The sequence below is a fragment of the Ylistrum balloti genome, unplaced genomic scaffold (assembly GCF_031769215.1).
Source record: "Ylistrum balloti isolate Yb309-2 unplaced genomic scaffold, AGI_CSIRO_Ybal_v1 Utg370248, whole genome shotgun sequence".
NCBI classification, from domain to species: Eukaryota; Metazoa; Mollusca; class Bivalvia; order Pectinida; family Pectinidae; genus Ylistrum; species Ylistrum balloti.
In genome coordinates this window covers 40,933-106,420 of record NW_026782199.1, presented here as the reverse complement: position 1 = coordinate 106,420, position 65,488 = coordinate 40,933, and the positions used below count along the sequence as shown (strand labels likewise).

The following is a 65,488-nucleotide window of genomic DNA, read 5'->3' as shown; positions in this document are numbered from 1 at the left end:
ACATTACTGAAAGAATTGCATCCCTATAATTTCAAGGTCCAAATACATGATTATCGTTGTAAATTCACCGATTTCTTATCCAGCCTATCAATCCATACCTTCATCCTTCGACAAATTTGTATTCATTCTACATTTAAAGTTTTACTACAGTCATATAATTTGAATCCAGTCTAATAACAATAATTATAATATACTTTGATACGGTAAAAAGTGTGTAACGGGTTTGCGTATGATTACAGTATTTTATCAGAGAAAGATAGAAAATTTATGACATTGATCTAATAATATTAAAATAAAGAATTGATTTATTTAATATAACATTCAATTATCTGTTGATTTTACCTGAGACCGTTATGTCTGAATATTTTATTCCAAATATGGAATGTCAATAACGGTAGACATAAGTAGTTTTTATCTCTTTCCTCTTATTTAACATACAGAGGGCTTCAGTTTGTAAAAAAAAATTCAGAAATATTAAATGCTTTGATGTTGTTCAATACACCAAACATTCATTCAATGTCTTCCTGACCTTTGAACTAGTTGCGTGATTATTCAACATAGACCTTTTAGAATGGTCAAATCAAAAAAGATAAATTAGCAAGGCCAAAAGATAGGATGTAAACAAAGTTCATGATAATCGGAAAAACGTACTCGGACCGGATTTGATTTAGATTTATTTTCCGAATCCAAAAGTTCGGAATAGCTGCCAGTAGGATGGCTAGATATTCTGTTAATGCGCAAATACTTGATTTGTAATAAATTGCTGTTTGATATTCAGTGAATCTAGACGATACCAAAATGACCCTTGTTATGAGTTAGAGATATAGACTTTCTACTTCCTGGTTAATAAAATGATGAGACATGTCTGGCACCTCTTGATTTCTCTAGGTTTCTTTTACCATATTTATAAATACCATTTTAAAAAATAATTCTTCAATTAAAACCAAAAATGCATTTTTCAGATGAATTCAGAGAAAATTAGATGAGTTTCAAACAGTTATCCCATACCATTCTAGCTTGTACAACAGCCTATGCAGTTCCCCGAGGTAATTTAAACATGTGATTTTGATTACCATATAACTTAAAATCAATGAAGCATGACGAAAACACATATTCAATAAAAACTTCAGATAGTGTATATATTATGCTGTACTGTAAATTTTTGTGATGAATGGGTATATCGTAATCCTACCTCCGTTAATGTAGCAGATCATTCAGGTTAGAAACAGGTAAACAGATCGACTTTTGGTTATCTCTGTACTTCACGCGCTTGACCGAGGTAGTGTTAATAGAGGCACAAGTAAAACGTATTGGGGATTATATCATTTCTCACCGCGAGGTGGCGTTAGTATAGCCATAGGGTATAAATACTCGAAAACCAGCAAGTTGCGGCAGAACTAGTGTGGAGCACGGCGTATCATTATCAATAATACCCTAGTACCGTAAGCAGTGTGTATGTAATCGGCTGTAGTTTGGTAAGATAGAAGTCACTGAATAAGTGTTCCCTTGACCCAAACACTGCTGTGTTATACATGTTAATAAAAGACAGTGTGCGGTAGTGAGCTACTCAGGTGTTGGCGATAGCTATAAGCCAACCGGGCTGTGTAGTCGCGACTAGGGCTGTATATAGTCGTTACTCGTGCTGGATGCACGTAGTAGCGACTACAGTGTTAGGTAGTCGTGGCTAGAGCTTTGTCCATGAAGTGGTGACTATAGTGTTGTATAGTCGTTACTGGTTCTGAGTAGTCGGGGCTATAGTGTTTTGTACTAGGGGTAATCGTGGTCATTAGAGTGTCGCTGCAATACTAGCACGTGTAGTCTGTTAGTGGTTATAAGGTTGTAGTACTTGGCGCGACTAGGTATAGCGACAGCTCATGGTCATAGGGCTTCTATAGTGACTATAGTTAGGGCGAGCTACGACTTGGTGGTCGAGTGGGGCTGTGCCTGGTTGGTACGATAGTGTTTGTATATAGTTAGTTGTTATATTAATTACAAAGCAGATAGCTTTGGTTATAGTTTTAGCATGTCATGTAACGTTGGTTTTGTACATGCTACGAAATAAACATTAGGAATGTTGGTTACAAGGCAGTAACACGTATTTGTATATATTTGCATCTGTAGTATAGAACTAGATAGTCAAGCTTATAACACAGGGATCCTTAGAAGTGACTAGGGTACGGACCCCGGTACGTTAGATAAATTTGGTGGCAGCGGTGGGATCCCTGTAATTGTGTTTTCTGTACTATATTTTATTTTGTAAAAAAAGAGAATAAAACTTCACTGTTCTTCAAAACCACATAATTGTTATTGGTATTAGTTCTAACAATGGCTAACTATATAGGGGATGGTGTTCTCAGTTCATTGGAGGATGATGAGGTAACCGTTACCCAGAGAAAGGACGTGCCGTACTATGGTCGTGTGAGCCCTGTTACACCAGTGATAGAAAGGTATGCTAGTTATTCAAAATCTACACCTCATAGGCCAAGGGACTCTGGTATTGCATCAATGGAGAGAACTAGAGAGGTTAATACACCACATAGGGTGCCTGTAGATGTTGATGTTGATAAGGTTGAGGAGGAAATCAGACATATGAGGGCTGAGTTAGCAAGGTTGCAGACAAAAGACCAAAATAGACTCCGAACGTCCCCCACTACAAGGCCATCTACTGATAGACAACGGGACCATTCCAGAGAGAGAGCCCGGTCAAAAACTGTGAAGCTCCCTGACTATATTGGTGATATCAATAAAGGTACTCATGAATGGATAACACATAGAAGACCTCAGAGACGGCACAGAGGGTCACTATAGGGGCAGGGTAGCTACAGTAGTGATGATGAAGAAGAAGAACAGGAGTATAACGGGTCACCACGAAACACTGCCGTGAAAGCCAGGCATGTGAAACCAGCAACATATGATGGTTCCACCTCGTGGGTTGACTACAAATCTCATTTTGAGACTTGTTCTCGTATCAACAACTGGTCCGATTACGAGAAGGGCTTATATCTGGCTGTTGCACTAAGGGGCCAAGCTCAAGGTATACTCAGGGATCTGGCCATATCCGAGAGAGAAGATTTCAAGTCTCTGTTCAGTGCATTGGAGGAACGTTTCGCGCCTCCTAACCAAACGGAATTACATCGATTTACAGCTCTTAGAGAGGCGACAGAAAGCTGCGGAAGGTCTACCAGAGTTGGGACAAGCAATCAGACGACTAGTGAATTTGGCCTACCCAACAGTACCTAGTGATGTTCGTGATACTTTGGCCAAACAGCAATTTATTGAAGCTCTAGCTGATTCAGACATGAGGATCAGGATAAAACAAGCACGACCTCAGAACCTCACAGACGCTACTCGGTTAGCTGTTGAACTGGAGGCCTACAATCGAGCTGAAAAGAAATGGAATGACGGTACAGCTCATTTGAGAGCCACAAACACAGAGGATAGTCCCACTTTAGGAAAAGAGAGAAGGCTAGTCTTAACACTGAGACGTCTGACATATTAAAGGACATACAACAGAAACTACAGTCATTACAGGACGATGTAGTGAAGTTGAAGAGAGACAAAGAGGTTGCAAGTCAGCAAACACCAAACAAAGATAATGCTGGTAAAAAGGCTTGCTACTACTGTCATGAGAAGGGTCATTTTCGCAGGAATTGTACCAAATTGAAAAATAAGTCAACCACTGACAATGAAGCAGAAAAGTTAGTGGCAAAGTGAGTAAGGACTCGCAGGAGACGAAAACGGGCTGAACACAAGACCGATATTGGGGTCTCATCATCTGTCAATGAAGCTGGTATGTATGTCCAGACTGACATACAGGGTGCCAAAGCAAAGTTATTGGTTGATACAGGGGCGACCATAACTTTGATTTCTGAAGAGCTGTATAACTGCATCTCCCCAGCAGCTAGACCAGAGTTACAGCAGGTATACAAGGAGGTCCTGACGGCAAGTGCGGACAAATTACCGATCCTTGGACAAGGAAGATTTAACATCAGGTTGGGGGACAACACCAACATATGGGTTGATGCTGGTGTCGCGAAACTCACCACAGATGGTATCCTAGGGCTTGATGTTATGATAGAAATGTAACTCGAGTATGTACAACTGAGGTCTCAGTACCAGCAAAATCAGAGGTCATAGTACCGGGGAAGGTGTATGTGCCTGAGGGTAAAGCCATGCATGGGGACACTTTAATAATGGAACGTTTTGAATCCTTTTTGAAGACCGACCGATCCATTGTTGGTCGCTGGCTGGTAGACAACATAGACATAGACCCTGTATGATGAATACCTCGGAGGAGGATAAGTTGATATATCCTGGAACTACCATTGCACAAGTCAGTGCAATTCATAGCGTGATAGGGGAAGTAGAAGGGACACAGCCTTACAAAAAGGAGAGTTTAAGGGAAGACCTGACCAGTCTACTAGAAGCGTCGAAAACCAACCTCACTGATCAACAATGTGAGGAGTTGCGAAATCTTTTGAAGAAGTATGAAGATTTGTTTGCTGCATCAGACGACGACTTAGGGAGAACAAATGTGGTGAAACACAAGATCAATACGGGTGATGCTTGTCCAATAAAGCAGCCCTTACGACGAATCCCTGGCAATGTGGGACCTGAAGTTGATAAGCAAGTGCAGAACATGCTCGACCGAGGTGTTATAAAGAAGTCGTCTAGTCCCATGAGCTCAGGCATTATTTTGGTTAAGAAAAATGATGGGACCATGCGGTTTTGCGTAGATTATAGACGACTCAACGCTGTAAGCATTCCCGATGCGTACCCTCTGCCTTGTATTGACGAGGCCCTATACCAACTAGCTGGATGTTCATGGTTTTCAACGCTAGATTTGAATTCTGGATACTGGCAGGTGGAGCTTGAAGCAGATGATAGTGCGAAAACAGCATTTGCCACTCGCATCGGACTATACGAGTTCCAGGTTATGCCTTTTGGTTTAAGTTCAGCCCCAGCAACATTCGAACGCCTAATGGAGACTGTACTGGCAGGGCTTCAGTGGAGCGTGTGTCTCATCTACCTTGATAATGTTATTATATTGGGTAGATCATTTGAGGAGATGATGGTCAATCTAAGTAAAGTGTTTGACCGGTTGTTAGCTGCTGGGCTGAAATTGAAAGCTAGGAAATGCCTGCTATGTGCAAAAGAGGTTCTTTCTGGGACATGTCATATCAGAGGCAGGCGTTTCAACAGACCCTGCAAAGACCAGGACAATCGAGAAATGGCCAGTCCCTGCCAATGTTCGGGAGCTAGGATCCTTTTTGGGATTCTGTAGCTACTATCGGAGGTTCATAAAAGATTTTGCTGAAATTTCCAAGTGCCTCCACAAACTCACAGAGAAGGGGGCGAACCTTTGAGTGGAGTTCCTCTTGCCAAGAAGCCTTTGAGACTCTTAGGAGGATGTTGGTAAAAGCACCTGTCCTTACACACCCAGACTTCACCAAAGACTTTATACTAGATACCGATGCAAGCAATGACGCTATCGGAGCAGTGTTGTCACAAGTAGTAGATGATGTTGAGAGGCCAGTAGAGTTCGCGAGTCGCACTCTAACTAAAGCCGAGCGAGTCTATTGTGTGACCAGGAAGGAACTATTAGCCGTGGTCTACTTCACCACGCCATTACCTGTACGGTAGAAATTTCACAGTACGTACCGACCATAGTTCGCTCCGTTGGTTGTTAAACTTCAAGGACCCAGAAGGACAGATGGCTAGGTGGCTGCAAGTACTTAGTTCATATGAAATGACCATCGTTCATCGACCAGGAGCCAAACACCAAAATGCTGATAGCCTTAGTCGGTTACCCTGCAGGCAATGCGGGTTTGAACCGCATTGGGAAACAAAGACTGAGACTCATGATAGGGTTATGAGTGTACAAAAGTCCAGCGAAGGCAAAGACAATAATGTCCCAGATCAAGAACCAGATAGCAAAGAAATATCTCTGGCAGAAAAACAGGAGGCAGATGAAGATATTCAGCTAGTCAGGGGTTGGGTACTTGAAAAGCAACGGCCACCATTCAAAGCCATAGCAGGCAGGAATATCACTGTGCGATCCTTATGGACACAGTTTGATACTTTGGTTGTCAGAGAAAAAACATTTTGTATCGGGAGAGCTCTAACCGACACCCACAGGTTGTTGTACCACGAACAGAACGAAGGACAGTTCTTTCTCATATGCATGACAAGACAGCTGGTCATTTGGGAATGAAGAAAACTCTAGCAAAGATCAGGCAAGAGTTTTACTGGCCAGGACTCAAAGCAGATGTCAAGCGGTATGTAGCCGGGTGTGTAACGTGTTGTCGAAGGAAGTCTCCTGTCAAAGCGAAGAGAGCACTAATGCAACTGGTTTAAGCAGGGTTTCCTAACTGGTGATATCGGACTACTACACCAAGTGGACCGAATGCTTCGCTATGAGAGACATGGAAGCCCAGACTGTTGCCAGATTTCTGGTTGAGGAAGTGATTTGTAGGTTTGGTGTACCAAGCTACATTGACTCAGACCAGGGTTCCCAATATGAAAGTGCTCATTTACAGGACGTGTGCAAGTTGTCAGATATCAAGAAAACCCGGACGACCCCCTACCATCCAAAATCAGATGACATGGTCGAGCGATTTAATAAGACCCTGGTTAATATGTTAAAAGGTTTTGTCAATGATCAACAAACTGACTGGGACCTGTATCTACCATATGTGACCATGGCTTACATGTCAGCAGAACATGAGACAACGGCCAACACTCCAAACTTCATGATGTTGGGCCGGGAGACCAGCACCCCATTGGATATTCCGTATTCCATGCCTAGAGATGTCAGAGTTATACCCCAAAATGTGTGGGCATGGCAGCTAAAAGAGAAGATGGAAGACGCCCATCAAATGGTGAGACAGCATGTGAAAGGGGCCATGTTGAGGCAAAAGAAGGCTCATGACTCCAAGCTGTCCTGGCAGAACTTCAAACCAGGCAATGAAGTTTTTGTGTTCTTTCCTAATGTAAAGGTAGGACGAAGTCACAAGTTAGCAAGTCGGTGGAGAGGACCGTTCAAGGTGCTAACGAACTTGACCTACGTACAGAGTGCGTTGCGGACGCAAGGGAAAGGCACAAGTCATCCATGCAGACCGTATGAAGTTACAAGTGGGCCAGGTCGACGAAAATTGTTTCAGTCATTTGAAAGAGGACGATGCTGTGTCATCTAGGAAAAAGAATGAGAGCATGATGGCTGATGTTGCTTTAGAGGTGGCGAATGACGTGACTGGCAGTGATTCAGTCAGAAAGGGAGAGAAAGGGTTAGAGAGCGACACTAGGCAAACACATACTCGACGACCACCTCCATGACATTCTAGTTATACTTGAGAATATTAGATACATGTAGGACAAATTATTTGTGCTAGCACTATATCAAGGAATCAGTAAAAAGAGAAGTGACAGGACTGGGTTCATTCATTCAAACATATATCAGAGTTTTGTGCCAAATCAACGTGTATACTTTAATTGATTTCATTACATCTTTGAGAGTTCTGTATTATATATCTTTTGTTTTCTTTAAAGCGGGACGCGTTGTTCTCGGAGGCTTGGGTAATGTAATGAATGGGTATATCGTAATCCTACCTCCGTTAATGTAGCAGATCATTAAGGTTAGAAACAGGTAAACAGATCGACTGGCGTTAATCATTTTTGGTTATCTCTGTACTTCACGCGCTTGACAGAGGTAGTGTTAATAGAGGCACAAGTAAAACGTATTGGGGATTATATCATTTCTCACCACGAGATGGCGTTAGTATAGCCATCCATAGGGTATAAATACCCGAAAACCAGCAAGTTGCGGCAGAACTGGTGTGGAGCTCGGCGTATCATTATCAATAATACCCTAGTACCGTAAGCAGTGTGTATGTGATCGGCTGTAGTTTGGGAAGATAGAAGTCACTGAATAAGTGTTCCCTTGACCCAAACACTGCTGTATTATACGTGTTAATAAAAGACAGTGTGCGGTAGTGAGCTACTCAGGTGTTGGCAATAGCTATAAGCCAACCGGGCTGTGTAGTCGCGACTAGGGCTGTATATAGTCGTTGCTCGTGCTGGGTGCACGTAGTAGCGGCTACAGTGTTAGGTAGTCGTGGCTAGAGCTTTGTCCATGAAGTTGTGACTATAGTGTTGTATAGTCGTTACTGGTTCTGAGTAGTCGTGGCTATAGTGTTTTGTAGTCGTGACTAGGTAGTCGCGACTAGGCTAGTCATACCTTTATAGGCGCATTGAATATAGGTAGTCGCCCAGAACTAGGGGTAATCGTGGTCATTAGAGTGTCGCTGCAAGACTAGCACGTGTAGTCTGTTAGTGGTTATAAGGTTGTAGTACTTGGCGCGACTAGGTATAGCGACAGCTCATGGTCATAGGGCTACTATAGTGACTATAGTTAGGGCGAGCTACAACTTGGTGGTCGAGTGGGGCTGTGCCTGGTTGGTACGATAGTGTTTGTATATAGTTAGTTGTTATATTAATTACAAAGCAGATAGCTTTGGTTGTAGTTTTAGCATGTCATGTAGCGTTGGTTTTGTACATGCTACAAAATAAACATTAGGAATGTTGGTTACAAGGCAGTAACACGTATTTGTATATATTTGCATCTGTAGTATAGAACTAGATAGTCAAGCTTATAACACAGGGATCCTTAGAAGTGACTAGGGTACGGACCCCGGTACGATACATTTTTAACTTTATTTCGCGGACTTACCTCTTCCGACATATTCGCGAATACGTGATTTTACGAACGTCGATCAAGAAATGACTTTAAATTCGAGTATGTTAAACACCATTTTTTTGTGACCGGTTTGAAACTGGGGTTGTAGTGTAGAACGTTATTCATTCAAACAGTTCTCAATACAATGAAAATATATATAATGTGTATAGAATGGTATTCCATTAACATAAATATGGTTATTCCTTACTATAGATGAATATAAGCCAAGAAAAGTATTTTACCATGCAGGGTGATATCGATGATAGGAAACACTGTATCCTACCTCTGTCAATCTGTTGCTCTTTAAACCACTGCAATTACGTATCATATATTACAAAGCCGACTTTACCTACCACCTGAAACTGAAGCATTTGTTTCGAAATCCATTCATGTTGCAAAAGCTTCCAGTGCTGAAGATATTTCATGTATATAGATCAATTCTCCTCAAAATCTGACGAATTTGTGTAGACATCCATCCCGCTCCAGACACGGAAGTTTAAACAGGATTTCACTTTTAATGTGAAACACCATTCAAAACCACACGGACGATGTGAATTTGCCTTTTAACTATTCGTATTTTTTTTTTATATATTTAAAATGCATGACTGATTGCTGGCAAGATTCCCTAGCCATACACTGCATACAGACCACAATAGCTCAGAAGTGTTACGTCATCCTAAGAAGTATATAATGATTTTTTATCAATTGAATGTCTGAATCCTAGACGTCCAAACGTAGAATTGTGGTTTGTACATTGACTAAAACATGTTTAATTGTTCCTGTCTTCATGATTCTTAATTTCTTATTTATTTAATTACCTTTAACTTTTAACTGGACTGTCAGCACTACATGAATACTATTTGCAAATCCCGAACATAAACTGTAAGTCGATTTGAATCAGAATTACTTTCTGGATCTACAAACAATTCCTTCTATTTTGATAAAGCAATTTGTTTGTTAACAATAAAATACACAACACATGGTTTAAAATGCTTATAAATGTACATAGATGTTTCATCTGAAAGAAGTTTATTTACTACATGGTTTAAATAATAAGTTACATGATTTATCTGCCAGCAGAGTTCGGAGTAGATTTAGAACTTCTGTAGAACAATTTTAACGTTTTTTTTTTTATGTATCATGTTGTTTTTTTTTAATTATTATTATTTTCGTGATCTCCTATCGTTGATCTCTTCGATTGATATGCCCATGGATAAATAAGTTGTTAAAAGTGGCGCAATTGTACCGCATTCGTCTTTCACCTGTCCTTCCGGGCTTCGATTCCCGGAACGGACGTGAGAAGGTAAGGGTCACCTGCCCGACTACGTAGGTTTCCCCGGGTACTCCGGTTTTCTCTCACAATAAGACCCCTCGCGCGCGCTTACATTAGTGCCAACAAGTGTGGTTAGTTGAAAGATAAAACATAACCTGTTTCGCAATAGTTGCAAAATAAATAAAGTTAATATTACATATTTTTTTCATATTTTACACCGTTCTCTTGATATCGTTTATAGTTTTCTGCTTTCTAATCGAAGACATTCTGTATAAATATCTACATTATGTCTACTTATAGAAATAAAAGATTGTATTTACAGCTTGAAGTTCTATTTTATTCGTAAACTTTCTGTAACAATAAAGACAGTTCAGTCGGATTAGAGTGGAGAGAACGTTTTAACTGTTTTTAAAGAGTTTCGTCGTTGTGAAAGATAATCTTCTTTTCTGATTCGCTGGAAACGGAATACCATTAAGTAATTATACGAGTCTTAATTACTTTCATTATCGATGGCCCGTAAGTACCTTCTTGTATGTATCTTACCCCTTCTTTCACAACATAGCATCCTTCTGAGCCAAATAGGATTTCATGATATTAATATCAATTGTAAAAAGGCACCGAGAGGTCATTTATCAGTAATATATATATATATATATATATATGTTTATTAAGAAAATTGTTGAAAAACACACAAGAAAAAGTTAAGCTAGCATTTTGCATTATATATACTAAACAAAAAAAGAAAGGTAACACTACTTTATTCTGTGATTAATTAATTAACCCCTTCATAAATCCTTACCAATCATGTACGAATAAAGTAATTGATCAATTCTGATAAAACTGCAGTCATGGTTCATTATAAAACTTTGCGTTCAGTTGATTTTATTCGACTGTAAAGGACTCTGGGGTCAATTTCAAAGGGAACACCATTAGTAATGGGTATGGCCACCGTTTGCGAAGTAAACAGCATTGCCGCGTCGTCGCATGAAACTCGTAAACCGGCTGATAATTTAAGGAGAGATGTTGTTCCATTCAGCGATCAAGGCTTGGGCCAGCTCCTGCAAGTTTGACGGCTGATTTTGATGTTCTCTCACGCGTCGCCCAAGAACGTCCCAGACATGCTCAATCGGTGACAAATAAGGTGATTTAGATGGCCAATCTAACACCTGCTGACGCGACTGGTATGCGCTGGTGCGTTATCCTGTTGAAAAATGGCGCCAACACCATGGCGTCTTAAGAATGGCAGAACCACTGGTCTTTAAAATTTCGTCCCGATATCGAATGTCGGTTAAATTGGCATTTAACACAACAAGCCTGGTACGAGTCCCCAACCCAACCTCCCCCCCCCCCCGGACAAATACCACCCCAAACCATTCCACTCCCGCCGCCAAAGCAGTCCCGTTCTGCGACGCAGCAGTTCGCAAAACGCTCCCCTTGTCGCCTCCACACTCTGCGCCTCCCGTCACCGTGTTGCAGACAAAACCTGGACTCATTTGAAAACAGAACATTGTTCCATTGTCGTAAAGCCCAACGACGGTGAACACGGGTCCAGTTACGCCGATTATTAGGGAGACGTCGCAACAAATTGGGTCCAGTGTAAGGACGCCGCGCTTTCAATTGGTAGGCCCCCAACCTGTTGCGGACTGTTTGGGGAGACACACGACGCCCAAACAATGTCCTTGTAGTCTCTACTGTGGTAACGAATCGATTGCGCAAGTGTATCAATCGTATACGACGGTCATCCCTGGCGGTGGTTTTACGGGGTCGGCCGCTTCGGGGACCATCGGATGTTGACCCAGTTTGGTTTAAACGACTTACCAACTGGCAAAATGTCTTAACACTACAACCAAAATGATGTGCAACTCGACGGCGAGACTCCCCAGCCTGGATCATGCCTGCAGCCCTTTCTATCTGTACTTGTGACAGCTGGGGCATAATGATAAGTTGATAGATAGCAAGATTCGGTGATTTCTAAGTCCTAAGGATCTAAGGAACAGTTGTCAGTTTGAATGTTTATGAAATTCAAGCGAAGCTACAAGTTAGTAGCAGAAAACCTCGTGCAGCTCTTTCGCTAATACAGACTTTCACGCTTGAATGATTTTGGTAACCCCCTTGGATTTTGTAATGTAAAACATTACCATTTTCTAATATTGCACAAACGTCATTTTGTTTTCACTCATTTACAGGTATTTGCCAAGGAAACATTTTAACCTTTCTTTTTTTGTTGAGTATATATACATGTATAGCCCAATGATGAATAACAAAATGGTATAATGTAAAAGTGTTACTGTTTGGTTAAAAACATCATCTGCCCGCAGATAAAACATTGCTTCCCTGCCGACATTTCCATGCAGCACGTGTTTCATTTCCGCCCTGTTCCATCCTAGTTATCTCCCGTTTGTTTATGCCATCGACAGACAAACAATGGGGAAATTTATGTTATTGTACAACACATAGGAATCGATGTCATTTGATAAAATAAAGACCCATAGACTATAAAGAAAAACAACCAATGTTTCACTGACCTCTTTCTGAGAACTTCTAAAAGAAACCGGCAAGAACTGAACTTCCAATCATACCAAACCGGACAAGTGAACCTTGTCACCATTACTAGATTTTCGTTACATCGTTGTTTATTAGATAATGCTAGTTTTAATTCAGGAAGTGTGTTTGATTTTGATAGAATATATAAATAATTTATAGTCCGGTTGAAAGGAAATATAAAGGTTTCTTAACCCTCAAAATTTCTTTGACGCCCTTGCTAAGTATGATACCTTGAGGAAAATCAACTTTCAAATTCCCCTTCAAATTGAGGCCATATATATCGCAGTTACGGGTCTATGGGTGTCATTTTGTGTCTTAAGGTAAAACTGAATGTTCGGGGAGAAGTTTGGATCTAAGAAGTAAAAGCAAAAAAAAAAAAAAAAAAAAATAATAATAATAATAAACAGAACATTCGAGATATAAGCTGACATTTAAAAATAAAAAAAATGAGACCTAGATCGCATTTCGAATATCGGCTGATTTGTGATGGCATCTGATAAAGTTAGTTACAGTTTCAGCTCCATATGTTAATAAGTCTGGTATTTTACTCCTTTCTCTATAGATCCAGTATAGTTATCTGTTTTCCAGACGAAGCTACTTTGTGTTCAAATCAGCGTTATATATGCTTACAAATAAGTATTATGCAATTCGCAGTTATCTCTCTTTGAAAATAAAGACAGCTCTTTAAAGATATCCTGTTAGATTATTAGTACTAAGTGGCGACTGTTTTGCCGTGTGTCTTGGAAGATGAACGAAATATCTATACTAAAACTTCCTTAGACCTCTGTACCCATGACGATATTAATAACGATTGTCACCTAAATATATTTTATGACATAGTCGAACTTGATCATGCTTATTGACATAATTACATAAAATTATGATAAAATTACTATCAACAAAGACATGGCTTTCTTAGAATGAATTGCCATAAAACAGATCCTGGATTTCCAAGTACGACAGCGCACTCCAGCAGTCGAAAGTATTTGAACAGAAAACAAAGGGTTAAGTAAACACTCTCTTTCAAGATACTATTACAAGATAAAGTAGATTAGGCTCACAGCCTGTTTCTGTACATACGACAACGAGTCTTGTATCAACACGATAGTGCGTACAACATACCAAAACCGAACGCTTAATAACAAAAAATCAATTAAAATTTAAATCTAATAGAACTAGGTATGAACAAAATAAAGATTAAAACTGATATTCCTGAAAAAGTACAAGGAGAATAAGACCAGGTTTTCCGGAAGAGTAAACGTCTTTTACTTCATCGACGACTTCCGCCATATAAATCTTGGTCATCAGATTCTTTAACTATTCAACAGTATATGTGGAATACACTTAAATGTCGAAATATTGTAAGAATATATATTCTGATTGCACCGAAACGTACGTTATAAAAATACAATAACATAGCAACAATCACGATTGGTTTATAAACCACACCTAACCAAGCAAGACTTGCCAATACGTCAACCAATGATAAACACTGGGTAATATGATTAACCCGCATTACATTTGTCAAGTATAATCAAAATACATTTGGTAAATAAAGTCATATACAACCTGAATGTGTTAATCAGACTGGCTGTGCGCCAGTTCCCACAGGCACATAGTCCATTCACCTAACCGCTTCGAGCAAAGTACGAGGTGAAATAACTCATTTCCTGAGAAATTATAGCAATTTCACATACAAGAGAAGTTTATCTGAACATTCGTTAGGAATTAATGTTGTTATAAGAGTTGCCGACGGTTATTTTCATTTGTTTTTACATACAAGAGACGCTGGATCAGAACAGAGAGAACTGGAACTCTTCTGTTGCGCGGTCGTTGCCACTATACACGTATAAATAAAGGTTTGAGCAGTTGACGGAGCTTGAGCCCGCGATCGAGAAACCAAACTAACTTAGTCGCGCAATAACTGTCATGGTTGTTTAAAAAAAAAAAAAAAAACAGAAAAAACACCAGAATGGTATGGAAATATACATTCCAAAATAATCAATTAATGTGGTTGGAACATACCAATGATGGTAGCACAGGTTAACCGGTATTGGTAACACGGGTGAACCGGTATCGGTAACCAACAGTACCAGTATTGGTACAATAAACATAACTCGAAACTCTTGGTGTTTAACCAAATGACCAAATATATTTGTTTTACTGAATAGTGGAGATTAGTCTACAAAGTAAATTGCATTAAATAGCATTAATAACTTTGGAATCCGATGTCGGTTACTGATAGCGCCGGTATTGGTTACCAGCAGAACCAGTATAGGTACCGGATAATTAAATTGGTGGTACGTTATTTCAGAAGTAAATAGAGCTGGAGCTTCCAAGAAAACAAAAATATGGCACGATTTTTACCAGAATTGAAAATTTTATAAGAGAAATGGTTCAGACAAAGACAGGGTCTATGAGTGAAAACACAATCTCCAGTAACTCATTCATATTTTAAACTTTATTAGAATACTGGAAAACCGTTGCTGAATTCGTCATCGAAATGATGCATTTGGATTGATACATTATTTGATATTGATAAGAATATATTAAGTCTGGTTTTGCTTTTGGTCACACTGCTTAGTCTGGGGTAAACCTTATCATAACGTTTTGTACAGTCAAGCGGAAGTTAAGAACACAAACTTTAAAAGAGAAAAACACCATCGCAAATGCAGACAAATACTGTCACGGAGGAATCGGGCAAACAAAGGAAACAAAAGACAACACAACCTATTTCGTAGGAATAAATTCTTTGACCATCTTCCGATCCTGTTTGGTAAAGGAACACGTAATGAACTGGGTTATCTGGTACGTATCTTCTATCATGAAATAACCCATACATAAACATGATACAAATGTAAATATGTAAGGAGCCTAACAGACTTACAACAACATTGAAGTGACGTAATACAAGGGGAAGGTGGTCATATATATGTAGATATCGTACAGGCATGAGACGATCGGCGCTGATGGAGGAGTAACATATTGCTTTACATGAAATTACCTCGTTCTCGTTATTTCAAAGAAGATACACCAGGAAACATGATAAGGTTAACCTCGGTATTGCTCGCTCTCCAAATTTTTGGTGGAGGTAGGTATATTTACTTCCATATAAGGCTTTATCAAGAACTAATTTTACAAACTAAACGTGTCATCATAACTATATTCTGAAGTGTCTTTTGACCCCGCGCTTGTTTTGTTCAGACTTTTCATTAAAAACGGAAATTTGACTGAAAAATGGCACCAGGAAATGTTTTTGTATCACTTACAAATATCTAAACATTGAGTGAGGTTAATAGTTTCAAATATCTTTATTTTCAGCTATGTCATTTACCAATAGAGCTGGTGCAAATAGGGGTCATACCTTACCGTTCTACAGAAGGGAACACGTCATAGGTATGCTTCTATAAATATAATTTTTGTTAAAAGAAATATTCACGATATAGGTAATTACGATATTGTATGTCACATGTTTAATAATTACTAGGAACAATTAGTGATAAAATCGAAATGGTTGGCATAAGTTATTAAGTCCATACGATAAAAGCCACTTATCGCTGGTCACTTCTATCTAATATTGAATATTAATAAATTTCAATACATTTTGTCTGCCTTCAGTATATTTCAGTACACTTCTCTTGTATTTCAAACATCAACAAATGAGCCATGTGGGACGTTACGTAATGAAAACAAGACATCACTTGACAAATGTTTCTCGCTGAAAAGAACAGTCTAATTTTAATAATGAGATGACCTAGGCTACGCTTTCGCTCAAACAATACGTGGACAACAACGTATATTCATTTTATGTGGGAGAACAGGAGAAATTAGCATGTATATGTTTGTCATAAAATGATATTCTTGAAAGCCAAGCCAAAGCGACTTACTCCATCATGTTACTCACGTTTTTCTGATATTGTTCTTTTCGATTATGTCAGCTATCTTTAAGTAGTGATGTGTATCTGCAGTCATGCGATGCCATCTAGATATGACGAGTGAGCCAAATCTACATAATTAATGTACCTTGTGTTTTATATTATTTTGATGTTGTGTAGATAATTGTCGTCTTCTTGTCATACTTTGAGAAAGCGAGTGTCCCTCAGATAATTCGACAATTTCTCGTATCTGTAGGTTATGTAAATCAGGAGTGACATTGTATACATAATTGTGTAGATGACACAAAGACATCTAGACATATTTACAACATACCACAAGAAGTTATTTCTTGGAACACATGAAGCTAAGTTCAGCGGAACAATTTGAAAAAAAAAGGAATTTGGCGTATGTTTGTATGTATGACTGATATAAATCATACCTTACACATTTAGCAAAAATGAACTCACTTATGGCTGAGATTATTCATTAACGTACAACATCATTTATATTTTTATGATTTGAAGTTTAAATGGTTATTCGTTTATCTTTGGTTGATATTCGATCAAACGTTTACATTTTGATACCTTTTCTCTATATCTACAAATTTTAACATTTCATGAGAACACATTTATTTGACATAGATTTAGCCGCTATCCAGACAGGATCATACCAACTTCTCAGAGCTCGTACAGATTGGAAGTGGGGTCCACGCACTAACGCCGAGGCTATACTAGGTCTAACTTTGGCTAATCCCCGTTGGTTCCAAAAGAACAATGCAGCAACCTACATTTCTATACAGGAAATGAAAATGGAACTCCTTGCGCAGTTATCCATGTAAGATTTCAAGATTCATTTGTTTCAACTGCAACGAAAAGTATTGTATATTGTGACAACAGCAATGATAAATGTTGAATTAAGTCATTCTAAAAATTGTAAGAAAAGGCCTTATTGAAGAGAGCAAAGAGTGGTAAAATATGATAACATGGAAGATTCTAATTTCAAAATGTATTTGTCAGAAAGAAATACTCCTATATTCACAGCAAGTACATGAATATTCAATTTCATGCTTTTTGGTTTGTCAGAGACAAGAGGCTTACTGATGAACGATGGTCAAAGGGAAAGTTAGCCCAGTACGTGACCGCGCTACAACTATTATGCCACAATCCATCTAAATTCTTCCGACATAATCTCCTGAGGCGTTTGACTGGGCATCTGACTATATCGGTAGACGATTTCCGAGAGAACAGATTTGCCCTTTCCTGGGTCGTTATTGCACTATGTAATAACAACAAGAAAATTGACAATACGTCATTGGAAATTATCAATGATCATCCGGGGGAGTATAAGTTCGGGGTTGGTAAGTACAAAGTATGTAAGTAACGGCTTAAAAACGTACGTATGGTTATCTAGTTCAAACGTGTAGGATTTAAAGATTTCATTTTTTTGCGAAAATCTTATATTCAAAATAACTTTAATAACATGGAATAGCATTAATCTAACGTTCTTACAATATCTTACATCTAATGTAAAAGCATATTGCTAAACTTTTCATTGTAGAAAAGTAATCATTTGGTGTTTTCTGTTATGAGGAGTGTGTCTAGATAATGCATGGGAGCAATAAATGTCTGAAAGCCATTTATCTACCGTGAAATGTTAATGTAGATGTGTTTTTAATGTGCTTTTCAGTATGCATTGGAGAAGAAAGCTAATTTTCGTGCCAACATTGTTTGGTTATCCAAGCACGTAATATATATATATATATGTATTTTTTTCTTTCTTTTTTTTTTGGCTAGAAAATTGAAATTGTAATGTTTTGCAAGCAAAGTTTGTCGCTGTTTCTCCATAGATGAGGCATCCATGCTTTTAATGGCAACAACATGTTTGAACGAAACAGACGCTAAATCGTCAGCTGAGCAATTCATAGTTGATGAAATGAGAGCGAATATGTCACAATATAACGAGTTTACAAAAGGTCTTGTAGTACAGGTAAGGTAGCCTAGGAATGAAGAGTGTGTGATAATCATATTTTATCATGAGGGGAAAAATATTTTACAAATGGAAACATGTATTAAACGAATTAATTATCTTCAAAGCAATAAATTGATAAATGGAAAATTACAAAATTTACCTTTTACGAGCTTTTCTGGCCAAAATGTATCGTATCAGCCAATCATTACGCGTTAAGACTTTAATCCTTTTATGGTTAACATATTTTGTATACACAATGGTTGTGGTGATTAATTGATGCCCTGACAGCTGAATGACATCCATGATGTTATAGAAAAAATCTACCCAAACATATAAACGCAGTTTCAGGATGGTAAATGTAAAAAAAAATTGCTTTTTTTTTTTTTTTTTTGGAAAGGAAGCATGTCCGGCTGAAACGGATAATTATTTCATTATGATATACATGATCTGGTTTGGTAGCATTGGTCTGGTGCCGGATTTTGTCCTGATCTGGTTTGGTCGCATTGGTCTGGTGCCAGATTTTGTCCTGGTCTGGTTTGGTCGCATTGGTCTGGTGCCGGATTTTGTCCTGATCTGGTTTGGTCGCATTGGTCTGGTGCCGGATTTTGTCCTGATCTGGTTTGGTAGCATTGGTCTGGTGCCAGATTTTGTCCTGGTCTGGTTTGGTAGCATTGGTCTGGTGCCGGATTTTGTCCTGGTCTGGTTTGGTCGCATTGGTCTGGTGCCAGATTTTGTCCTGGTCTGGTTTGGTCGCATTGGTCTGGTGCCGGATTTTGTCCTGATCTGGTTTGGTCGCATTGGTCTGGTGCCAGATTTTGTCCTGGTCTGGTTTGGTCGCATTGGTCTGGTGCCAGATGTTGTCCTGGTCTGGTTTGGTCGCATTGGTCTGGTGCCAGATTTTGTCCTGATCTGGTTTGGTCGCATTGGTCTGGTGCCAGATGTTGTCCTGGTCTGGTTTGGTCGCATTGGTTTGGTGCCAGATTTTGTCCTGGTCTGGTTTAGTCGCATTGGTCTGGTGCCAGATGTTGTCCTGGTCTGGTCTCGGATCTAATGCATTATATCTTACCTCTTTTTACTATTTTTTAAATAAAACATTTGACTTGCAGCTTTAGGAATTTATTATTAATCCTTCATTATGTTATGAGCGAGAGTACTCGCTCTATATTCAATGCCGATCATTAACATTTCCGAATAAAGACAGAGGATTTTTTTCTCAAACGCGCATATGCATATATTTCGTTGACGGCCTATGAGCAGACGAATTGGATTTGACTTAGTGTAAATGTCGACAGATAAACCTTGTATAACTTAAGCATAGATCAGTTGTCATTGTCATTAACATAGAAATTTGAATTGTTATATAAATACTACTTTAATCATGATAATGATATTTATAACATATGGAAGGAACTGAGCACAATGGAAGTTAGATCAACTTCAATGGACAAGTTTTGTTTACCTGGATTTTATGAAGATCATATATTTCTATTTCACAAAAATTAACTAGTTGAGATTTACTGGTTAATATCATCAGGCGTTTTACGAAATGAAATCATTCAATATCGGTAAATGGATACCATTCCACTCGTGGTATTGTTGTACGGTGTCAACGTAAGGTACCATGATAATTGGTAAGATTGTTTGTTGCTGTCCTCCACTCTTTCAACCAATGTACAAACATTTAAATTCATTACCAGCTAACTTTAAATGATTTGGACAACGGCTGCATCGATTAAAAACTTTACAATGAAGTAATTTCACTGATTGATAATATATCAAGCAACATGAAAAACATGATGTATTGATACATTGTGTAAAAAAATCAATGAACTAAGAGTACGCGATCATATCAGACCAAACTTTGGGATCCAACCAAGAAGCCCAGACCAATCAGACTAGATCTGATCAAACCAGACCATTGTTTTATTGCATAGAGAAGTAATACAAAAAAACAAAAAAAGAACAAAAAAAAAAAAAAAAAAAAAAAAAGAACCCCCAAAGTTTCATGGTGACCTAATGCGATCACCTTCATCCAGCTTCGTGCGTCGTGTGTATCTAAACAATTTAACATTTTCGACTTCCTTTTTTCTGTTTCTATGAAATTGTGCAGAAACTTTGCCAGGCCTAAGATGAAACAAAAAGTGAATTATGTGATCTACACCCCATAGCGGTCTGACGACCTAAGTACCCAGATATAGTAGAAATATAAGTTGTTCATAGATGGGGGTATATTTTATCAAAGTTTATATAGGAAAATAGATTTTTTAGTATCATTCGTTTAATTATCATTGGAAATATTCCAAACTTGGTTAGAATTATGAATGAAAGATAACGGCTTTATGGAATGAATAAACTGTTTGTGACTAATCCCAAGGGATTGTTAGGCAGGGCGAAAATGGGTCCAATTCATTAAATTTCAAAAATCTTCTCAACACCCAGATATGGTCGAATCAAATGCTCTTGTTGCCAATATGGCTCACATTTTTCCTGAAGAGGAAGTTAACTTTACTACAATTTTTATAGAAAAAAAATGACCATAACATTGTTTATTTCCTTCTGGAAATAATTTTGTAAGAAATATTAGTATATGATGATATTTTTGATGGTATGCATGGATTTACACTGGTTTACTATCATCAATATTACGATTTCTTTTTCATGACACTTAATAGCTACTTTCCTTTAACCTTTATACTCAGTAATGGCTTATCTCAGGTGACCGTCAAGGCCGCTAAAACTGTTGTTAATTTTTATATACCAAGAGAAATATCTATGAAATCTATGTTTCTGCGTGACAGTATTAGCTATCGTACAGTTTGCATTTAATATATATCGTATTACACCACCTTTATAACTCCTTCAAATGCCTAAACAATTCGATGCTACTTACCTTAGTGATGCTAGAATACATAGGTAATTCTATGTTGCTTTATCAAGTTGTGTAAGACTGTTTTGATTGTACCAGAATAGTTAGTCTCTTTAAGACTGCTTGATAAACTGTTTATTACGGACTAGTTAAGCTCTTGTTTTAATTATAAAAGACTGCTCCGATTATACCAGAATAGTTTAGCTTTGTAAGACTGCATTGATTATACCAGACTTATTAAGCTCCGTAAGGCTTATTTGATTATACCAGACAAGTTTAGCTTTGTAAGACTGCATTGATTATACCAGACAAGTTTAGCTCTGTAAGACTTATTTGATTATACCAGACAAGTTTAGCTCTGTAAGACTTATTTGATTATACCAGACAAGTTTAGCTCTGTAAGACTGCATTGATTATACCAGACAAGTTTAGCTCTGTAAGACTGCATTGATTATACCAGACAAGTTTAGCTCTGTAAGACTTATTTGATTATACCAGACAAGTTTAGCTCTGTAAGACTTATTTGATTATACGAGACTAATTAAGATTGGAAGACTGAATTACTTATACTTTTGATATCTATATTTGTATGTCTACATATTGATTTTTTAATCGATAGAGGAACGTGATTTGTATAATATTTTTGTTAACCTAGGCGCTAACAGCAGCTGAAACAGAAAAAGTGGATGACATCATAGATATCGCACGGTCGGATCTCAGAGGAGGTAATGAAAGGATTAAATACATTTATAGGTTGTCTAAAAAGTTTAACACCTCATTGGGTTTGGAAATTAATAATGTGTCATTATTTTTCTGTTTGTTTTTTGTTTTATTCCGCGCTATTCTGCGAGTATTTAAAGATATTTATGAACAAATTTTTCATATTTACAATGCAATCTCTCAGAATTAGAAAAAACTAATTATCTAAATTAACAATGATGATATCAATTCATTTTGTGTCATCGGGCGTGGGCATTAACAGAAGTCGGTTTGCACAGTTTCAAAATATAGTAACATTTAACTACTTCTACGGACAGCAGCCCTTGGTACATACGACCTTTTTTTTGTTTTCAGTTTAGATATGTAAACTGGTGTTTGCTTCTAAGTAGTCCAGGATGACAATATGACATATTAACATCAAATCAACCTGTATGCATATGATAGTAGTATTCACTTTTGTTAACCATACCAGTGACTTCGTTGCTTTAACATAGTTCTGGTGATACAACGTTCATAACATAATACTGCATTGTATGACTATATTAACGAACATATCAATTTTCAACAAGCTATAATGGGAAGTACCTTACTGGAACTCCCTGGGGCTGCCTCCATTGTCCTTCCGGCGTTAGCTAGAAAATCCTACCTAGATGCAAGTAAAGTCGTTTGCCCAAAGAAAGGTAAGTGATTATTTCTATGAATTTCTTATTCTCCTTAGGATTTACAAAAATATAAAACATTTATACAAATCATAGTATCATGTTGGTCGTGCGAAAAACTCATGAAACAAAGAAAGATCTACAGTTATACCAAACGTATAATTTGAACACTAAATGCTAATTAGATAAGAATTTACAAAAGTTTTATTGTAATGACTGTAGCGACAAATTAGATGATCTGATCACACGAGAACAATGAACATTGTTTTCATGCCGCAAAAACGCCCTATATAATCGTTTTCAAGCTGTATGGATTTATAGCCCTTCAACAAACGTTAAATAAACGTTTGATTTACAAGGAATATTATCAAATTTTTGATGATGAGTTAAGTTTGATCAATATCAATATTACCAGAATATATGAATAATATATATATGTAAAAATTCGTTTATCAGAAATCATTGGATTGTTTGTTACATTTCCACTTTATCAGTTATAAAAAATGTCGATATCTTATAAAAAGGCTGAACTTAGCTAACATGTTGTAGTGTGATTTTGTAAATCTTCAATAAACACGGATTTTTTTATTAACTAATGACTCAGTTATTCATTGTTAATGTATATACTTACTTATTACCAGTTAGCATGTAGTGATAATAATAAACATAATATAAAATCCACAATTTGAAGTGTTTGAAAACAAAATAGAGTAAAGCTTGGTATCCTTCAGAATCTTATCTTGCTCTAATACTTTCGGTTTTTCCCAATGTATTTTTTTAGGTAAACGTGTACCGAAGTCAGCAGCCAAAATTACTGTAAAGATTAAAGTGACTGATGACATTATAAGTAACACTACCGGCACATGGAAAGTTAAGGCCATGAAGGGATCGAATCTCCTCACTGCATTGCAGGACCTACAGAAACAATCTAGGAGGTTTAGGTAGATTGTTTGTAATATTGTTTTGTTAATAGGCAGAAGATGAAAATAAAACTAAACAATGCTGAGAAAAAGAATGCAATGGCTTAACATTTGGTGCTTGAATTCACTTATTAATGGAAGAGACACTTGTTAAGATTTGTTTTCATGTCAAGCTTATTACCACATACAGCATACTTCACTGCCACCGATTAGTTAACGACATGTTGGCGTGTGGTGCTTCAAGAAACGTACAAAAGTGGCAGGATAAATCGATTAAAGAACATTACGTCGTTAATGTCTCAAAAATGTCTTGCATCTGCAGGTTTAAGTCCCTACAAACCTCATTTGGACGGTCCATCACCTCAATAAACGGAATGACCCAAGACATTGCCAATAAAATATTCTGGAAGGTAGAGGACGCTTCCGGTGTACCTCTAACTGACGGTAAGTCACAGCTACAAATAAATATATATAGGGCTAGTAAGCCTCCATATCTGTATTGTGACATTATATCGATCAGTTTGATTTTCCTCGGTTGCCCACGAGATTTTAAACTTTAGTCTCTTAGTATCCCTGGCGAGGAAAAGAAGGACAGCTACATAATGCATTTTGATTCCTATCATATTCCACTGTATTAATTATAAACATTTAATGTATATTTTAACCTGTCAACGTTTATCCGGAATTTATCCGGAGTTTCTTACATAATTTATTTTATTATCAAATAAATATTTGTTACTTATAGAATCTTTATCATCTTCTGTCCAAAGTCGTCGTGGACACAAGGTTTTCTGTAATCCACTATTCCAATTTACATTTCTAAAATATTGCTTCGTTATCACACTTCTTTTAATACTAAACTTGACACTCTTTAAATGTAGGGTAACATGATTACATCTCGTACATTTTCACATCTGTCCATGTCTACTTACGACTTGAAACGTTCCCTGTAAGTTTTCACAGTCCTGCCACGATTATCATGCAAGCCAGCTTTCAATTCAGTCGATTAGTGGTATTTTTCATAACTTATACATGCATTTGACGTGCTTCTAAAATTAACAGATATATGAAAGTTACGATATTGGCTGTAGTATAGACCTTACAGTTTTTACATTTCTTTTGATCACTGACGAGTCCTAGAAGGACAAAAATATGTACGATGCAGTTTAATTCAGGAAGCAAAATATATTCTTAGCTTAATATGTGCTTTATAAGGTTTTTGATGTTACCTGTACTTAATAAAGATTGAAGAGCTACCTGCTCGGTACTTCATTAGTCACGAATACTTCAGAGATATACATCACACGAATCCATGAAAGAAGTGTAGAGTTACTTATTAGGTTTAAAGAGTGAAAAGTAAATAAAAGGTTGCAGAGTTACCATTACTTATTAGGTTAGTAGAGTCAAGAGTAAATATAAAGGTTGTAGAGTTACCATTACTTATTAGGTTAGTAGAGTCAAGAGTAAATATAAAGGTTGTAGAGTTACCATTACTTATTAGGTTTGTAGAGTCAAGAGCAAATATAAAGGTTGTAGAGTTACCAGTACTTATTTAGTTTGTAAAGTGAAGAGTAAATATAAAGGTTGTAGAGTTACCATAACTTATTAAGTTTGTAAAGTGAAGAGTAAATATAAAGGTTGTAGAGTTACCATTACTTATTTAGTTTGTAGAGTCAAGAGTAAATATAAAGGTTGTAGAGTTACCATAACTTATTAAGTTTGTAAAGTGAAGAGTAAATATAAAGGCTGTAGGATTACCAGTACTTATTCGGTTTGTAGATTGAAGAGCAAATAAAAAGGCTGTAGGATTACCAGTACTTATTAGGTTTCTAAAGTGAAGAGCAATTATAAAGGCTGTAGAGTTACCGTTACGTATTAGGTTTGTAGGGTGAAGTGTAAATAAAAAGGTTGTAGAATTACCAGTACCTGATTACTTAGAGTCACGAGTACTTTCTCACATTTTCGGGTCATCTGTATTTGATTGGATAAGTAGAGTTACGAGTACGGTAATACGCTTGTGGTGTTTCCTAGACTAATGCTTATATTTAAATATTTTCTGTAGTATAAAATATTCGCTTTATTTCATTTTTGTTATCAGCTTTGTGGCTCGAAACCTTGTACACAGTAGTTTTTTTCTTTAAATTTCATTTACTAATGTGAATGTTTTATGTAACTCCTCCGCATTAAGATTTTATCAGTTCTGTTTATCAGTTTTGGATTCCCTCCGTCTTAGTCAAAAGTTAGGTCCTTAGCATCACCAACAAGTTATAGAAGGACGAAACAACTGTATGACGCAATTTAATTAATAATTTGGCTCTGCTGTCTTATTCTAAATTGTATTGAAATATGCAATTCAGGAGTGAGTCTTGTACAATCTTTTACCGAACAAAGGGCATAATTCAAGTGTTTAATGTATTCCAACGTAATATTACATTTTATTATCTTCATCATTCACATTGGTACTTATTAACTGAACTGGGCAAGTCATTAAGACATGTTATATTTGTTTAGCCATTGGAATCCACTATGTCACTCAGTATTTGGCATTTTGATTCGTGTAATAATGTCAAAATAAATATTCTTGTTTGTTTATTGGTATGACAGGAATAAATCTAGGGGCGAAAACTACAAATGATACCGCGTCCTATCATTTTTAGAAAATGAACTCTACATTTTTTCAAATACTCCATAGAATTATTTTGTCAACTTTTATACTATTTTCCTTTTTTCTTACTACACGTTGCATATAAGAAAGCTGGCCTGTTATTAAAGAACGTCCTTTTTTCAGGAGTCAGTCGGACGGTTCCCAAAAACGGAGATACCTTCATCTTTCGTTTGACGAAATTTTGAATTTTCTTGTGAATTTGTTATATTTACAATCATATTTCTTGAAGGAAGAAATATTATGTATAATAAACATTTATCTCTTCGTTTTTTCTGCTGTTGTTTCTTAATCGTTACAAATACCTTCATGGATTGTATCTACCCAATCTTATATAAGATAGGGGAATTTGTCAGTTAAAAAAGGAAACTACTTAGGACTTTCGTGTGTTGAAAAATGAATTTACCGTGGGATAGTTGTAAGATTTATTTTGAAATTGCTTTTAAGATGGAACATCCAAAATCTGCACCGATGGACGATGATCAGATTTATATTATACGTGTCCGTGGGTACAACTTCGTCAGCTTCAAATGTAAGCATAGAAACAGAAATGTATGATCAATGAATTAATTATAAATATTATTATCTTTTCCAGTTATATCACTCACGCGTAAATTTTAGTGTTAATGTTGGTCTTATTCTCCTTGTACTTGTTCAGGAGTCTCCTTGTAAATCTTTCTTTTGTTCATATTTTGCTTTAGATTTTATCGGCATGTCCGTATTTTCTTGTTTGTCGTATGTACACAGGTACTTACTTCTGAACTTCAGTACATGTCTAACCCGATAAAGATGATAATGCTATACCGAATACATTAACATAACTTAGATATTATATATAAACAATAATTCTTTAACTCTTATAAAAGAGCAAACGGAATTTAACAGAACATCTTGTTTATACTTATTTGGAGAAATGCACTTTCCCGGATAAAACTTTCAAGAAATCCTTCGCAAAAACTGTGTCACAAAACTACCGTTATATTTAAGGACTTAAATTTGACGTTGACCTTAATTCGTTTTCTCTACATAATTACACAGGATTAATTTAGTTATTTTAAGAAGATTATTCGGTCATGAACGTGTTGTTTATATATGCACGAGACATACGTTTAATTAATGATGGTTCCATTTATGGCTTAGATATTAATATAAGTTGTCGATATAAAAAATGTACAATAATGTTTTGTGCATGTATCAGGTTAATCATATTTGTTATAGTCAGAAGGCAATGAACGAGACCTATAACTTATGGCAACCAACTTAAATCAATGTACTAATAGTTGATATCAAATTATGTGTATGTTAACGGTGAAACCATTTGAGAAGACGATACACTATGGAGGGTAACATGAACCAAATATGGATATATCTGGCGTGTTTAATGCTATGATGTTATGATTCACGTATTGTCTTAATAGGAGAAGAAATCGCCCCTCCCCCTTCGATCTATCAAGATATATGTATTTATATATTTACTGCAAATTGATACAAAGTACTTTTTGATATGTCATAAAGGAAATTTGTTCATTGAAATCGGCATCACCAAAAGTTCCTTGTGGAATTTTTAGGCAAAATCAACTCTTACAATGTCACCGAATGAAAACTTAAGTTGATTTACAAATATATATTGTCGCCTCCTGGCCTTACAATGATAGAAGACCCATCAACCTATCCATCGCCTATTCCAGTCTTATATAGTCTCATCATGCAGGAATTCGGGATAATCACACCCGTACAATGCCGTAAGTGATATATTCAGATACTGAATAGCACGTTTATAACCAATGAAGGTCAGTAAGTGTTGCATACATTCACTCGATAACATGGCCTAACCACTTAACGTTAATAGCTGTGAGTAATGTATACAGATGTTCTATAACACATACTGAATACTAATAGCTGTAAGTGATGTAAAACACAACCACTTGACATCATTATCTGTAAGCGATGTATACAGATGATGAATAACTAGTTCACGACTAATGAATATTAATAGTTGAACATGTATCCATATTACCTTTAGCTAGGCCAAAACTACAGAATGTTATCAACTCTAATTTATATTTACACGTGATATATAGCCTGGCCTCAATCACTCCATGTCATAAGCTGTAAGTAATGTATACACAAGATTGATTACAGGACCGCAACTATTTGACGTCAGTCGTTCTTCTTTTCGAGGTGAGTGGTAAGTGTTTTTCGTACAAGGTTAAAAACTAGGATGCAATCAAGTCCCCTGTTTAACTGATAACAATTATCAAATATTTCGATGAGATAAAGCGTGGTTCATTATATACACGTATTGATAGCAGCAAAGATCTTTCACACATTATACTAGCAAAGATCTAACAGCTATAAGAAGTATCACATCTTCATACAATAACACGCATATGAATAACATACCTTCATACCATCAAAGATCTACTATACACACTGAACAACACATCTTCATACCAACAAAAATCTAACACACATATAGGTAGAACATTTTCATACTCTCAAAGATCTACTATACACATTGAACAGCATATCTTCATACTCTCAAAGATTTACTAATACACATAAAGTAGCACATCTTCATACCAACAAAGATCTAACACATTTAGAGGTAGAACATCTTCAAACCATCAAATATCTACTATACTTATTGAACAGCACATCTTCATACCAGCAATGATGTAACACACAAGTGTAGTAACACATTATCATGCAGTTATTGATTACGTAATATTGTATAATACTTAAATAGGCTGAAATCTCTAGTTTCATATGTATTGAATCATGGTCCTTTGCCTCCTTTCATTGTTCCTACACTGAAACACGGTCATGTTGTGTAGGGTGAAACGTTGTTGAACTTTGAAATTACATGTGCAGAAGTTTTCCATTCAGAAGAAAGAAAAGAGATTAATAATCTAAAATTCAAATGAGAACGAGAATTAGCCTCCTGTTAGTGGATAAATGGTTATACTGTCGTTTTCTGTCTAAGGCAGCAAATGAATGACACATTTAAACTGCCGAGAAACTAACGTAACACCTTACCAGTGTTATTATATGAGTCTATCACCAACTCAAATCATAAGGTAGGGGAAGGTGGGGGATACATCATACTTCTTCCATTTTCTACTTCAATATAAACAATTGCTACAAACTTGTACATTTCCGATTTTATTTTCAAAATGTTTTAGAGTGAGAAAATTCAATTTGCCTGAAATGGCCGATATCATTTTCACTTTTTAATGTAATCAAAACATTTATTTATTTCATTTGAGCGTATTTTTCAAAGTTCTCAAAACATGTCAGTTGATCTATTTCGCAGTTATCGTCATCATCGGAGAAGTGACGTTTGGTTTATGCTTTTTCACAGAACAATTAGATACCCATTGAAAAATGAGGAAGACTCGAACACCTATTCACGTTGCTCATCGATGCGTAGATATATCTAAGCTTCTTTATCAATAACATCACTACATTACAGTGCAATGTTTCGAATATGAAATAAATCTTCACAACATATGTGTCCCTGGCAACATTATAACAGTCAAAGTAGAACATAACGATGGTAAGTTTGCAGTAGCTGATGTCGAGTCATCAATCAATATCCGGTAAAACACGATATTCGAAGTATTTCTTGACATTTTTGATAATATTCAATACCCAAGGACCATATTTTTCAAACACATGGTCAGGACCCTGTCCCGTCGCCTTGGACATGAAGTTCACGCCAATGTCGGCGTCATATCTGGGCGTGAAGAAAAACGGAGAAGTATACCGGTCTATTCCGATGTCTATGACGCGATGTGCAGTAGCCTTTAGCCTCCCACCCATCATTCTGGAGAACGTGTCTCCTATGTTCATAACAAGACTCTTCGGACGAGGAGCGACTTCCGCCCAGGAGCCATCTGGCATCTTGACTTCGAGTCCTTTGTAATGAAACGTGGCCAGAAGAGTAAGAAAATTAGTATCTGTATGTTCTGGGGTAATCACAACTTTACCGTTCTCGATCTGGGCCTTTTCAGGTGGAGATCCTTCCCAAGGCGGATAATGCATTATTCGAAAAGTCGTGCAAGGCTTATCAGAGAACAAAGGGGTAAAACTATCCTCTTCTATTCCCAGTCCGATGGCCGTGAGCCGCAAAATTTCTAACGCAGTTTCGTGGAGCTTCTCATAGAGTGCCCTCATGTTGGCCTTGAATGGAAATGATCCATCTTCCTCGGGCCATACAGAATTCTCGTAGAACCAGTTGTTAGGGCTGACGGTAGGATCATTCGGAGGCACGTCACGCGCAAACTCAAATCCTTCTTTTCTGCTTGGTTCGTTCGGTAAAACGGGGAAATAGCCACGGTAAACATTCTTGCTTTCTGGGTTCCAAAAGTTCCGAAGTAGTTTTTTCTTTGATTCCTCAGGCTGCTGGAAGAACCATTCACAACATTTGTACCAGAGGTCAAAATCCAGTCCTTCAACGTTGTCTATAAACAGGAATCCCGTGTTCTCAAGAGCGTCCACTATCACCTTGGCTAATGATTCACGATTACTTTGAGTCTGAGATAGATCGACAATTGGCAATTTGAATGACATCTTTAAAGCACACCAACAGCAATCTGAGTTTTCCTGAAAGTTCAAGGCTTGTTTTTAAATCTTCATGATAACATCGTTTCCTACCTGAAAATTTACGTGTTAACAATAGTATCCATCTTTGAAAAATGAAATAAAGAAGGTCGAGAATACACATCAAGGGTTATACATGGTATTTAGAAAAAAACAAATGCCTTCTGTCATCGATGGCGGCCGCCATGTAAGATGTTTAAAGCTATGTAGTTGGTGACAAGTTCTGGATGTGATATCCGACGCTTATAAAATGCCAACTGAACAGATTTCAAAACCATTGGAAGCAGCTTTTAGGTCTTGTCAATTGTAAACATGAATATATCTATTTTAATACAAAATACTTACCAATTATATTTAGCAGTGTATACGGTCACCCCAGTGCCTGGCGTTATTATGTATATACTATACACTAACAGTACGCCTCGTTAACACGAGTCACTGATAAACGCAATCGTTTAAGCATAGGTGTATTTACATATACCTCTATTTCATATCTCATGAGATAGATATTACAAGAGAAGTTTTGACCTGTAAACGTGATTATTTGAACGTAGCAATATACCAGTTAAGACACGGACAGATTAATATATTCGTGCACATGTAGTTGATGCTTTTCGAAGTGAATTCTCATAGTGTTACAATACAACACACTGTTTACATAATCTAGACATGAATCTGATACTCTTACAAGGTATTAAATTTGCTGTATTTATATACTCAACTGTTACAAGTGGGACGATATTTCCAGTTAATGACATCAGTTGAAATCATACTAAAGCAAAGTTTTTCCAGAAGAGGAAATAATTGTGGTGTTCCTCTTCGTTGTGTATTTTTCGCAATTCACCCTTGTATTTAGCCCCTTAATTACAAAACCATGAATTAATGCTATTGTATTTTCTCACATATGAGGTACTGTTTTGGTATCGATCCCGAAAAATTCACATATTGTATGGACTTTTAGCTTGCTTTTGGGATCAATTCTAAAAGTTATATTAATCCGAAATCTTTTCGGGATTGACTCCAAAAATGCTTTTACCAACAATATTTTTGTGATCGATCCCGAAAATGAATTTAACAAATTTTGAAATAAATTAACATAAATAAAAGACAACCTCACAAACCATCTGAAGTGAATGTTTCAAACATTTCTCCATATTGGAAGTACTAGGCTTATATGTAATATGTTTGCTTTAGCATATATACATGGTAGAATCAAGATCATAAATCCATTGCAGTCAAGGTCACATATTTATTGATCATGATAAAGGGTCAAAAATCTTTGCAACAATGTTAGATTCATATTAAAGTACACAAAGTAGAGCAAAAACATGGTTATATTAATTAGTTAATATGCAACATGAATTCAAGAATTCGGAACACTTTTAAAAATGTGCTCGTTCTTAAATGTCTGGTGTTGTAAAATAAAATAGTCTTGATATATTAGGATTGAATTATCATATTTGAATGGCAATACATATTGTCAAACAGCACAGAAATGACAGAGAATAACATAATCTTACAATATGTGGACAATGATAGCCAAACCAGAGTGATATATTTTGGCTAAGTCAGCACCGAATATAATTATATTTTTCGGTATGCATGTATAATTCATCTAGTACCTTTTTCTTAACCCTAACGACTCCACAACATTTATCAGCTTAATAAAAGTTTTGAAGGACACTGTTCGGTAAAACAGTTATGGAATGTTCTCACAGCTTAATGACTTCTTCATCCATCCACCCTGTTAGAGTTACAATATACACATGTATATCCTTATTAGGGCTTGATATTCAAGGTTTCACTAGTGATTTCCTTCCTTCTTGTAGATGCCGATATGAACCTTGATTCTACCTCTTCTTTTCGTCAGTGTACCAAGTTCATTTTTCTTTGTGTTTTTGAGGAAAGTCACGGAGAAATTTGAAATTAAACACTGATTTCATCACATTTATCTCATCAGTTCTTTATTTTACCGTCTTTGCACATGATAAACCTATATATATTTGAACAGAATGTAAATAAATTCAAATGAAACACCGAGTAATCAAAAGTCGAATAGTATTTTTACAGGATTATAGGATTATTAGTCAAGAGATGGCAATACATCGTTGTATTTCCATTGGGATAATGATACTGTTATCATCAACTAATTTTCCTGCAAGAATATTCCAATTGTTGATTTTAGATAAAAAAAAAAAAAAATATATATATATAGATGCTAGTATTATTTCAGTAATACTTAAAGGATTTATTATTACTACATGCATATCCTGTATGTGGTGTGAATAAGGGAGGAGGAACCATTTTGTTGGTATTGGTAGGTATTATATGTCTTATGTTGATTTTTTTCAATGGCATGCTTATAGTGATAAATTCTGCTGTCTCACTTTGTTAAAAAAAGAATCCAGAAATTTAGAATGAAGATCTTCGATTTACAAATATTTTCTTTTGGTATATTTTGAATCTTTGAATTCAAATATAGGGTACAACCTGCAAACTGACACCAATGTTGTAAATATTTATCTTTGATTTAACTAGCATACAAATTTATTAGAAGTATCTTCTTCTGCGTTCATCAATGTTTTAAATATGTTACTGACATCAACTTCCTTTTGTGTCTTGGAATACAAGTTTTCAATTTATCGTGAAAAATAAATTCATCTTTCAATTGAATATAAATAGTTTGTTTTGTGTCCTCAAATTGGTAATATGAGTGGAGCTGATTTTGTCTTGTATGAAGATATACTACTTCTTATGGATGTCTATAAAGGTATTAGGATATTATTATATCTACACAAACATTTACATGTTTGATACGGTTTCAATACTTTTATGTGATGTTTTAATTATGATAACCATAACACATTGTAATATTTTATTTATCGAACGATTACATTTTATTACTAAATATCAATAGAAAGAAGAAATAATGGCATCTTAATTTTCCTTAAATATGAACATAGATGAACAAGACTAAAGCTATAGAAAAATGTACAAGAATAATAGGACCATGAGTCTCGGAAGGGTACTTGTCTTCTGCTTCATCGTCGACAGCCGACGTGTTAATATCTATCAATAAAAATAAGCCCTTGCATATTCTCAATCGAAATCACAGTAAACAACAACCTTACCAACAGCCCGTATCCGGTCATATAACTTGCCAGTCTGCTCTTCATCAACCTGCATATCTTAATTTAAGTTTTTCATTTAGTGATGCATGAGTACAATTGAATATCGAAATATAACATATGTAAATATCGTAAGCTAGGGGAAGCAGACTGTTAACCATGCTATATACAAATGGGAAATTCGCAATATGGTACTCGAAATCGTTATCTTTTAATATAGCTTCATGCAAAGCTGTCCAAGTTGGTTTCAGTGTATGAAATATCAAGCTGATGGTTTTATCAGGATGAAAGACAAAACATTATCAATATGTCTCAAAGCGAAAGTTGAAGATTTGGTGAGGATTTTTGTGAACAGTTCTGACTGGAGCTCTAATGGATTTAGCCTCGTATGAAACAAAATTTTGTCAGCCAAGACAGGCGCACAGTTTGTTTCCATGAGTATTTCAACACTATTTTAGAACTTCTAGCAACTATATCACCGAGGTGGTAAACAAGAATGACGAGATAACCAATGTCTTGAACAGTCCAGGATAAAAGAAATACATTTCACGTTATATAAAGATAACTGACAAAAAGCTAACAGGTGTGTATAACTTATTTCATTTAAAATATTTTATCCAATAAATATGCTTAATATATTTTTATTTAACTACCTAAATGTTTTAAGAATCGTTATCAATTTGAAGCGGCTTAAGGTAACACAGATAAGCACAGCCTAACACTGCATTTGTATTGTATGTGTGCTCACAGCCCGTCACATTTTTAAGAACATGCCCTATATAAAGTCTAAGGATATCAGATATTAAAGATAAAAGTAAAATATAATATATTTTAGGTTTTATTTCTTTACTGGAATCCATACACACACATCTGATATAGGTAAATAGCGATTTAAGAACAGTCATCTTGATGACGCATTACTGCTTTGAATTAACAAATGTGTTAATTTAAATTTATGCACAAGTTTTTGTCGTATATTGATATTGCAATTTTGTTTCATTCTGATAACGGTGTTGAATTCGAATAAATAAAAAAAGTAACACACTGTATTTCTTTACAACGATCCAACTCAGTCGGATCTCTAGCACTAGGAGATAGATAAAATACCAGCCTTCCTGTAGACAAAAGGGCACTTCGTTCAGTACATTACGATAAAAGCTGTGGCAGTTAAATTGATCATGTTGCTGCACCAGCTAAGCGTTCTGATTTGGGTTGTGGTTTACTCAAACCGTTGTCATGGTAAGCTGTTTAACGCTGTTGACGATGATAAACATTGTAATATATCCTACATCAATAAGATAAATTGGACTAATTTATATGATTGTGAGGTAACCAGAGGTAGCAGTGAATCACGAAGTATTGATTTGTGATCCGGTTCTATTTATCTCATATATATTCTCTGAGGAGATAATTATACTTTGTTACTGAGAAAACCTCAATAAGAGCGTACATGTTTTAGAATCTGTTATCAGCTGTCATGTCCTGATGATTGCAGTAATAACACGTTTTTATTCGAAGGATCTGATCCAAATGCGGTAGCTATAGAGATTGGTAAGAGAGAATTGTTGAGTTCCCGTAGAAATTGGGGTTGGGGTTCATATTCAAATGCTGAAGCCATCCTAGGGCTGACACTGGCGGATGACACATGGTACCAGAAGGAGGATGCCGACTCTGTGGCCAGTGTTCAGGCCATGCACATTGAACTTTTAGCAGCATTATCACGGTACGATAAAATTTCATGTTGACTTTCAAGAAAGAATATGTATACAAATAATTTCAGTGGTAATCATTTTATAGCGTGTTTTACTTCCACACTTACATCATATTATCATACTGTTATATGCAATTTTAATTTGTTGACCGTAGTTGTACCTCATTATTTTCCGATGTTAACTTTAGTCGAACATACAGGAATTAGGGAACTGTTGTTTTAATACTGAATATTGAGGGTTATTGAACGGCAAAATGTATTATAGACTTATCGGATGAGAGTTGATATGTTATCTTACATTGTAGCTTTAGTGTTTACTTAAAAAGGGTATTGAATACGGGAATCGATGAAAAAAAAGAAAAAAATCAATAAAACATGTTTTAACATTTATTAAACATGACGTCCATGTACCCTTTATAAAGGTAATTCGGGAGATAGCATGATCGTAAAACCACTGATAGTAGTTACTTGGAAGATGAGTGAACGTAACACCAGTTAAGTATGTGAGTAGGGAGGTAGAGTGTTGATGATGAGAAAACCAGTGAGCTTTAGATGACCATTATGTTGGTTACTAGTTAAATATAGACTGTCCGTTATGTTTGGTACTTGAGAACTATAGCCTGCCCGTTATGTTAGCTACTAGAGAACCATAGACTGCCCTCTATGTTAGCTACTAGATTATTATAGATTGACCACTACGTTAATTACTGGAAAACCATTGCCTGCCATTAATGTTAGTTACTAGAAAACACAAAATGGCGGTTATGTTAGCGACTCTAGAACCAGAGATGATCCGTTATGTTAGTTATGAGGGAATTATAGGTGATCAGTTATGTTGAGAATAATAAATTGACCGTTATATTACCCCGAGTGAGTAATGTCAAGTTCCAAAATGAGAACAAAGTCAACAAAAATGGAATCATCATCCATACTTACAAGTATCAACACGTCATATCTCACAAAGAAATATGTTTTTTTTCCCCAATGAGATCATTATGACTATAGCACATTTAGCCATAATCTTAATCAGGCTGCATCTTTTGTCAACATGCGTTGTGATTTTTCTCAGTTGCCAACATCTTGCAATCATGATTTTCGGAGCAAGGTAATGAAAATCGAAATAACTTCGACATGTGAAATTGGGGATACCGGAGTATTGCTATACATAAACATTAGTTTATTCATAATATCATTATCATTAAGCTTGACGGAAAGCTGTCGTCACTTGTTTCGTTACAGAGAAATACCGATATGATCGAATGTGTCTCTAGATTGCATTGTGTTTAATATAGCATGTTAGATTGATCCGTTGAAACACTAACACAATAACTTGACGAGAGAAATGTTTTATTGAATTTTTCTAGCAATAACATGCTTGAAGACGCTAAATGGTCCAACGGTAAACTTGCGCAATACATTGGCGCAATACAGATGACCTGCTATGATGTAAATGATTTCTACGGACATAACCTCGTCTACATTCTCAGTCGACATATGCTTCAAAACAGGGAATACTTCATACGACAAAAGTTTGCCCTATCATGGGGTGTGTTGGCACTCTGTAATGCAAACGAAATCATAGATGATTCTTTTAAGAAACTACTCGGCAGCCCATCAACAAACTTCACCTTCGGTGTTGGTATGTATAAACTATTCTAACTATTCTGAAACTTTGGTGTATATTTTCAGATACGTATCGATTTTACTTTAATTATAACCATAAAAATGCAAAATAAATCTCAATTTGTGATGATAGTGCTCTGATGATCTCGGGAATTACAGATCTGAATATGGTTCTTGGTTCCGTTGATGATGGAAAACTTGTATTTGCCCCAATGATATTTTGAACGACACGTGTTTCAGATGAAGCCGCCATGACTCTGATGGCACTGACATGTATCAAAGACATTCAAGGACGGCAGGCAGCTGAGGATTTCATTGTTCAACAACTCAGATCAGCTGTCACATTTGGAGTGTACTCCTCTAGTCTCGCATTACAGGTATGTTTCCCTTATTGTGAGAGTAGCTGTCAGGCATTGCAAAAGTCTGGATGAAGTTCATGCTAAGATACTAGGAGGACAGTAATAAAAATCAGAGACTTCACAGAGTTACTTACCTTCTCATATATTTATTATCTAATTTTCGTCAACATGATTATCAGAATAAGGTTGTATAGTTTTCAAGTACATCACTTTTTTTTTTTTTTTTTTTTTTAATAAAATCACGGTTTTGGTCAAAGATCCCCGATTAAATGTTTGTTAATACATAATAAAGTAATAAGCAAAGGGACGCCACAAAATGCCAGAGACAAATTTACAAGCCTAAAAAAAGTCGGTATTTCATTGTTCCCCTACACAAATCAAGTCTTGACAGCCAGTAAAAAACCGCTACAAGCCCCATGTGATATTGTCGATATTTCCCCGGACATTTATCATTTAGCAGTTTAAATTCTCATTTCAAATAATTCGAATAGTTGGACGGTTCATGATATATATGTACTTATGATTGCTCTTCATTGAGTTATTGGGCAAGTGGATCTCCTGTTCTCGATTTTGATTTTTCTTTCGATTGCTTTGGATTTTCTTCAGTCGCCTTCTAGGCTTCAAAATGTAAGCTCTTAGTATCACAGTTTAATTGTTTGTCTTTACTGTCTCCGATTCTAAAGTTGCAATAAGATATGTTGTACACGTATGTGCCTTTTGTACAACTTTACAGAGAACGGAAGTTTTCATAAACCCATTTAGTCAGGTATAAATGTGTGTTGATCATTGGAGTGACCACAGATGCGATGGCGCGGGAGAAATGAATGTTTTTGAGGTGCTCAAAATTGAAAAAGAAATAAATCACCGTAATATATGTGCTTTATTTGAAGATAAGAATATTGTTTAGTTGGAAATTTGAAACCATATATGCCTTGCAAAAGATGCAATGCACGAGATTTCTGTGAGTTGTAGTTTTATGACGATTGTTTTTGGTACCAAATACAAAATGTAAAATGTAAACGGTAAATAGATTATTCGTAACCACCCGTGCCTTCTTTCTAGAAAATTCTAGATATGGCACACAAGTGAATAGTCAGTTCTTGTTGTGTATTTAAAAAGTGCTTATATCTAATATACAGAAATGGTTTTTAACACAGGCGTTAAGGGCTGCGGGCACAAGGAATGTGGACGACCTCCTCAGTAGAATCACCGCGGATATAGCGCAAGGTATGTATAAAATAGGTCAATTTAAGGGAGAACATCAATATACCTATCACGTGACCTTAACTCACTTCCTGCTTTATGTATATATATTTCCGTTTCCTTTTGCGTACGATTTACTAATTTAACTTTTGCGAAATTCTCAGTCAGAGCAGAATAGCCTCAACCTTCCAAAATGGGACAGGAATTTAATCTGATTAAAGAGCACTACTTTCCACATTTTCGTTTTGATGCGGAAGTTGCTTAATTTTGTAGCAGTGAAAAAAAGTTAATTTATATCAATCTTAATGTAATTATGGGAATCAATTTTGCATACATTTCAGAATTATATCACACTGAGAAGCAACCTAAGATATTTTGCAATTGATTAAAAACATTTAAATTATGTCGTTATAAACGTATATACACGTAGTTAACATAAAAATCATGATATGTCCCCCCCCCCGATAAAAAACCCACAAAAAATAATAATAATAAAAAACCAGAAACAGCAAAGTTGCAAAGTATCAATTTATGAGGATTAGTTTTTTGCCGAGGAACGGTACTAAATTTTGAATTATATCTCTCGTGAATAATATGGATGCATACAATTCATGAAATTGTAACTTGAACAAGCTGTCCAATATTTTGTCTGCAGCTAAGTATATGATATCCTTAGACAACTTAGTACGGGATATCAAAAACATAAATACTATTTCTATATTTTATCTATTTTATCAAGGGTCTAGATGATTCTTTTTGGAAGATTCGGAAACACTTAACGCGAATGACTTTGAATGCTTACAGTTACAAAACGAGGATTTAAAATCTAAAATTAGTTTGTGAACGAACATTTTGTAAAATCCTGTAAGTACTTCAATAAAGTCTGTTACTGTCAATAAAGGAATCCCAGCTTATTGAATATAATATAGGAGTGAACTTGTCTTTCATTATAACTCAGAGTTAGCTGAGTTTCCATTTATGTTTCATTACTTTGAGCTCACCTCTCTAATTATCGTGATTGAAAGAACAGAATTGTCGGGATGATCAAACCAATGTTATTTGTGATCTTCAGCACTTGAATATGTTCCATTTATCTACATAAATTCTTGAATGAATGAGTGAACGAGTTTTTCAAACAATTGATATATCATATTATCAATCAATATATATACCATTGCGTTAAGGTAAGTTAAACATTTAAACAAACTGATATATTTCATTTTCAGCTTTGCGTAACAAAACAACTTTACTGATGACCCCACCTGGAGCAATGCACATCCTTCCGGCACTCGCGGGATCATCATTGCTTGATATCGGAAGGACTGTTTGTCAACATGAAAGTTAGTTACAATTCCACACATGTTTTGTACCGACAAATGAAAGCGATAACATGGTCAAATGTAATAACTTCTGCTAGATTTCTTTAACTAAATCTCAGTATAGGTATTAACCTTATACACTAACGATAATAAGTTATCGTTTTTGCAGCATTATGAATGCAATCTAAATCAAAGTTAAAACAAATACAACAACATACAGATATGCAGGAAAATATGACAAACAGCAAGTCTCTTTGACTCTCGTCAATTCACAAGCTTTGGAACGTTTAGATATGGTATAGAATATTCAATGTACATAGCAAATACACTGATGTAGTGTGTGTATGTGATCTTATATTGGAAAATTGGATAATTATGGTTTGGATTTACAAACCGTCTAAAAGTTGATAAATATTCGCTTTAAACAATTCTTTCACAAGATTGTATTAAGATTGTTTTACAGCTATTCCAACAATTCTTTCACAAGATTATATTTTGATTGTTTTACAGATATCGGCATAGCAAACGTCACATCATCAGGCGAGGTGACATTGCAAATTACTGTAGATGATGGACGAACACAACATACTCCAGACACCTGGACCGTTACGATATCTAATGGAACAACCTTGTATGATGCAATGCTTGTTCTTCAGAAACAAACACCTTCCTTCAGGTAAATAAGAAACAGAGGTGTCTGTTCCTTCTCTTACCAATATGAATTGAGAGACCAAGCTGAATTATATAGCTCAAGTTGGGCAAAATCAATTAGCGATGTTCACAATATATGTGATAATAATACAAATAGAGTTATATAAAGTAGAACAATGGTCTGAACTGGATTATACAGTTGTTTCGTCCTTCCGGGACACATTAATGATGTTGATGAACTACATTTTGGTCCCTTCTTGTTTTTTATTTGTTTTGAAAAATGTAAGAAATGTTCTTTCTACATTTCTCTTTCCGGATTACACATCGCGGTTTCCGTATACGTCATATGAAAAGGTATAGATATATCATAAATGTCTTTTTAAAATGTTATTTATTTTTTACCAGATTTCAAGCGACTTCTACATCATTCGGTTATTCCGTGCAGTCCATTAACGGTATAGCGGCTAATAGAGCCACATCCACATATTGGCAGATACTTCAAGCTGACAACCTTCCGATCGCGTCAAGTGAGTAGTCAGGATGTTTGCAATAGTGTTTAGTGTTTCTTCCATGGGTTCTAATATGGGTTAAATGAACGACTCTTCAGTGTATACATGTGTAGATCACTTGCAGTAAGTTTCATCAGGTGTATATATTGTTTGTGTCCAATATATAAGTGTTCTTGTAAGTACATTGTGTATAAAACATATGGATGTTTTATTACAAAATGTCAAATGAATGCATTTCTTGTAGTGTCAATTGTTAACTTGTTTCAAAAGTACACAACATTTAATAGTAAGTATCCAATGTACTTGTAGTAAGTGTCCAGTCAATACCTTTCGTGTAGTGTCAGATGACTGCGATACATGTACATGAAGTACAACTTAAGTGCATTTGAAGTGAATTTACCACTTCGATAGATATACATAAAAAGATTAATCGTTTACTGGACGTACATCCAACAAGACTTACAAACATATAAAACGACCACTTTGATAAATCAGTGTAAACAACACGACACTATGCAACGTGTATATATGTTTAACGTGTTTCTGCTGTAACGAAACAAATGATATATCTTACGGAACATTTTCGTCAGGTTAGTAACGTAGTTTTTTTTTTTTTTTTTAAAAAGTTCTTAAAACAAAACCAGTTGGGAATTTAATTTGACTTATCGATGACTACACGGTCACCAGACAAATGCAAATTTGAAGTGTACTGGCACTGATGAGTGTGTATGAGGTGGTGAGAAATCTTTTTTCGGATGTACTTTAATTCTATGTACACTAAGGTAGAAACAGTATGGTGAGAAGGTAAAAAAGGTTATAGAAAATGTACACAAGATGATAACAATCTCCTATAGTCGATTCGAATAGGTTTTGTACAACACTTGGTCATAAATATGCTATGCTATTGTCTACAGGATTGAACACATGGATTTGTCATTGAACATGTTGACCAATAAATGGTATGGTGACTTAATTGTCGCCTTATGCCACCAATTCAAAATATCTGAATGTATGAAACTTGCATGAACATATCTTATTACAGGTGTGAGTGGCACGATCCCAAAGGAAGGCGATCACTATACCTTTCATTTGACGACTTGGGGACTCTAAGGAAACAGGTAGCAGTCCAAAAAATCTGAAGTACTTCTTTACTTCAAAAGTTTCCTGAATTTCGTATTAAAACATATGATTGTTTCTCTCAAGATATCTGCTTTTTTGTATAAGTAATTAAGATTTATTTATCTGTAGACTGTATAAGATATCATCTTAATGTCGATCGACCCTTGTGTGATGTCACACTTTCAAGAGACCATTTATCTTTTTCTCTTTATGTAACGCTCTTTCTACATCCCGTTTTGAAATTACACTTCACATTGGCGTTTTGGAGTATATTTACTATTCACAAAACAATGTCCTGTAATATAAGGCAAACCATTATCATAAACTTTATTTCGCAAAGTAATACTAACCATGATCATCAATGATTTTACAGCACGCAAGCAGTCTTGATTTGAAAAAAAAAAAAAAAAAATTACATTACAATATTTTTCTTGTTATATTCTAACTTGTGAAACGGTTTGCAATACTAGTACGAAATGTTGAATAAAGCATCACGTTAAGCCATGGTAATACTCCTTTGTAAAGAAAGGTCTTCTCTTGTAAACTCGAGTGTAAATGAGTGATAAGTAATAATTATATTGCTGTTATGCAGAACAACATCGACACGTAAACATGTCTGTATTATTCTGGAGTCGCACGATAACTGATCAATTACACACATGTAACTGAGAGGTATGAGGTCTTCCGGGTGTAAGCTACAATGTTCTTGGATTAATCGGAAACGTACGTAACTACAATGTCTTTTCACAACAGTGCCGTAGCGGTATCGATCATGATTTGGTTAGGTAAATATTTTATTTGGTCTTTATAATGTAACATAGGCAAAACATATGTGGGGAAAAAGGATGGATTATCCTATAAAAACTTAGAGTAAAAGAAAACACTGGTTTTGAAATCAATTTTGTAAGTTAAGATGATTATTTTTCATGGCCTTATCTTTCAGTTTTCAGAGAATCTATATATCCGGAATACACCAAAACAATTTTGGTTTTGTATGTGAAAGTGAGATACGTACCATAGGGAGAGACAGATTGATATATGCTGTGGGACACTTTTAGCAACAGGGAGTGGTTCAAACACACAATAAAAAAATATCTATCTTTTTCAGCATGTTAAGCATTTCAATGATACGTATATGATATTATATATTTAATTACAGTTATATATTTAATAAATTTGATAAGGAAATGAATTGAAAACATCAATTGCCGAAAAATATCAAAATTAAGATTAGCGTAAAAAGAGTATGAATCTTTATGTGACCCTGGAAGAAGAAGAAACACATGTTTTATTTTGTGTTTATTGCGGTGTAAGTATATTTACTATTAAAATTAAATATAAATCAATCAAGTTTTCTTCCATAAAATTACATGGATTGATTATTTTGATTACCTTATTTTATCGTGACCATCAACACTTACTACTATCATTAGCATCAATTTCGATAGTGTGAGTGTAACTCCTTTTGTTCCTCTCTTTATCATTCAATTAAAATAACATATTACGTTTGTGAAATGGCAAATGCTTGATTTGAAATCAGTTGGAATCATAATTAGCACTTACATTTCAATAGCAGTTACCTCCCTTGTATTAAATCATCCGTATCCTTAAACTCTTTAACGTTTAACCACTGTGTTATGCTTCGGAGAAAATTTAATCAAGGCTTTATGTTACTTATGTATTTATTTTATCTTAGTTATGAGTATCTGTATATCCGGATACATCATTATACTTATTTGATTTTTAACGTGAAATCGAGATACTTATCATAGGGAGAGGCAGATAATAGTATATATATTTTATGGAACATTTTTAGCAACAGAAAGTGGTTCAAACACATGCCTGTTGTGTCTAAGTACTGATTGATCATTTAATACACGCCTGTTTTTTCTTAGTCCTCATTGGTCAGTTCATACACACCCCTGTTGTGTCTAAGTCCTCAATGGCCAGTTCATACATACGCTTGTCGTGTCCAATTCCTCATTGGTCAGTTCATACACATGCCTGGTGTGTCCAAGCACTCCTTGATAAGCTAATACACACGTCAGTGGTGTTTTATTCCTCACTGATCAGTTCATAAAAACGACTGTGGTGTCTAGGTAATCATTGATCGTGTTGTAACAGTACTGGTACTGCTCCTGCAAAAATTTTCAAGATATAATATGAGAAATACCGATTGATGAAACAAAAAAAGTTTGAAAAAATTCAATCTTTCCTTTGCCTTTTCTCCCAAATGAAGGAAAAAGGTACACGGCGGTCACAATCGGTTGTTATATTAACAAAATAGAACATGTAACAGTATGTTTTGGGGTATTATTTTACAAATGTTATATATACTCGGCGCCAGTGAAAACGCAACACTAAAATTTTGGACATAATATATTCTTCACAACAAGGATTAGATTCTTATTCTGCTGTATTTAGCCACAACACAATGCACTACAAAACTAACGAAATAATGGTCGAGTAATATCTACTCCTTGTCGTACCACAGGACATTGTCGTAAAAGCATGAGTTTGCACGTCGGCGCTTTAAAGTGCGTTATATCCTTGCTCAGTCACTACTAGTGAACACTGTAGTTACAGGCAGACATTTTTCCGTCATCAATTTTTTGAATTGTCATCATTATTTGCTACAAATGCCTCGACTGACAGACAATGAAAGATACGAAGCTCGGGGTATGCTGGCAGGAGGGCTTTCTCAGAGGGAAGTTGCCAGGAGAATGGGTTGTTCTGCTTCCACAATCAATCGACTGGCAGAACGAGTGCGACAAACCGGATCCGTGAGAGATCGACCTCGTCCGGGGCGACAGAGAGTGACGACGCCAAACCAGGACCGTTACATTCGACTAAGTCACCTGCGAGATCGTTTTCAAACCGCGACAAGAACGGCTAGACAGACGATAGGAAGTCATGGCAGACGTTTGTCAGCTAGTACTGTGCCATCGCCTTCGCACAGCCGGATTGGCGTCGCGCCGTCCATTTAGAGGAAACGAATTGACTCAAATTCGCCGTCAAAATCGTCTAAATTGGACAAGACAGCGCCGAGGATGGACCCAACGTCGGTGGGCTGGCGTCCTGTTCACCGACGAATCGAGATTCCGCCTCAGAGGAAATGACGGTAGAATTCGAGTGTGGCGACGTCGAGGTGAAAGGTTTTTGGACTGTTGTGTAACGGAAACGGATAGGTGGGGCGGGGGCAGTGTGATGGTGTGGGGAGGTATCTCTTTTGCATACCGTACTCCTCTAGTAATTATTGACGGCAATCTAACAGCACAGCGCTACATCAACGAGGTCTTAACTCCTGCTGTTGTTCCATTCTTTGCTGGACACCCAAACGTAGCGTTATTACAACAGGACAATGCACGACCACATACCGCTCGTATCACTTTAGACTACCTTCAACATCAGAACATCGCAACCCTTCCGTGGCCCGCGTTTTCCCCGGATCTCAGTCCGATCGAGCATCTTTGGGACCAATTGGGTAGGGCTGTGAGAGAGCGACCACAACAGCCCCAGACAGCTTGAAGTTGCTCTTCAGGAAGAGTGGAGGAACATTCCTCAAATCAAAATTCAACTCCTTTTTCGGTCAATGCGTTGAAGATGCCGCGCTTGTGTCGCTGCAAATGGTGGCCACATTAGATATTGAACGTGGTAATTTTGATTTTGGGGGTATGGACACTAGTCACCGGAAATCAAAGTATTCCCATGATGTAGTGCTGAATGCATTGAGTGAATTTTGTTATGGACATAATCAACTTTAAGGTATTTTATTAAATATTGTATTCAAAACTATAACTGGTAAATTTTGACAGTAATTTAAAGGTGTTGCGTTTTCATTGACGCCGAGTATATATAATTAAAAAAGATTTATCATAAGATAGTTAAGTAAAATAAGTATTTGGTTGATGTTACAGTCTTCAAAACCAAATATGTGTTATATAATCTAGAAAACTAGTTTCCGGTATGACACATGTGACGTGGTAGTTTTCACAATCACTCTGTTGTAAAGACTACTAGGAAACCAAATGAACGTTTTCATATTAATTGTAATCAACCGAAGGAAAATTGAATGATTTATAGGCAGTGCTTTAGTATTTATGTAATCCGTCCTGTTATCCGTATGTGATCGCAGGAATACTCTAACTTTGTCAACTGGAAAATTACAGAAACAATCACAATATGCTATTAATGATAGGTATGAAAAATTAGAATAAATGCTTATCTACGCCATGAAATTGTCACACACTCGATATGTGATATTTGAAGACTTGACACGTTTTAATCAGCAAAGACTGAATGGAGTTTATAAGTTGGGATGTATGAAGAGTTCGTACAGCGCTGTCGGAAAACTCTTTGCAATCCTCAACAACGGGAAAAAGCGTAGACAGACTTTTGATATGCCCATTGAGGAGAATTTTCTGTTGAACGATTCCAACTTTAAGAGGTTTATGTAAGAGACAACATATGATCTGTTTTGGACACTACGCCAGTTTTAACTGGTACCGATCTGCTTTTTCTTGAAAGTGTGTTGGATTTTCGTATATATGTGATATGTGTGTGTATTTGTGTATATTATGTGATCAGTGATGTGATTTTTTTCCGCGTTAAGAAATGGATTTCACTAAACAGGCTTTCTATATCTAAGGTAAGGAAAATATAATATAATATATATATATTCATATATATATATTCTTAGCCAGGCCTTGATTCCGATATATTTATGATATTTACTCATTCTTTTATAATACGGGCATTTTTTCCAGACATCTGTACAATATAGAACAATGATTTTCGAGTAATGAAATGATTTCCCTGCCCGTTATTGAACGATAGCTATATATTTTATACTGTCCCAATCCAAAATACACAACTATTTTGTCGGAATTTAAACTTTTTATAAATCTATGAAATATATACTCTTTCTATTTAATCCGGGCCTTGGTGATTTTATGCTTGTCACCTTCTCGTATTAGAATTATACGTAGTTTCCGGTTCTCTACTTCCGGTTGTGCTGACTGCCTTTCGATGAAAACTGTTTTGTTCGCGCTGTATGTTTATAGACAGGTGTAGTTATTAAGTAAGTTGTGGAAGTGCTGTGTGGTGGGTCTGCTTTGTAATGACCTATATGATGATTTTAACTCGGCTTCTCCTTCTCTGTATCTTCTCTTCTTCTGTATATCTTCTGGGAGGTTGCCCCATGCACTTACCGTTTTGTAATGTTTACCATGGATAATATTTGTATGCTTTCGGGAAATTGTCATGGCCTTGGCGATAAAGTCAAAAGAAAAGATGTTTTTTATATGTGAGGGATAAAAAGTATCGCATTTATTGCTTGCAGGACACTCATTTTACTTCAGGAAAGGAAAATTGTATCAGAAATGATACAGTTAAATGAATTTAAAAGAGGGAGGGGTCTATGGAAACTTAATAATTCTTTGTTGTGTGATCCTGAATATTCAGATGTGGTTAAAAAATGTATAGAGAATGTTAAGTCACAATATTGTTTGCCTGTCTATAATATTAGTGCTATTAAAGATATTCCTGATAGTGAGATTCAGTTTCTGATTAATGATCAATTGTTTTTGGAAACTTTATTGATGGAAATTAGGGGCAAATCAATATCTTATGCTTCATATAAAAAAAGGCAACAGAACAGTTAAGAGGAATATTTAAAGAAGTTGATAGAAAGTCTAGAAGCTAGCTTAAACACAGACCAAGAAGAATTAGATAATAGAAAACAAGCTTTTGATTCTGTTTCATGGGATTTTATTGATAAAGTTCTTGATTATTTCAATTTTGGGCGGGATATTAGGAAATGGATTAAAATTTCATACTAATATTTACTCCTCAGTTAATCAGGGAGGTAATATTTCTGCCTCTTTTGACATCCATCGCAGTTGTCATCAAGGCGACCCTCTCTCCCTGTACATTTTTATTTTGTGCGTTGAAATTTTAGCAGCAAAAATCAGGACAAATAACAATATACATGGTATACAAATTGATAATGTATCTATTCTTAATGTACAGTATGCAGATGACACTGGTCTTATACTTGATGGCTCAGAGAACTCACTCAAGGAATCAATTATTGAACTAACTTTTTTTGCTAGAATATCAGGTTTACATATTAACACAAATAAAACCCAGGTAATTTGGATAGGAAGCAAAAAATATAGTGATGACACTTTCCTTCCAGAATTGAACCTTCTCAGGGGCAATAACAAGTTTTTTGGGTATTGAATTTTCGGTCGACCTTAGTGAGATTCCTAGAATGAATTTTGACAAAAAAATAATTAAACTGAAAGCAATTATTAACACGTGGCAAAGACGGAATCTTAGTCCTATTGGTAGAATTAAGATAATTAAGTCACTTCTAATTTCCCAGTTCAGTTATTTATTTATAACCCATCCTAATCCTCCCGACAAAGTTCTTGCCAAATTAAATTCATTACTGTTCGAATTCCTCTGGAATGGTAAATGTCATAGAATTAAAAAGGATGTGGTAATTCAACGCCATATAGATGGGGGGCTAAAAATGATAGATGTAGGAGCTTTTATGGATTCTCTTAAATTAGGATGGATAAGAAGAATCACTCAGTCATCAGGAAAATGTAAAGTTCTATTGAATTCTATTGTAGAGGTAAAAAAATTGTTTCATTGCGGAAAGGAGTATGTTAAGTCATGTAGTAAGAATTGTAACAATATATTCTGGAAAGATGTTTTTAAAAGTTGGGTTAGATTGAATAATTCCTTTCCTATGAAGCAAAGTAAGCCTGAGTCAATTTTAAAAACCCCTTTATGGTACAATAATGACATTCAAGTGGGCAATAGATATGTCTTCTATCCAGTATGGTTTAATACTGGTATATATACCATCAATGACCTAATTAAAAATCCTGATCATTTGACATTTTTCTTTTTTGATGAGTCTCTTCATAAATTTTTAATCAATACCAACTATTTACAGTATTATGGCTTGATTACAGCCGTCAAGTGTTTCTTGAGAAAACATGACTTCCATCCATTAGGACTATTGCAGTCTTTTATACCATTTCTATGGGAAATTTTTTATTAAAGTCAAAAAGGTGCCAAAGACTTCTGCAATGCTATTATTAAACCAGCTCCAACCCCTACTGGTATTCGAAAATGGAGTGATGAGTATGATCAGAAGTGGAAAAATATATTAATAATTCTGTTTACTATTACAAAAAGTTCTAAGCTACAGTGGTTTCAAGTAAGGATCATACATCACATTCTGGTTACAAACTCCTTTCTTTTCAGTATTAATTTAATACCTAGCCCTTTATGTACACTATGTAATATGGAAAGAGAAACTATCGTTCATTGTCTATGGGAGTGTATAGAGGTACAGACTCTATTGGAGAGATTTCAATCTCTTCTTGATATTCTTCTGATTCCTTTTTGGATAAACAAAGAAACATATTTATTTGGAATTATCCATCCTAATGCTAACACTGTAGATAACGAAATTTTAATTCTCATTAAACACTATGTTTATATGTCAAGATGTCTACAAAAATCTCTTAATTTAAATGCCCTTATAAATAAGATAAGGATCATTTCCATGTTCAAAAGTACAACATTTTCAGCAAAAACACAATTATGAAAACAAGTTTTGAGAATAATTGGAAAAAATGGATGCCCATTTTGGAACTATAGTATGTATGCTAACAAGTCTGTTCCCAATGGCCATGGCCTTGACTTTACCAAACTGACTTTAAATTTATTGTATTTCCACAAAATTAGTGCTATTTTTATTTAATAATGATTATAACCCTCCCAATTCTCTCTCTCTTTCCCCCCCTCTCTCTTTCCCTCTCTCTCTCTTACTCCTCTCTCCCTCTCTCTCTTTTTTTGTTTAGGATGTAAAATGTTTTTTTATATATATATAAATGTATTCATGAGTGAGTATGTGTGTGTGAGAAAATATCTTTGATAAGTGTAAGTGATATGATATTGTATGTGTGTGTGTGTGTGTGTGAGTATTTTGTTAAGTACATGTAAGTTTGCTATGTGAGTGTAAGTGTGTGTGAATGTTGATGAGTGAGTTTGTGTGCAGTAAGTAGTAGATACATGTGCATGATGTTAAAGATGATGATGATGATGATGATGATGATGATGATGTATGTATATGTGCAAGACATATTCAAGTAAGAGCACACAAGTGTGAGAGTGTGGGTATATGTTTTTGTGTGGTTTCTCTTGTATATTGTGTATTGTGTAATATGTAAAAACTGTTTAATGTTTAAATGGTACATCACAACAGACCACGTCATAAGTGTGATAAGATGTTTCATGCAATAAAGCGCACAATTTACACATAATATAAAATACTTTATAATCAGATTCATGTATCGATCACCAGCCCGTAACATGGAAAGATACACTGGTATACTTTGACATGGTTTGATCAATTTACCAGTTACTCCATCCGCAGCTTTGTTTAACTGACAGTCTCACCAGATGTCAGATTGCAAAAAGTTGGAAGGTACTTTCAGTGTATCTGGCATGTCAAAGGCCTTGATAAGGATATGGTATATAGCTATGTGGTATGATATCAGTATTTTGTGTTTTATACCATTTTATTTTTTCATGTGAAGATAGCTAATGTGAAGAGTACAAGTAGGGGTGTATAGTGTGTAAAGATTAATCCACAGAAACACTATGTATTCTAATAATCTGATTTATGGAACTGGTTAAAGTTAAATTTCAATTTTCATTCATTTATATTGATTGCTGTGCAATGATACACATGTCATTACCATTTCTAATCACATCAGTGCTAGTATATGGCTTTGACTATGTTCGTACCATATCCATAAACCTCAGTTACTACCTGTATATGTGTGAATAATGTTCATTCTTTCGTCCTAACACATCAGTTCAATCTACACTCGTTTGAACTATGTTCAGTTTGTCCCTTGTGCGACCAGAGTTCTACCCACACTGGTCTGAACCATAATCTTCCTTTATTCCTCACAAATCAGTTCTCCCTACACTCATTTGAACTATACTCACAGTATAAAGAAATGTTCAAAAACAATGAAAATTGGTCACGCAACTCTCAAGGTAACAGTACACAGGGTCATGTATCGAATGTTGCGTTATTTTATTGCGTGATCATGTCTTCCGAAGACAACATTTCATACACGGAAGCACATTAATGTTATCGCAAAAATCGTTTAATCAAGTTTATACCAAATTTTCTGTTTTCATACCAGGCTGTATTTTATCACAGAAAAGTAATTCTTTTTTTTTGCTTTTAGATATGTTGGTGATGTACTGTCTTTGAACAGCAGCCAAACATTCAAAATCAAGGACAATATATTTTTTTTACTTTTAGAAAACATAAGGAGTTGAACAGTTCAGGAATTTGTTCGCAAAATCATAATTTTCGTGCAAGATATTGACTACTGACAATATACTCATCGACATAGGTGCAGGTGCAGATCACGGAATTGATTCAAAGTTCTGACAGAGATATGATCTTTTCCTTATGCTGTTTAAAGATTATGTGTTTGATGCGCATTGCTATGCACATTGGTTCCCTTCCTATTTATTTGTTTCCGATTTAAGTGTAACTTTATTTCCGTAGAATGACAAAGATTTCCATAGGGGATGTTGTCGAAGACTGTTACCATTCCGGAACATCTGGGCTTATTCTACTTGTATTTTTTTAGATGATTTAAATATTTGTTTGGATATTAGATATGAGATCAAAATAAGATTATGTTGACATCCCATTTGTTCTTTATTGTGTTCTAACAGTAAATTTAATCAATTGAAAGGTATGTCTAATGATAGTTCTGATCCTCGATTATGAGAAAAAAAATTCTACTCGATAAAAAGATACTTTTTAACACACGTCTATGTATTGTTTACTCTATAAATTATATTTGTAAAAAAACATTTCCGTTATATTTCTTGTATAAACATCTACTAACACAGACGTTTTATATCAATAATATCTATTTCTATTGTCATACTACCAATATTTATTTAAACACGATATGAATACAAATTAGCTACTTTATAGGACCACAAATATCAAATGTCTTTTAACGTTATTTTTTTCTGTACATAAAATATCACTGCATAGACCTAATCTATATAATGTAATGGATCATATGGATGTGCAGATGATACCAATGATGCATGTACATTAAACAGTTAACCGCGTATATCAACTGACTGACATGATTGAACAGTTTTGCAGAAATCGTAATCAGGCAATATCTTTATATGAACTAGAAAGGGCTCATGACAGAAAGTTGACTTTTATCTGTTTCATGAGTAAGGGTTAGGGGCACAAAGTACATGGCTGTCATTTGGCAGGCTCGATTAAGTTGATGCTTTGTTACGCACGGAAAGTACATTCTTTTCCCACTTATTGCTACAGAGGTAATATACCCATGTGTGATCAATCATTAGGTCTATGTGACATGTTGTGGCGTTCGATATTTTGTCATGTATATCAGTTTGTAATCATAAGCAGTGCATTGATTTTCTTGGTGTTCAAAAATTGTACAGTGTACCGTATGTGTAATTCAACGATATCTAATAAAAGGTGTTTTGTAGAGGAAATGATAGATTGCTATTTGAAGTTATTACATAAAGATTATCTTTAATAAGGCAATAATTCGAATCTGACATTTGACAATAAATGTGTATGATTCCATGTGTATCAATTTACACTTAAATGATACTATATATACTCTTCGGTAAAAACTATGTAAAAAGACTACAGGTTTTTTTAACCATATCATAATCCTTAAATGGAAAAAAATATATTAACATACACAATATAGGGTTATCGTGGATTTCTCCTTGATAACGCTACACTTTTCCAGCTTCTTCTTCGTCATGTTTCCTGTTAACCGTGCTTTACTGATAGCGATAACAAAATTCTAAACTTTCACTGCGCATGTTTTCGCACAAGACCTGCATGTTAGTGAGTTTTACATGCAATTGTTTTTAAATTTATACGAACGTTCTTGGAATTCATTTTACATCCCCGTCAAGGACCATCCACTCATCCTAATAAGGTGATGCTTCATCCAGACGTTGTGTCCTCCATGGTAACTTTTTACATACATACGAAGTTGAATTCTATTCAGTTCATGTTTCATCCAAAGTGACATATACCATTTAGAATTATGTTCGGCTAATATATACACGTCCATGAGAGCCACGTTGTGTCTTCCAGGTTAAATTCATATGGTGTGATGTGGTCTAATCTGTTGATGAACATGAGTTCTGAACACAGAATCTGGAAGCGACTCATTTAGTGATATGTTTTACTCTATATACAATCTGTTGAATTATTGCGCATGTTCTTTAAGTCCAAGAGTATATCTCTATTGCCTCGTCATGTTCTATATAAAGACGTTAGTGAAGTTAATGCACGCATGCGTTTCCTCTAGTTACACATTATACTCATTATATACAGGTCTTTAAAGTTAATACACACATTGATGAAACCCAGGAACGTTAGTCTGGGTGGCACATTCGATACATGTCTGTTGAGTTAATGTACACACATGTGAAATTCAGAAACGTTTCTTCTAATGACACATTCTTCTTTGTAAAAAAATGTGAAATCAATTACATGTACCAGTAAGTGAAATCCCGAAAAGTTTCCTCTCTTCTAGTGGAACATTATATTCCAGATATAGAGATATGATAAGTCATTGGTCATATACGTGGAATCCAGGAGCATTTCCTCTTTTCTAGTGGAACATTATATCCCATAGGTAGAGGTCCAGATAAAGAGGTCTGATAAACTAATGGTCATGTACGTGGAATCCAGGAACATTTCCTCTCTTCTAGTGGAACATTATATTCCAGTTATAGACGTCTGATAAACTAATGTTCATGTACGTGGAATCCAGGAACATTTCCTCTCTTCTAGTGGAACGTTATATTCCAGTTATAGACGTCTGATAAACTAATGTTCATGTACGTGGAAGTCAGGAACCTTTCCTTTCTTCTAGCTGAACATTATATCCAATAGGTAGAGGTCTGATAAGTCAATGGTCATGCATGTGGAATCCAGGAACCTTTCCTTTCTTCTAGTGGCACAATATATCCCATTGGTAGAGGTCTGATAAGTCAATGGTCATGCACGTGGAATCCAGGAACATTTCCTCTCTTCTAGTGGCACATTATATTCCAGTTATAGAAGTCTGATAAACTAATGCTCATGTTCGTGATATCCAAGAACGTTATGTTTTCTGTTAAGAGGTCAGTTTACGTACACGTTAGTGCACTCCAGGTATTTTCCTATGATGTTGTAGCAGTACTGATATTGCTTCTGAATCAAAAAAGAAGAAACAAATTCATCATATAACATAAAATGTAAACACATGGTTTTTCGCTGGAAAACTATTTCTATCTCTTAAAGCATTTTTCTAAAATTCATTAGCAAACATGTAAAATGTAAGTAAAATGGTATTATCCGTCATGTAGGTAATATTCACCTGATATGATAACGTCAGCGCCGGTAATGTTAGAAGTCGAATGTTTAACATGTTATAGACAGTGACGCTGTTACTAGATGCTTCACTTTTCAACATTAAAAAGAGTTTGTTTAATTGACCAACCGCATTCCGTAGAGCCTCTGGTCGTCGCCTTTTCAACTGTCGTGCCGTTTGAAATATATCGACTTCCTCATCCATCTTCATTTGATCTCTGGCGTTTGAAACACAACAGAACAGTCCACTCTGTGTACATCCATCCCTTCAAAACAAAAAAGGATTATATAACGACAGTTATTGATAAGATCTTTCTTCGAATTGTGATAAAGAAATAAGCTCATTACGATCATTAGAAATGAAAATGCTTGAAATATCACAATGTCTGAATGAAAGTATGTTTGAATAATGATGACATAATGTATCAGTTTGGTACTCACGGACCGTTATAAGTCTTGTCTTTAAAATACAGTAATATCATGATATGGCAATAAATCGAAAAGTCAGAAAAAGGTGTGGTAGGTTGAATGTTTATGAAGAAATAACAATTTTTACCGACACATAACGACCACAGGTATAGTATCGTCTGACCGTCTGCGACTGTCCATCTGCTCTAGAAGTTGTAAGAGAGCTGCATCCGAGTTCGGCAACAGAGAGTCTGATGCCCACCGAGGAATAGCGTAAATCCGAACTGTTGTAGTTCTACTAGACCGCTAATAAATATCAGTCACCATTTACACAAAAGTAGAACAATAAGCGGATACTATGAGTACGAAGAATAGACAATGATCATATTGATTGATTTATAAGGTAGTCTTATAATTCGTCCTTTTTTACGTTCTAACTATAACTGTTCACAATTCAATAAATTCAATGTATTTCATTATATATCCATATTAACGGAGTAATTAAAAAAAAAAGACGGTATATGGATACATGACTTGATAATTCCTAAACACACTTTTTACGGAAATATATTAACATAAAAATGATAGCTACTTACCACGTGCAAAACCTTATAATCATTTACAATAACCTCGGATTCGGTGGATAAATCTTTCACCTTTTTCACTGAAAATGCTCTTGTTTTGGAAGTTTCGTCCCCAAGCCAATTCTCCTGTCGATGTCGATTAAGAATTAACATTTTATTTTTAGAATTTGTTACATTGCACAATATAAAATGATTGAATAGAATACACACAATACATCAGCACCAGACCCAAAAATAAGTTTAACTGCATTATATTGCATTGCTACTGGCAATCTTTTGATTTCGTAATTAAAAGCTTTAATCCAGAAACGAGCTTCATAGATTTAAAAAAAATCTTTCAACATTTTACGTATTGCTTACACATTATGAAGGTGAAAAAACTCTTTAGCACATAGTCCTACTTCATAAGTAGTTTGAAAGAATATGGATTAAAATGCAAAGCACGCATTAGATAACTAACTACCGTCGGATGTCCGAGCACAACGACGTTCTTGCAGTCATAGTCATACACCATTGTCCAGAAATCGTCGATTGTATTTTCCAGAGGGAACTGAGTCATCAAATATCCACACTTTGATGTATACGACTGGAGAAAGAAAACATATATCGGTATGCATCTTACCAGCAATGTAATACTCTTAACAAGTTTTTGTGTTACATTGTTTGCATATAAAAAGTAAATTTCTGAACATGTACAAACAGTTCGTATGATATAATCACTGGTATATCATTGCATCCGCAATGCATATAATTTCATTTGTCATGTATATAGACGCACATGTACAAATCGTTTGCATGCAAGTCGGTGTATATGTATATATTTCGGCAACAAACATGCTGGAATTACAAATGATCAGTTTGGACTTCATTTCTTTTAATATTTTAAAAATGTTTTTGTGTTGTGTTTTACATATATAGTAAATGGTGTTTTAATCTACTTTCTACGATTCTTATCATTTAATAATGGAGTTTGAAATACCTGAATAATTACTGCGTTGATGTAGTCTGTCCTATTAGATAACTGCGACTGCAGAAATGGTCGGAACCTGTCCGCTACAACGGAAATCGAAATTTCATTCCTTATAATTGTACACATACTCAAGATAAAACTTATTGTGATCAGGACTTTTGATCATTTATGCAATAAAATACGTCATGTTCAATTCTTTTAATATAGATCAATAAAAGGCTTTCGTACTTGGTACTTACATATCTCCTATAAAGTACCGGATAAACATGTGAGCGGCCACTTTCAGTTATAATTTTAATAAGTAAGTACAATAAAAGTAAAATAGAATAGAATAACGCTAGTTAGTTGAACAATAGTACTAAAGAATAGATCAAGGTTAGCATTAAATAAGCCATAAACCATTAACCCCTTCATCTGGAAAATACAGTACCAGCAAGCACATCCAAATCACGATTTTTGCCTTTGTTTTCTTTCTTTAATGCTGCCACATAGCAATCCGGAGTTAGGTTCGGGCTACATTTCTGTAACGCCTGGAACAATTAACATGCTATGTTTTTGACATTTTTTATGACGCAATTTTTTGTGTTGTTTTTATTTTTTGTTTTCGCAGAAAATAAAATAAATGATGTTCATCGAACAGTTTGACATTGTAGGAAAATGATACATAGATGGGAAAGTAAATACAAAACCTCAAATTCGTCGAAGATCTTTGTCTGGTTGGCCGGTTTTTCTCTCTTTGGACAAAGCGTTTCAAGAGCACCAGGGAATTTCGTCCGAGAAATATACGATTCTTGCAAATTGAATCCTTCCAAAAGCAGTTCATGTAAAGCGATGTATTGTTTCTGAAAAGAAATCACAATTAATTATATAGGGCAATTAGAAAATGTCCACGAAATATTAAAATAGCTTGCATTACATGTATTTCAGAATTTAAAACAATACATACGTCTGTTTGAATCATGTCCATTCGATTGTTCCTCATAACGTTGAGGTATCTGGGAATGTCCATCTCGCCAGTTTTCTTCCAGTGAGTGAGCAATGCATCTAAACCAATAAATGTCCCCGTCCTACCGATACCAGCACTGTCATAAAAATACTGATACTGAAGACTTTCGTACTGCATTGCCATAAATCATGGTAATGGACTCAAGACACTATAAACTGATACATTGGCGAAAATACAGCACTTTCTTTATTGTGAAATTAATTGGATATGTTTGCGACGATTAATTTTCATAACAGCTTTGGTATATGAACATCTTGTCGGTTTACAGCTTAACACGTTAAAATAGGGGTCTTAGGCGAATATAAGAACGAAAGAACGAAAGAACGATCTTAACATGTCAATGGTGATGTTGTATTCAATATTTAAGTAGAAACATACCTATTACAATTATTCCATTTACCTGCAATGAACAACGATCTGGCCGGTCAGTTGTGTCTTGTATGACATCACACGGCGGTGAAATAACACAAGCTCCACGATATCGGGAGTCCCGTGGTCTGGCCACGTCGTAAAGTGAAACTGGTGAACTTGCCGTTCTTGATTTTTCTTGTAAGTTGAACCATGAAATGAAGTTTGCATGAGTTGACCTTTAATGCTCTAATTACAAACGTTTATTACTTTGAATTAAAGATTCATTTGTCTTAATTAGACTATGTATATACCATTGAAATAAAAAAAAATCAAGGAACACGCGTATGAGTTCTTTTACCTTTCTATTGAAAACTGAAACGTCACGAATAACGTAAAATGCATATTCTCTTTCTCTGTCAAGTTTGAGGTCGAAGTTCTTAATAGAAAGCGCCTCTCCTTCGTCTGGCCAATATTTATGGCATTTTGTCTGCAGACAAAAACTAAACAAATTCATTTTCATATAATATGTTTGTGGTATTTGGGAAAAGATCTGGCCTCTTAAAAAATAAAAGAGTTCTGAGAATGATGCAAAAGTAACTAAGAAAATGCAAGTCAACAGAATCATTATCTAATTTCAACTCAAAGAATTAAGGACATACTTACATTCATGAAAAAGTACAAGGAAAATATGAAAAGATATCAATATCACATTGCTAAATCAAAACGCGGTAAACATCAATTTAACTAATAGGTTCACTAATGAGCCTCTACCAAATCAAATCTAATCACATAAGGAAAGGATATGATGTCCAATGAGTTCATTACGACGACCATTGAAATTCCCCTTCCCTTCAATCAACATGCATATCTCAAAACTTGCAATATGAGTTGGTCTGTCAGTTGCCGACATCATGCACTAAATATGTGAAATTGGGCACAAGCCCTTTGTATTTTGTACATAATTGGCCCCGATTTAAGATTTTACGTACAGTATTGCGTGTAATCGTATTACCGATATATCAAATAACAAGAAAACTGTTTACGCTACCTTTTGACCCTCCAAAAGATTCGTCAGCATCACAATCTTTCCTGAGCCTACCTGCCAAACCATCCTCCAAAAATCGTCTATGGTTTGCGGCTTAGGTCCTTTATACGTTACCAATATAGTTTGTCAATAGGACAGTTGATTAGTAAATCTTTAGTTTCAAAACATACACGTACAATATGACTTCATCACAAAGTTTCTCTGTTATCAGTGCAATAACACCCATTACACATCTATCTTATCACACACGTGCACTATGATTCAGTAGATATGCATTTATCTTAGGTATCATATTGTTCCTACTGAAGCGTCGATGTTTTGTGACGTCATATGACTAATGACGTCACCAACGAGAGAGATATGAATTGAGACTACTGCAAATTCAGATATTGTTTTATTATAATAATCTGTTTCCATGCTTTTTAGAATCTTCTGAGTCTTAGTCATTTCCATTGCTAAGAGCTTTGTTTTGTGCTTTGGTTTTATCTTTTTTTTTTTTTGCTTGGGTTTCATCTTAGCTCGCAAGTGGCTTGGCTAAATGAACAATAATAGGTTTTGCTTCATCAATGTTATATTAACTAAATCTCTGCTAAAGTAGACATATTTACACCAAGGGAAAATCAGTAAATAGTAAAATATAGAATCAAAAAGATGCATTTTTACACTACACCATACAAAGTTAAAAAGTCAATTATTATTGTTAATTATACAGAATAATAAAGTCAATTGTGTTATTTTATACAGAATGATAAATGATAAAAGTTACCTTGACTTGCGATGTAAACGTTTGGTTTATCAACACCCTGAAAACAATTAAGTAATATAAGATCATGCGAATATATGATGCAACCGTTAGATACATTGTAAAGTTTGATTTTGACAAATATAGTTTTATAAAAGCTATTAAATGTCGAAAAAAATAAATGTATACAACAACATTATGAACTAGTCAATAAATATACGTACATCGATGTAATTTGCGTTGATATAGGCATAATCGACATCTCCATCGGTTTTTCCGAGTATAACTCTGGAGTGGTCATCTGCAACATTGTATTTTAATACCTATCATCTTATTGGTAATATATATGAATCCCCCCTAAAAAGTAATTTTATTGATTGATTGATATATACATAGAGTCTAAAACACACCTTCAAAACGTAATTCTATGCGCTATCGTAAATGCTAGACCAATCAGCATCACACACTCGTTCATGGACCAATCAACTTTGATGCTAACAGCTTCTGTTTGTTTGGTATCTTTTTATGTGCTTTATATTGAAAAGAAGTCATTGTATTTAAAATTAGCCTTATCATTCGCCATACCAAGATTACTTAATTTACAATTGTGAAGGTGCAGTGTCACATATTTTTCCATATCACCAATAAAAAACATGTGAAAATATCTTAATCTTCTTTTTTTTTGTCAATACAATGAAAACATAAATATAAATATCATGATTGCAAAGAAGGGGAGAACGTTTCTCCATTGTTGATCTCAAAACGAAAATGATATAACACCTATCTGAGACCTTGAATTGGCGTCAAATCAATTACACTGCTCCGCCGACCTGACAGTAAAACGCTCGAATTCTAAACCATATAATTTATAGGACATGTCTTTATATGCTTAATAGCGATTTACTTATGTAACAAAATCGTACATGGCAGAGTGTTCTTGAATCTGTTTTTGGTTTTATTAGCTGCCTTTTTGCCTTCCTCATGAGGAAATACAGCTCCTGTTGGGAACGTCTGAAAGAAACAAAGACAAACAGAAATGTCCCACTCCTCCTTAATGATTTGTTTACTTAGAAAATACGTTTGCTGCTGTCATAAAACCCTACTTAAAATTTGGCAAATTAAGACATATCTGTACATGTACACTGAATCAATGGCATTTGCTAACCATCTGCGATATATCAGCAGTCTATGTAATTTATCACTGACGTTGATCCCCTCATTTATAATGCTAGTGCTTTTCAGTTTGGTACTTCTCAGATTTCGAAAACCATCAAAATGAATCATTTTGTTTATAGCACTTCCATAGTTAAGAAGTGGAAAGAACGAAAACTTCCATTGTATCAGTCAAAGTTGTAATATGTATTTCCAAGTACAAATGTAGAACGAAAAGTTATTTCTCCATATAGACTACAATTTCATTATGGCCATTTATCAAAGGAACTGCTCCACAGGTTTGGCATAGTCAAATGGCCGACATTCTGCGTTACATATCTAAAACATGGAAAGTTATTTCTCCAAATATACTACGATTTCATTATGGCCATTTAACGAAGGAACTGCTCCGCATGTTTGGCATGTTCGTAGTCCAAGGGTTAGTACCTAGTCCGAAACATGTCTTTTAGAGATATAAACACAGATGAACTTAAATTTGAATCAAATTGAAAATGTCAACATTGACTCTACATAAATAAGAAAAATTCCTTTGACAAGATTGCCAATCCGCAATCTACTATGCACCATTTTCCATATTTTTTTTGGAAAGAACTCTTTTAACACTGACATAGCAAATGTTGTGCTTGTATTGTTTTGAGACTTTGTTGTGCCAGAAAATTAATTGTGATTTTCTTTCCGGAACTGCCTCAAAGTTGCAATGAAGTATGAGATGTAGTAACAGGGTGCAGGAGAAGTCACTCCTACATCTCTTCCGTGGCCAAGGGAGACAGGGAACCGTCGCTAAATAGACCAAATCTAATATCGAATTAGTTTTATGTTCATTATTATTTAATATACTTAAACCATTAAATTGTTCATGTATAATGACTCAATGATGTACAAGGTTAAGTTTGTGATATTTGTGTCTAACTAAAACACCATTAAAACATACAAAATGTGTATGGTTTGAACCTAGCATAATCATTTCGATTAATTCAGGAATTTACTTTTTAGGAATAAAGCTAATTGCAAATGAATGCAGCGACGTTTACAATCGTCAAACCTTAAATTCTTCCTGAAAACCTGCCGCACCGTTCGCCATCTTCGTGTCGATTATAGCTTGCAATTCGTGCACAGACATATAGGCAGCTTTAGCTTTAAAGTTGTGGTAGGCGGCCTCCTCCTCTGTTCTAGGGGCGGTGTCCTTCACGTTTGCATATGCAATTTCATTCTCATCCGTAGCAGCTTATGATATGCAAATAGAAAGACAAATGTATCGTGTAAGTTAGTTATAATTTACAGAAAAAAAGTTTAATTTGTATGACAATTGCAAAAACATTTCGTGGGGACTTGAATAATTAGAATTGAATATTTCAATCGTTTTTGAATTCTGAAATACCTGAATAAGTACGCGTATCACAATCCTAATCTTAACGTTTATTAAACCACACGGGGAAATTGTACAGGATTTACTCGCCGAAATAGACTTAAAGTTGTTGTCTGCTTTATTCCTTCAATAGCGATGTTGGTTAACTGTGCTTTTGAAAGTGTCAGTAGGATGTTTTACCGCCAGACAAATTTCCTTTTTACACGAAAACATAATATTGAAAAAAAAATCATATCTGCTTTATGCGGTCACAGTCACACGTATTTATAACGTAACAATATGGTCGCACTCGTGTAGAATAGAAAATCGGCAACAAATGTTTGTTGATATTTAGTCTATATATGTGTTATATAAAGATATCTATGATGACAAGGTTAGTTAATAGCCAAATGAAGTCGTAATACAGATAGAAGCAGGAAACTCTTAACAGCCTGGTCGTCATGATCCCTTACGAACATTCGAAGATCAGCTGGGACATTTATTTCTATATACAATGTAGTTTTCTTGCATGAACTACGAGAGATATATTTAAAGTTGTCAAATTCACCATATCAATTATATGAGCTTAAATTTTGAGCTGATGCTGTAGCCTCACGATTATTGTTTTCAGAATAAAGATAGTTTACATACATCAGCATTCGCATTCCTGTAAATATTGAAACATTCTATCGGAGACTTGTAATTGTTAAATAGGCTAAATATTTGTTTCGTCATCTATAAAACTCCTCAACGTTTCATACAAATATCGACCATGTTTACTTTTAATAAAATGTTGAGTTGCAACAATATTTTTGTTTAGTTACAGCTCTCGAAACAATAATTGTAAAATGGACTCCCTATGAAATCAACCCGGTATCGGTTACACTACCGTGAACTAATGTAAATGATATATAGAGAATACATGATCAGTGTTTTAAATATAAACTATATTTTGGCGAGAATGAAGAAAGACAAAAGTTTGTTTCGATATGAAATAGTAATGACAAGTAGATTATAATTATCACATCATCAAGCTTGATTGTAGTATCCGTTCTGAAAGGCCGAGGTACAGAAATGAATATAAGATATGTTACAATTTACCCGTGTGCCTGGCCGCGGTATGATCGTACATGGATTGTCTCGGAACAATATCAGGTGTCATTTCAACTTTGTCAAATGTGTTGTCGACGATTTCTGGAGGATTTTTCTGGTACGATGTTCCTTGCCTTCTTCTAAAAGCAAAGTTTAAAAATTTGACATCACAAAATTATACGAGTGCATCTATACAACACTTAAGTTAATTAATTCGTAACGATAACAGAAACACTTTGACTTTGATAGATAAACAATCTCAATTATGAATTATAACAATCACGCAAAGATGGTAGAAAACGCGCTATGACTTGCGATTTCTACGCAAGTTGTCTAACGGATCAATATTTACCTTTTAAGGACAATGAAAACTGCAACAAGAAGAGCAATGGCTATGATAGCTCCTATAGCACCTCCAACGTATGTCCATGTGTTGTTATGTGGGGTATCAACCACCGCCTTCCCTTAAATGTGTGTAAAACAATGCATATTCACAGAAAAAGAAAAAGTTAGATGTAACATTTCAGTCATCTTTGACAAAATAGTGAGACGGATTATTGACTATACTCTGTATCGTCATCGTTTGAACTTGGTGACTGGATGAATACTGATATTTAATAGAAATATTTATCATATCAAGACTTATCAACTTGCAAGGCTGACATGATATAAAACCTTGATGAACATAAATAAGGGTATGAATTTTAACATATCTTCTCTGGCAACGTTTTGTACACATTTCACTTGACGGTTCATAATATACCAATGTAAACGAACTAATATATAAATGTGTTATATAGTTTCCAAGCAATTCACAAATTATTTTCAATACAACTTAGAGAACTCTTTTCGAAACTGAAAACCTTTGAGTGCTGAAAAAGGGAGGAAAGACGTGGGGGAGGGAGGGTGGCATTATTTGCAATATCTTGCGAACGCGATGTTCAAAAACGATGAAAATCGGTCAAGCAACTAGGTTAGAGTGCACGTGGTTCGCTATCAAATGTTACATCATTATTGATTGCGTGATGATGTCTTTCGGGGAAAGCTCACAACGAAAAAATCTCCTGCACAGCAGTGTTAGGACATTGAGTTACACTGCTCGTCATACCATTAGGTAGTATTCATAGAGTCACATCATTTTCCGATATTTTGATTAATTTCTGATAGCATTAAACAATGGCATGGCTGATTAAAGGTCAAAGGCAAATACAGGTTGCAAGACATTTCGGTGTCCATATTTGCTCTATAGAACGTCATGATATACGTCTAAAGGAAACTCGACGGATTGCTGGCAGACCTAGGTCTGGGCGTCTGTGGCGCGAGACGTCACAAAGTATGGACAGATTTATTCGTCTGCCCCTTACAGCTGTTTGTAGCCAGCGTCGTATGGTCAATATCCATCCACTGGACTGGGCGCCATACAGCCCTGACCTGTCACCTATTGAGCACTTTTGGAACCAGCCGGATAGACAGGTTTCTCTAACTGAGAGCAGCCCTCTTGGAAAAATGGGCCAACATCCCAACGAGGAGGATAAGCTTACTTTTGAATTCCATGCCTAGTAGAATCTGGGCTGTGCATAGAGCGAATTTGGGACATGCCCGGTATTGACTGGCCAGCTCCCATAATCAGTGCATTTCGATTTAAGATTACAGGTCTCTTTCAATTCCCTTCAATTACTCCTTAATCAGTAATCAGATACAAATCGTTGATTTTGCAGTGTCTCCTGTACGGACTAATCTTATTTCTCACATTAAAAATATTGAACATTATACTCGACATCTTGCCTAGAATCATCTTCAAACTTTAACCTACGATTCGTTATACCT

The 65,488-nt window shown here is 35.5% G+C and overlaps 4 protein-coding genes and 1 pseudogene across 4 annotated transcripts in view; 2 read left to right on the top strand and 3 right to left on the bottom strand.

Annotated features, from left to right (window-relative positions):
- Nucleotides 1-15,593: 15,593 nt before the first annotated feature.
- LOC132552428 (transcobalamin-2-like) lies at nucleotides 15,594-26,410 on the top strand. The gene is made up of 10 exons (XM_060216598.1): nucleotides 15,594-15,642; nucleotides 15,873-15,947; nucleotides 17,069-17,261; nucleotides 17,510-17,784; nucleotides 18,274-18,413; nucleotides 21,917-21,986; nucleotides 22,551-22,661; nucleotides 23,422-23,581; nucleotides 23,883-24,004; nucleotides 26,349-26,410. The coding sequence occupies exons 1-10, from the start codon at nucleotides 15,594-15,596 to the stop codon at nucleotides 26,408-26,410; spliced, it is 1,257 nt and encodes a 418-aa protein (XP_060072581.1).
- Nucleotides 26,411-29,810: 3,400 nt separating this feature from the next.
- Nucleotides 29,811-30,797, bottom strand: LOC132552483 (uncharacterized). Its single transcript, XM_060216659.1, has one exon. The coding sequence runs from the start codon at nucleotides 30,795-30,797 to the stop codon at nucleotides 29,811-29,813; it is 987 nt and encodes a 328-aa protein (XP_060072642.1).
- A 9,306-nt stretch (nucleotides 30,798-40,103) lies between these two features.
- On the top strand, nucleotides 40,104-41,328 carry LOC132552427 (uncharacterized; annotated as a pseudogene).
- Nucleotides 41,329-54,717: 13,389 nt separating this feature from the next.
- On the bottom strand, nucleotides 54,718-60,112 carry LOC132552461 (receptor-type tyrosine-protein phosphatase kappa-like). Its single transcript, XM_060216631.1, has 13 exons — nucleotides 60,076-60,112; nucleotides 59,313-59,410; nucleotides 58,623-58,751; nucleotides 58,314-58,459; nucleotides 57,854-57,989; nucleotides 57,597-57,749; nucleotides 57,338-57,437; nucleotides 56,917-56,990; nucleotides 56,398-56,523; nucleotides 55,950-56,063; nucleotides 55,502-55,659; nucleotides 55,076-55,211; nucleotides 54,718-54,786 (listed from the first exon to the last, which is right to left on the bottom strand). The coding sequence occupies exons 2-13, from the start codon at nucleotides 59,373-59,375 to the stop codon at nucleotides 54,718-54,720; spliced, it is 1,404 nt and encodes a 467-aa protein (XP_060072614.1). The 5' UTR covers nucleotides 59,376-59,410; nucleotides 60,076-60,112.
- Nucleotides 60,113-61,482: 1,370 nt separating this feature from the next.
- Nucleotides 61,483-65,488, bottom strand: part of LOC132552425 (multiple epidermal growth factor-like domains protein 10) — an 11,431-nt gene continuing 7,425 nt past the window's right edge. Inside the window, exons 12-15 of the mRNA XM_060216597.1 lie at nucleotides 64,014-64,125; nucleotides 63,671-63,801; nucleotides 62,267-62,448; nucleotides 61,483-61,542 (exon numbers count right to left, since the gene is read on the bottom strand). Of these exons, the coding sequence (XP_060072580.1) occupies nucleotides 61,483-61,542; nucleotides 62,267-62,448; nucleotides 63,671-63,801; nucleotides 64,014-64,125 (485 nt within the window). The remainder of the gene's footprint in view (nucleotides 61,543-62,266; nucleotides 62,449-63,670; nucleotides 63,802-64,013; nucleotides 64,126-65,488) is intronic.

Coding starts and splice junctions, on each gene's coding strand:
- LOC132552483 (XM_060216659.1), bottom strand. CDS start 30,797: ATGTCATTCAAATTGCCAATTGTCGATCTATCTCAGACTCAAAGTAAT.
- LOC132552428 (XM_060216598.1), top strand. CDS start 15,594: ATGATAAGGTTAACCTCGGTATTGCTCGCTCTCCAAATTTTTGGTGGA. Junction 22,662..23,421: donor AGTCGTTTGCCCAAAGAAAG/GTAAGTGATTAT, acceptor GTATTTTTTTAG/GTAAACGTGTACCGAAGTCA. Junction 24,005..26,348: donor CGGTGTACCTCTAACTGACG/GTAAGTCACAGC, acceptor TCCTTTTTTCAG/GAGTCAGTCGGACGGTTCCC.
- LOC132552461 (XM_060216631.1), bottom strand. CDS start 59,375: ATGGTTTGGCAGGTAGGCTCAGGAAAGATTGTGATGCTGACGAATCTT. Junction 58,752..59,312: donor ATCTTTTGGAGGGTCAAAAG/GTAGCGTAAACA, acceptor TTTTGTCTGCAG/ACAAAATGCCATAAATATTG. Junction 56,991..57,337: donor TGATTTGGATGTGCTTGCTG/GTACTGTATTTT, acceptor TTTCCGTTGTAG/CGGACAGGTTCCGACCATTT.